Source organism: Pyrus communis, chromosome 3 (assembly GCF_963583255.1).
Source record: "Pyrus communis chromosome 3, drPyrComm1.1, whole genome shotgun sequence".
NCBI classification, from domain to species: domain Eukaryota; kingdom Viridiplantae; phylum Streptophyta; class Magnoliopsida; order Rosales; family Rosaceae; genus Pyrus; species Pyrus communis.
Window position 1 is genome coordinate 7091285 of NC_084805.1, and position 72089 is coordinate 7163373.

The following is a 72089-nucleotide window of genomic DNA, read 5'->3' on the forward strand; positions in this document are numbered from 1 at the left end:
TTTATAAACTACATGATGTGTCACCAATAAGAATAAGCACCTTTATCGATGTGTAAGTAATAAACCAATCATTAACTTTCATGTCCTCTAGTTTTCAAAACTTTGTCCATAAATTTAGTTTCCCTGACCTTACTCCAACACAAATAAGGTGACGAAGAGCACGTGTGGCTGTCGAGCTTTATACATGGAGCAACCTGCTATGATACCATATAGAAATATGATTCCCTGATTTGTCTGATACAATGTGTATAATATATGTATATATAGGGTTTGACAAAACCCATATGAGACGAATTCCTAAAATAATTACTATAAAAATTTACCTTGCAATTACGGAGAAGATTCTAAATTAACTAAATGTTCTAACAAGAACAAACAATTATATATTAAACACATCTACCAAACATATTGATAGAACGTCTTGTTACTTAACAAAGAAAATAAGATGTCTGAGACTCTGAACCTTCCCAAAAGGTGAGAGTGAGCACATAACTTGTGTACTTGATTGGTCTTGATGATGAAGATTTTGTAAGGGTTTTGAGACTTTTGGTGTCCCACATCGGGAAACACTGAAGGTTCATTGCCCTTTATATAGATTTAGTGCTTTAGTCTAGTAATTAGAACATGAACCATTTGGAAATGGATTGAAGGCTTGGCCTTATGGTTTTTGTGGATTAGGCTTGTATAATATAGCCTAAATGCAATTAATATTAATTAATCAAGCTAAGGGCCTTGGCCTTGGAATTTAAAATTAATCTGATTCATTAATTTTAATTTTTAATTAATTTATTAATTAAAAACATTTTGATTAATTTATTAATTAAAAACGTTTTGATTAAAAGACAAAGCTCTTAGAAAGAGTTGTGTACTTTCAAATATGCTGAACATGTATTTGAAAGGGTGTGAAACAACCTATATATTTGCAATCACAGAATCCAAGTGAGATCATCCTTTCTTCCTCTTTTTCTTCCATACGAAATTTCCAGAGAGTAAGCACACAAAGTAAATTCGCTAGAATTCTAGAATCCAGTGCGGGTTGTAGAATTTGGTAGTTGAATCTTGGTCGAGCAGACATTGTAGAATCACAAGCACAAGTGTGGGACAGAAATACTGTTCGAAGGATATAGCTTTTACGTTAGCCTCTACCTTCTGTAATCAAGTTAGTATCATTGTTATTCTTATATTAATTTCTGTATTTATTGTGTAATTTCATTCTGCACAACAAGTATTTTTGGTTAATAAATATTAGAATTTCAAGCTCTGTTTATTTATGTTATTTTTTGTTTATTTCTGAATTGTTTTCCAACAATCTTCGAACAATATGGAACAATCAGGAACTAAACCTCATTCTGAAAAGCCTGAGAAATTTAAGGGAGGAGATTGCAAAAGATGGCAGCAGAAGATGCTGTTTTATTTGACAACATTGAATTTGGCTAATGTTCTGCGCGAGACTGTGCCTGCTGCAAATGGAGAAAGTATTTTTTCTATAGCAACTTTGACGGCCATAGATGCCTGGAATCATAATGATTTCCTCTGCAGAAACTATATTCTTAATGCATTAGATGATTCATTGTATGATGTCTATGTGGTATGGAAAACAGCCAAGGAACTTTGGGAATCACTTGAGAAAAAAATATAAAACAGAGGATGCTGGTTCAAAGAAATTTGTCGTGGGTAAATTTTTAGACTACAAAATGGTGGATTCCAAGTCCATTGTCTCTCAAACTGAAGATCTCCAGAAAATCATCCATGATATTCACGTTAGAGGGATGGTGATAAATGAGTCTTACCAAGTGACGTCTTTTATTGAGAAATTGCCACCTTCTTGGAAAGAGTTCAAGAATTATTGAGAAATGTAAGGAGATAACCCTTGAAGATCTCATTGTAAGGCTGAGAATTGAGGAAGATAGCAGAAAGAATGAGAAGGGCCTGGTTTCGAGTATGGAAGCCAAGGCGAATGTTGTTGAAGGAAGTTCATCAAAGCAAAGGCTGAAATTCCAGAAAACTAAGAAGAAGGAAAAGCACTTTGTCCCTAGTATGAAAGGCAAAGACTTCAAGAAAATCAAGGGAAGTTGCTGGGTTTGTGGAAAGTAAGGCCATAGGCTCAAGAATGTCGCTATCGAAGGGATCAAAGTCCTGGAAATCAAGGCAACAATAACCGCGCGAACCTGATTAAAGATAATGTGGACGCCTTGGTTGCAATGATTTTTGAAATCAACCTTGTATTTGACCACGCTGATTGGTGGATAGATACCGGTGCAACTCGCCATGTATGTGGTGAGAAAAATTTGTTCTCTTCATACCAGAAAATTGAGGGGAACAAGTAGCTGTTTATGGGAAATGCATCTGCATCTGTTGTGGCTAGAATAGGAAAATGTGTTATGGAAAGGAATTAACCCTTCTTGACGTGTTGCATGTCCCCGATATAAGGTAGAATCTTGTTTCTAGTCCTATCCTTAGTAATAAGGGGTTCAAACTAGTTTTTGAGTCCAACAAGCTTGTATTAACTAAAAAGGGAATATTTGTGGGAACGAGTTACCTTGCTGATGAATTATTCAAACTAAATGTACTTGCTAATGCTATGAATGAAATAAATAATGCTTCTACTTATATTGTTGATTCGTCTAATTTATGGCATTCAAGGTTAGGACATGTAAATTTTCGTTCTCTTTTTAGAATGCATAATTTAGGTTTGTTGCCCAAACTTGATTATTTAGATAATGTTAAATGTGAGACTTGTACAGAATCGAAATTTGTAAGTCAAAGCTTTAAATCAGTACATGAAAAATCCAATGATTTATTAGATTTAATTCATAGTGACTTGTGTGATTTTAGATCAAATCCAACTCGTGGTGGAAAGAACTATTATGTAACATTTATAGATGATTTCAGTAAGTATTGTTATGTTTATTTACTTCATAGTAAAGATGAGACCTTGGATATGTTTAAGACATATAAGGCAGAAGTTGAGAATCAACTTAACAAAAAGATTAAAGTCTTAAGGTATGATATGGGAGGAGAATATTAATCTCATGCCTATGCTGAATTTTGTGCCACACATGGCATAATTCCTCAAACAATAGTCCCCTATACATCACAACAAAATGATGTTGCTGAACGGAAAAGTAGGACTTTTAAAGACATGATCAATTCTATGTTGAATAGCACTGGGCTTCCAAACAATTTGTGGGGTGAAGCTTTACTTACTGCAAATAAAATTTTGAATTGAATTCCACCTAAAACGAGAAAGGAGTCACCATATGAATTATGGAAAAGAAGAACCCCAACGTTTAAATTGCTTAAAGTGTGGGGTTGCCTGGCAAAAGTACAAGTCCCATTGCCAAAGAGAACAAAATTAGGGCCTAAAACTATAGATTGTGTTTTTATTGGTTTTGCATCTAATAGTTCAGCTTATAGATTCTTAGTTTTCCATTCTGAAGTAAGTGATATACATGTCAATATTATTATAGAATCTATAAATGCAATATTTTTTTGAGGATATATTTCCATACAAAATGGGCAAGTCTAACTTCTTGAAAAAGAGATTAAATAATGATGTATCTGAGGTTAATGATGAACCTAAAGAACATGATGATGGCTCATCCTCATTTAGAGTTCAAGAAGAAGAAGAACTTGAACCTAGAAGGAGTAAAAGGACAAAAATTCGAAAGGACTTTGGGCCTAATTTTGTGACCTTATTAACCGAGCAGAACCTCAATCATTCAAGGAGGCCATATCCACTCCTGAAGCTCCATTTTGGAAGGATGCGGTTAACAGTGAAATAAATTCCATTATGCAAAATCATACATGGGAATTAGTCGATTTGCCCTCTGGCAATAAGCCAATTGGATATAAATGGATCTTTAAGAAGAAATTAAAACCTGATGGTACAATTGACAAATATAAGGCTGGTTTGGTAGCTAAAAGATACCATCAAAAACATGGTTTAGATTTCTTTGATGCATACTCGCCTATAATGAAAATTATGTCAATAAGACTGTTGATTGCCATAGCTGCACTCCATAACATGGAAATACATCAAATGGATGTAAAAACTGCGTTCTTAAATGGAGACTTAGATGAGGAAATATATATGGAACAACCCGAGGGGTTTGTGGTTAAAGGACAAGAACACAAAGTTTGTAAACTTGTGAAATCACTATATGGACTTAAACAAGCTCCAAAGCAATGGCATGGAAAATTTGACCATATTATGATCACACACGGTTTTAAGATAAATGAGTGTGATAAGTGTGTCTACACAAAAACTCAAAATAATGCTTACGTTGTGTTGTGTTTATATGTAGATGATATGCTTATAATGGGAACTAACAAAGAGATAATAAATTGAACCAAGAAGATATTGAAATCAGTTTTGATATGAAAGATCTTGGACTAGCTGATGTGATTCTTGGTGTAAAAATAAAAAGAAACTAAGAAGGATATATTCTTACACAGTCCCATTATATAGAAGCTACACTTAGAAAATATGGTCATTTGGAAAGTAAAGATGCAATTACTCCTTTTGATGCCAATAGAAAACTTAAGAAAAATAGAGGAGATGCTATATCTCAACATGAATACTCACAAATTATTGGAAGCCTTATGTACATTATGAATTGTACAAGGCCTGATATAGCATACTTAGTGAGTAGACTGAGTAGATATACATGTAATCCTGGGCATGATCATTGGGAAGCTTTAATTTGAGTATTGAGATAATTAAAGCATACAATAAATTATGGATTGCATTATACAAGTTATCCTCCTATGCTTGAAGGATTTACTGATGCAAATTGGACATCGGATAATACTGATACGAAATCCACAAGTGGACATGTATTTACTTTTGGAGGAGCAGCAATATCTTGGAAATCTTCGAAACAAACATGCATAGCCCGATCAACTATGGAATCAGAATTTATAGCTCTCAATATGGGTGGAGGAGAAGTTGAGTGGCTAAGAGATTTTTTGGAAGATGTTCCCATATGGTCTAACCTATAACGGCAATATGTATACATTGTGATAGTTTAGCTGCACAATATCGAGCTAAAAATAGTGTATACAATGGGAAGTCTAGACAAATTAGATGAAGGCATAATACAATAAAGCAATGGCTCTCTAGTGGTGTAATTACTATTGACTATGTCAAGTCAAAAGATAATATTGTGGATCCGCTTACTAAAGGTTTATCTAGTGAGCAAGTTAAGCATACATTGATGGGAATGGGTTTAAAGCCAATAGAGTAAAATGAAACTGCTAAATGGAAACCTAACCTAGTTGATTGGAGATCCTATGGTCTAGGTTCAATAGACAAACTAGTTTGGCTAGATTCAAGAAGAAACACACTTACATACCCATTCCTGTGATGGAAGAAGTGTGGTGACTGCTGATGGTGTAGGATACATTAGTTTAATGATATTGATACTTGTAAATCAAGTGGAATAGTAGCAACATATTCTTAATTCATATCATCTATATGAGAGTAAATGCGGGGTCGCATTTATGAGAATTACATGGCTACATTCTCTAAAGCTCTCATGAATCCGGGATTTGTTCAGGACCAAAAAGAACACAAACGTGTGAATTTGTCATGTGTTGGTGTGGCATATGTTTTGCTTATTGTCTTGGTTTATTGCAGAGATGAATAGTTCAAGATTTTATATTCACTGCATCATCTAGTAAATCCGATAAGTATATACTAAGGTAGGTTCAAGTCCAAAAGACACCTCTCTTGATGTATGTCTGATGCGAAAATTAACTTAACAAACAAATTAAACCCTATTTTGACAATTGTAGTATATATGTAAGTAGGGATCGTTCTTAAACCAAGGATTAGGAGGGATTGCTAAACACTTTAAACTGACTCAAATAGATAAAACTAAGCTTTAAAACACTCAACTCAACTTAAAAGACTCAAAACAAGTTCACAAGACTCAAACTAAGCTAAAAGCACTCAAAACTGCCTAAAAACACAAACTGGGCAGATTTGACTCTAGACACAATTTTGGACGAATTTTGGTTGTAACTTGACTCAAATCACTTGAAAACACAATCTAAAACAGATTCCAACTATTTAGACACTCTAAAATAAAGGGGATTTGGTTTTGGACGAAAATAAAGTAAACAAAACAAAAATTAGAACTAGGTAGATTTGCACGAATTTGGTGGAAATAAATGGACGATGGGCTAGCTAGGAGGTCTTTCTCCACACATGACATACTTGCATACAAAACAATCTCCAGTTGCTTATTCAATGAACCATGAACCTTAACACCCTAAGTTAATTAGGTATGCTTAAATTAACCCTAAGATTTTCCCTAAGTCATTGAATTGAATGGAATTAGCGCATTGCAATCAAATTATTTCTCAAAAGTTCTCTACATGAAAGCGCATAATAGAGAAACAATCAAAGATCATTAATTTCTATGAAAATCATAAGTGTTGACGAGGCATTCGTAACTATGAAAGCGCATGATACTTATGCCAAGAATTTACTTAACATGATTGTGACTAACAACCTTTACTACTTATGAATATAAGTTCACAACGATTAGGTGAAGCTTCCTTATATCCTAGCATCAGATTTATGCATGCAAATTAAGTGTGCACTCTCAACCCACATACACAAAAAAGTTTTAATTCAAACAAATAAGTAAATTGAATTCACAATTCATGAAATCACAACTGGAAGTAATCAAATCATAATGCAAATATAGTCATGGTTTCGAAATTCCCCCTAGCTAAGAGGGGATTAGTTCCTCATACTCACAAAACAAAGATTATTGAATTTAAACATTGAAAACACAAGAAAGATTACACCTAACACGTTCCAGCAATCCAATTCGAATGGCATGCACGGCTAGGGCTTCCTTCTTCTTCCTTGCTGCGGCACAAGATGTGGGTGGTGGTTTTGGGGGTTATGAACGATGTATTCTTGCTTGGGATGATGAATGATGGCTGATTATGGTGAAGGGTTGCGGCAGGTTGTAGATGGATGTGAATGAAGTGTATGAATGATGGAGAATAGGGTCTAAGGCTTGCGGCAAGGGGTTTTCTGAATAGCATGAGGGTTCATCCGAATTTGTGGCTGAAAATATGAATATATAGTTCGGCCAACCCTAGGGTTGATTAGATTAGGGTTACAACTTAGCAGATTTTTAAGGATTAGGGCCCTAGGTTTCGGCACAAGTCATTAAATCCACTTAGGAGGGGGTTTGGCCCAATTAATTTCAGAAAAGGATTTGTATAAACCAAATCCACAAGGAATATGGCCTAATAAATTAGAATCCATAAAGGAAAAGGTTTAGGAAATTCGTCCAAAATTGGGCCTTCTAGAAACTAGGTGTTTTGTGGCTGATTTTGGGTTTTCTAGAAGAGATAAAAGGGGGAAAGATGCGGCACCCTTTTAGGGTCAGATAAGGCTTCTAGAAATCATGTTTTTAGGTCCACTTGCAGCTAGGATTAAGATGGAACAAGATTAGGTTAGGATAAGATAGGATAAGGTTGTTAGGATAAGTTTCCATATTTCTTGCTCTTTCCTTATCTTTTTTGTCTTGAACTTTCCTTTTCTGATTTGTAGCATGTTCCTAGCCTCTTTTGACTCCAAATTCGTCCATCCACCTTGCTCCACACAAGCTATCCATTTAGTGCCCAAAACTGCTCCAAAATGCACCAAAATGCACTTTCTTGGTACTTTAACCCTTTAGACCTACAAACACACGAAAATGACTTGAAATACTACATTAATTAAGAAATAACAACACAAATGCACAAGAACAAGCTAACTAAGTCGCACAAATATGCTCCTATCAATGTCACATATACTGTTTACTCTCGTATCTTAGTTTCTCTAGGACCACATAGTCATCTCAAAATGTGGGTTATTGTAAAGGTTTTGAGACTTTTGGTGTCCCACATTAGGAAACACTACAGGTTCATTGCCCTTCATATAGATTTAGGGGGCGTTTGTTTGCCCTCACTAAGTTGGACTGGACTGGACTGGACTAGCTATTAGTCCAATACTATGTTTGTTCCATGCTGGGACTAACATTAATGAGACTAAAGGGGACTAGCATGGACAAAACCCTTCACTAAGAGGTCTTAGCGAGACCCCCCCAATAACCATGGGACTAGCTAAGACTATCCTCTATTTCTCGTCCTCGTCATGCTCAACGACCACTCCCGACAGACTCCTCGTCATCTCCGGTCACCTAGATCAATCATTAACTTTCCGACTCTCTTTCAGATCCATTTCACAACCAACTTTCATATAAAATATACCAAATTGAAGCTGGGAGTGACAAGATTACGATTTTACCTGAATCGAGGCTAAAATGTGGTCGAATGTGGCCGGAAAATGGCCTGGAAGTCTCGGCCTGTTTGGGCTTCTTCAAATCCATGACAGATTCGAGCATTCAAAGCTAAGATCTCGGTCCAGGGATGGTGATGAATTTTTTGGCGGTGCTAACTTCATCCAATTTAATGAGGGTTGGCCGGAAAACACATCGGGAAACCTGCAACTCGTCGGGAAAATTGATGCCGTGAGGTTCCGTTCGAACAACGCATAGCTAGAGAGGGAGGGAGGACAGAGAAATAGAGACTTGAATCAATAAGGAGTTTGACCAGGAATGAGAAAGAGACATGAATTGAGAGGTCTAAGAGGAAAAAAAGAGGGAGAGGGTGGGACGATGAGAGAAGAGGAAAAGAGTGGGACGGAAATGGTAGGAAAAGATGGAGAAAAAGATAAGATCATAATAAAATATTAATAATTTATATATTAAATAATATAATATTAGAATTTGTTATTATCCAGCTTCTTAGTCCAATACTGCACCAAACGCTTCACTAAGTTAGTCCAGTTTAGTCTAGTCTAAGCCAGTCCAGCTTAGTCCTTGAAGCTAATCCAGTCCGAGATAGTCCGGCGCAACAAACGCCCCCTTAGTCCTTTAGTCTAGTAATTAGAACATGGACCATTTGGAAATGGATTGAAGGATTGGGCCTTATGGTTGTGTGGATTAGGCTTGTATAATATAGCCTAAATGCAAATAATATTAATTAATCAAGACAAGGGCCTTGGCCTTGGAATTTAAAATTAATCTGATTCATTAATTTTAAATTTCGGATTAAGTTTTTAATTGATTTATTAATTAAAAACATTTTGATTAAAAGACGCAGCTTTTAGAAAGAGTTGTGTACTTTCAAATACACTGAACATGTATTTGAAAGGGTGTGAAACAACCTATATATTTGCAATCACAGTATCCAAGTGAGATCATCTTTTCTTCCTCTTTTTCTTCCATACAAAATTTCCAGAGAGTAAGCACACAAAGCAAATTTGCTAGAATTCTAGAATCCAGTGCAGGTTGTAGAATTAGGTAGTTGAATCCTGGTCGAGCATACGTTGCAGAACCACAAGTATAAGAGTGGGACGGAAATACTGTTCGAAGGACATAGCTTTTATGCTAGCCTCTACCATTTGTAATCAAGTTAGTACCATTGTTATTCTTATATTAATTTTTGTATTTATTGTGTAATTTCATTTTGCACAGCAAGTATTTTTGGTTAATAAATATTAGAATTTCAAGTTCTATTTATTTTTTTTATTTTTGTTTATTTTTGAATTGTTCTCCAACATATTTTGTGTCCACTAGAAAATGTTAGAAATGACGCTAAGATCAGAGAGAAGAATAAAAGGAAAGTCGATAAGCGAAGATGAGGGTTTACGGGTAAGTCAATAAGCAAGGATGTCTAGGTAGACTGGGGTTTTCACGTGGTGTGTTTAGTGAATTTTTTAGAAGGATAATGCTAGGTAGCAAACTTTTAAACCAAATTTTGCAAACCAAATGATGTATCATCAATAGGAGTTAAGCATGTTAATCAACACTTAGGTAATAATTTAACCATAAACAACTGTATCATTTGGTTTACAAAATTTGGTTCCTTGGCATTATTCTTCTTAAAAGTTCAGAATTTAAAATAATGGTTGGAGCGATTGCTCAAGATCTATGTCTCACTAAAGATGAAAACCAAAAGTTTTCAAAATTTTCAACTTCACTACGTACCAAACAAGTTATTGGGTTTTAATGAAAGTTATTCTTATAGATGTAAGTACAGTTGCATATATCTGAAATATATGAGATAAAGGAATTGATCATCGTCATAAAGTGCATTAAACATTGATTAAGCATTGCCCTTCTATTCCTAATGGATTTGAGCCTTGTTGTCGTCACCAAAACCATGATCATCTTGCTTAGTCTTGTTAAGCATGGCATTGGCTTCTCTCCACTTGTGGTATTTACCAAACAAGACCTCCATATCTTCAAGGGATCGACCTTGCGTTTCTGGATACAACGTATAAAAAAAGACCCAACTAAGCGCAGCAATTCCCGCATAAAGAAAGAAGGCCCCACCGATCGTGATGGCCTTATACAATGAAATAAAAGTCATGGAGATGACCCCGCTCGTCACCCTGTTTACGGCCACCCCCATACTGCACCCTTGCGCGCGCAACTGCAACGGAAAGATCTCAGAGCTGTAGACCCACGTGATGGGTCCCAACCCGATGGAGAAAAACGCAACGATGAATAGTACCATGGCGATGCACAACCCGACGGCCCACGGGACCTTGCTTGGGGATTGATCAACGACCGTAAGACCCACACCGAGCAGCGTAAAAGAAACTACCATTCCACCCACACTGCACAAAAGCAAAATACGACGTCCGAACCGATCAACTTGAAATGTTGCCACCAAGATTGCAATAGTCTTGACAAATCCAACAGCCACGGTTGCAAGTAGCTTGTCATTGTAAGAAGTGATTCCCGCCTTCTCGAAGATCCTGGGGCTGTACAAAACCACAGAGTCTGTACCCGACAATTGTTGAAAGAAGTGGATACCAAGGGCTGCTATTAAAATGTGGCGAACGGCCGGCGTGGGGCGGAGGAGCAATTCCTTCCATATACCTTCACCTTGGCTGCGTTTAGAAACCTGAACGACCTCATCCTTTGAGTCCTTGGGGATTCCTGCTGCTTCTTTAATCTCGTCTAGTCTGAGCTGTGATTCCTCTTCAGAAGATGATGTTCTATTTAGTACTTGCTTGGCATCTCTGAGTCTCCCTTGCATGACGAGCCAGCGTGGTGACTCGGGCATGGCTAAAACGCCGAGTGCTAGAAAAACTGAGGGAATTGCGCCGATGCCGAGCATGATCCTCCAGTTCAAGTGGATTGGGAGCTTAGCTAAGGCAAAGTTAGATACGTACCCCAGTAATATACCAACGTTAACAAACACCTACGTATTTTCAAAATGATTAATTCAATTAATATAAACTCCACGTGCATGCTTGTGAGAGGTTTACTAAACAATAGATAGGGTGGTGCTATCTACACATCCATTAGTATTTTTCACACATCTCATGTTAATTTCCGTCTTTTGATATTCTTTGGTTCATTTGATCTTACGGTCGAAAATTCAGAGGGTGTATGGAAAGTAAAACATGTTGTGGATAGTGCCACCTAGTAGATATTTCAAGAAAATTCAAGGGTGAGCACATTTTTATATGACATTTGTGCACTATCTAATGTGGCAAGTGATGTGTATATGTCACATTAATTAATGAATTTATTTCATTGAATGTTGGTTGCATACATCACTTGCGACATGAGATGATACATTAATGTGCTATAAATATCTGGTGTCCCTAGCATTGGTTTTTGGGTGGTACTATTCACACACTCTATTTTACCATCTCACACATTCTCTCAATTTTTAGTCGTTGGATCGAATGAATTGAAGAAGACCAATGGACAAAAATTAACAAGAATGTGCCGGAGGTAAAAAGGGGTGTGTGAATAGAACTCCCCTACATTTTACGAGGAAATTGTTAGAATATCACATTTTTTTACCATATTTTTATACCTTCGGACGTGGCAAGTAATGGTTTAAATGCCACCTCAATTAATGAATTTATCTTATTGAATGTTCATTGTATGCACCACGTGTCACATGAGATGATAGAGAAATGTGATATAAATATATGGTCTCGCAAGCATAACTTTTTTCAAATACTTAGATGCTTATATTTACGTAAACATATCACCCTGGCTAATAACAAAAATAGTTAGTATATTACATGATATAACATGCTAATGAAACAAACCTCGGGGAAAGATGTGAGGAAGCCACGAAACGAGGCCGGAGAGATCTCGGCGGTGTAGACAGGAGCTATCATAAGAGCATAGCCAACTCCAACTCCGGCAATGAATCTACCGAACATGAGGAAGGCGTAGTTTGGGGCAAAACCCATGAGGAGAGCTCCAATAAAGAAGATTGTTCCGGCAAGTACTATGGTGTACCGGCGTCCAATCCAGTCAGAGGTTTTACCGGCCAAGGCGGAGCCAATGAGAGAGTATATGTTCAAGGTACCATTAAGAACTTCGACTTGAACGTCACTGATATTGAGGTTTTCTTTGATGAAGAGAGACGCTCCACTCATTACACCAATATCTGGAAATAAATTTGAAATAAGCATGTGTCGCAGGTGGAGAAGTTTCTTCCAAAACAAAATGAGTAGGAAAGGAGAATGGCGGATTGCAATAGTAAGATAATATTTTTAATCAAATAAAAACAGGAGTGGAGAATGAGTGTGTCATTAGAGAACCACAACCGCTAACAATATCCATGAGTTTTAAGAAACGATTACCATAACCCAGTAAGATAGATGTCATTGAAGCCAAAACGGCACAGGCCACAACGAATTTCTTTGTCTTGGGTTTGTTTGGGGGATCAAAGTTTGCAATATTCTGGGGTTGGCCGTAGACGACGTTATTTTTTGCTCTCTGGTCAGCCATCTCCATATGTATAAAGCTAGATAAATGAATTGATAGATAGATAGATAGAGAGAGGCTAACATATAACTTATCAGAGAGAAATGAAGAGATCACTTGACACAGAGAAAGAGAATTAGATACGAGGAATGAGCTATTAATCAAGTACCATTTATACAAATTATATCCATATGTCCGAAATGTTGTTATTCATGGAAACAAACACCGTCATCCAGTACTATCATCAATCAACGAACAGATTTGAATTATCTTAATTCTAGAGCACAATTTAGTTAATTAGTTCTTATATACCAAAGCAACGAAATAAAAAAACTGAAATATGGTTCCATATTTAGTTTCATTTTAGGCACGCAACTATATATGCGCAAAAACTGTGTGATATTGTTCCATATATGTCACAAGCTCACCCGCCACCAGAAAATTGGGGTTGCCTTACGAAACCTTGCCCTTAGGAAATAACTAGTTCGTAGGGCGAATTTGGTTAACATTCACTTCTACATTTTATAGTTTTCGCGATGAAGGACACTTGGTCATAGAAAGTAAAATTCCGTCGCATAAGATATTAGGCGAAGAAATCTTCGTTGCACAAAGGTCATAAAAAAAAAAATTGTGAGACAAAGTAATGAAACTATCGAAATTTCGGCAGAACCTCCCCTATAATTATAGCGTTTCCCAAACCCAGCAAACAATAATAACCAATATTTCATATCCACATTCCGGAATGCATAGTTACGTAACGTTGTTTACGGCTCCATTAGATTAGATTTCGACATGAGACAATTCTGGCAGCATCTATCTATAGTTCTTCAATTGCACGACGTAGATATAAAATACATATCAGGAACACGAAGAATGTTAAAAACTGTGACCGAAATTCCCATGACCAAAACCTAATCCGTGAACCGTAAACTACACCCCATAACTGTGCGTTCCCAAACTATCCAAATAATGGGACAATTCAAGAATCAATTAGACCACAATCATATGCTTTTGCGGCCATGTGTGAAATCCAACTAATCCTCGAACGGGAAACTAAGTTTATTTTGAAAAAAACGTGCACGAAGTTAGTTACTATTAACTTTGTACAAAACAAAACAATTTTGTTTTGTACAAACAATTTAGCACACCATAATAAAAAAATAAATTAAATAATTTAAAATTTAAAAACCAAAGAACATACCTCCTATTTCGTTTTTCACCAATTGATAATCATATACAACAGCTCTATAGACAACAAATTTAATGCCGTTAGTATGAATTCACATTGAAATTTTCAAATAAAAAACGAAAATGCATACCGAATAGAGTAGGATAGATCGATTTAGGGAGAGATGATGAAGATTGAGATGATGGGAGTATTAGAGCATGGATTTGATAGTAATGGAAAGAGGAAGGCTGAATTTTTCTAGTGGCAGAGGTAGTTGCTGCAATTTGATTATAAACACGAACTCTTTGTGCGACAAAACCTTCATTGTGCAAAACATATACTATTGAAAATTGGCACAAAATCTACCTGAATTTTTTGGCCACTTTGCGCGACAAATATTTTTGTGCGATGATAGGTTCCCTGCCTAAATGTTGAAGCAACGGAGGACATTACATTTAAATATTTATTTAAAAATTTGAAGCTTATGTAAACAAAGAGTTTATTGTCTAATTGATTTAGTAAAAAAAAAAAAAAATTAAATCAAATTAAGTTAACCAAATAAATCAAATTAACCAACTAATCAATTAAACTGAAAGTTTTATTCAAATACATATTAAAGAAATAATTAAAAACATCGTCCTCAAATACATAAATATAAACATATGTTATTCGTCCACAACACTTAATTATCACTTCTACTCCACTAGTCCATCAGGCTTTCCCTATAATTCTATGTGTCGCTAGACGTTAGGCCACCACTGCTGGTAATGCGTCCTGAACATCTCATCGATCAACTTCATCAAGCGTTGGTCCATAACATAAATAATATAGTTACATTGTGACACAAAAAATAATTACAAATTAATTGTTATAATATACGATTTAACAAAAATAATAATTATTTTATTAATTTAAACTTATTGATAATTCATCAAACATAGTCTTCTTCAAGTCCTCGAGCAAATTGTTCCAAGATGCCCGCTTCGTAAAACAGTTGATCTGCACTTGTAACCGATTGTCATGCATAAGCTCCGCATTCGTCGTCATATTCAATCCCCTCATATCATCATACATGATACGCATACGCTGCGCACGTTTGAGCCTGCACCGATCTCTGGGTTTTTATATCCGCAGTATCTGCAGAAACAAAACATGAATTTCAAAATCACAGTAAGTGATTCACCTAAAATTGTTTTTCCAAAAATATAAATATTACATCCACAGAAACTTAATTATTACCTTTCCCAAATCCTTCTTCCTTACATTGTTTAGTTGTAAGAGTAGCGGAATCGGCCATCTCACCAAAATTAAAACAAGACCTTAGGATATTTTAAATACGACTAGTTCAATGTGCACTGACCATTTCAGAGCCTTTTACCTGATAAAATCTCTCACGTAATGTTTACGTGGGAAATTCTTCGTCATGCGACTATTTGGTGCCAAAATACTCCTTACTCGCATTTGCTTGAAGGCCTTTGCACGATGAAGGTTTTTAGTCATTGAAAAAAGGTACGTTTCCTGGAAAAATCCTTTGTCACGTAAATTTTTCCACATTTGACTGACGGATTATTGTTTTCATCACTCAAATGCAATTTAGGCGACGAAAGTTTTCCACATTTGACTGTAGTAGGGCAAGATTTTGGCACCAACAAAAAATTTGGCGCGCAAGTCACTGAGGCTTGCGGGATGAAACACTAATTCATTGGCTAAGTTCAGTTTGCCTGATGGACAGTTTCATTGACTAACAGTTTCAGTTAGTTTTAACAAAGGACCACGCCGATGTGTTAAAAAACGAGCAGAAACACGTTTGCTCGACGACTGAGTGAAGGTACTTGTCGAGGATTTCCATCAGGCAAACATTACTTCACCAATTAGGTCTGTGCGTTCTTCTTTATTCCCATTCTCCTTTCCCTACTCCCCTCGACGGCTGCTGTTTCTCCCTGCATCTCTCTCTCTATGTCATATACACAAACACCCTACACTCTCCTCCATCTCTTCCTCTCCCAATTGATTGAAGATTAGTTTATTTTTATTTGTTGATTAATTTTTTCTTCGAATGTATGACTAATTAATTTAGTAGCTATTCAAAAGGAATCATGCAAGGAGCCTAATGAGGAAGGACGATCTACTTACCATTTGATGTATATTATAATATAATATATTATATTATGTTCTTTAGTAGTTTTTGAGGAGACTTAAATCTAGTTAAACTTCGATGATATCTTAAGACTATTGGTGATTCATTTTCACCAAATGGTCATCATACATATTGTCTAGCTAGCTACGACCGTAGGTTTATTGTAGGTACTGATATTTCTAGTAAAATATAGATTTGTTAATAGAGGCTAGTCATCGATCAGGTAAATGCCACTTCACCTACTTGCTATACACTTGAATTACTTTGATAGTGTGAATGGAATTTACATTCTTTGATATGACGAGCGATGTGATATAAACTTGATTACTGTTATGGTAGTGTTATATGTATATAGTTTTTGACTATATATATCATTTCAAAACGAGGGTTATTATATTCAAATGATTTTAACTAGATAAACTTGATCCACTCACACTTTATTTTGTCGACCTCTCAGGACATACTGAGAACAAGGATAACCTAGGAAGTGAAGGGTAGGCTTGCCAATGAGACCTTCACCTTCCTATTTTGGTCATGAGTCCCTTACTGTAGTTTATTCAAGTATATAATAATTGCAAGATTGTACTTTTGATTATGTATGACACTACTTTGTTTTGTGTTAACTGTTGTGTGAGGTTACTATCAGCTTTGGTGTAATGTGAAGGATGAGATTACATCCTTGAACATGTTTTCCCAACTGGGGAGGTTGATGAGGTTTGCGTAGTAGTCTGTTTCGATTATTAATAAAGAACAGTTTGGTTCAAATTCATTCACATCATAATTATCTTACGAAGTTTTTCATCACTAAGTCGGCTTGTGACGTCATCTCATGATGGGTTCATGTGGTTAATTTAGTGGTGGCCAACATATTACAGCCTCCTAACTTGTGTTATTGGGGTCAGAGTGTGTCACTGAATTTTCATGCCTAGCACGTGGACAACACAAAGGGTAATGCTAGGGAGACCAAATTTGGAGACTAAATTTATAAACTAAATGATGTGTCACCAATAAGAATAAGCACATTTATCAATGTGTAAATAATAAACCAATCATTAACTTTCATGTCCTCTAATTTTCAAAACTTTGTCCATAAATTTAGTCTCCCTGGCCTTATACATGGAGCAACCTGCTAGGATACCATATAGAAATATGATTCCCTGATTTGTCTGATACAATGTGTATAATATATGCATATATAGGGTTTGATAAAACCCATATGAGACGAATTCCTAAAATAATTAGTATAAAAATTTACCTTCTTGCAATTACGTAGAAGATTCTAAATTAACTAAATGTTCTAACAAGAACAAACAATTAAATATTAAACACATCTACCAAACATATCGATAAAATGTCTTGTTACTTAACAAAGAAAATAAGATGTCTGAGACTCTGAACCTTCCTAAAAGGTGAGAGTGAGCACAGAACTTGAGTGCTTGATCGGTCTTGATGATGAAGATTTTGTAAGGGTTTTGAGACTTTTGGTGTGGGAATTAGAACATAGACCATTCGGAAATGGATTGAAGGTTTGGGCCTTATGGTTGTGTGGATTAGGCATGTATAATATAGCCTAAATGCAATTAATATTAATTAATCAAGACAAGGGCCTTGGGCTGGGAATTTAAAATTAATCTGATTCATTAATTTTAATTTTCGGATTAATTGTTTAATTAATTTATTAATTAAAAAACGTTTTGATTAAAAGACACAGCTCTTAGAAAGAGTTGTGTAGTTTCAAATACGCTGAATAGGTATTTGAAAGGGTGTGAAACAACCTATATATTTGCAATCATAGTATCCAAGTGAGATCATCCTTTCTTCCACTTTTTCTTCTGTACGAAATTTCCAGAGAGTAAGCACACAAAGCAAATTCGCTAGAATTCTAGAATCTAGTGTGGGTTGTTGAATCAGGTAGTTGAATCTTGGTCGAGGAGACGTTGTAGAACCACAAGCACAAAAGTGAGACGAAAATACTGTTCGAAGGACATAGCTTTTACGCTAGCCTCTACCTTCTGTAATCAAGTTAGTACCATTGTTATTCTTATATTAGTTTCTGTATTTATTGTGTAATTTCATTCTGCATAACAAGTATTTTTGGCTAAATATTAGAATTTCAAGTGCTGTTTATTTTTGTTATTTTTGTTTATTTCTTAATTATTCTCCAACAGATTTTGTGTCCACTAGAAAATGTTCAAAAGGACACTAAGATCGGAGAGAAGAGTAAAGGAAGAGTCGATAAGCGACGGTGAGGGTTTACGGGTAAGGCAATAAGCAAGGATGTCTAGGTAGACTGGGGTTTTCATGTGGTGTGTTTAGTGATTTTTTTACAAGGATAATACTAGGTAGTAAACTTTTAAACCAAATTTTGCAAACCAAATGATGTATTATCAATAGGAGTTAAGAGTGTAAATCAACACTTAGGTAATAATCCAACCATAAACAATCATATCATTTGGTTTACAAAATTTGGTTTGAAAATTTGGTTCCTTGGCATTATTCTTCTTAAAAGTTCAAAATTTAATATAATGGCTGGAGCGATTGCTCAAGATCTGTGTCTCACTAAAGATGAAAGCCAAAAGTTTTCAAAATTTTCAACTTCACTACGTACCAAACAAGTTAATGGGTTTTAACGAAAATTATTCTTATAGATGTAAGTACAGTTGCATATAACTGAAATATATGAGATAAAAGAATTGATCATCATCATAAAGTGCATTAAACATTGATTAAGCATTGCCCTTCTATTCCTAATGGATTTGAGCCTTGTTGTCGTCACCAAAACCATGATCAGCTTGCTTAGTCTTGTTAAGCATGGCATTGGCTTCTCTCCACTTGTGGTATTTACCAAACAAGACCTCCATATCTTCAAGGGATCGACCCTGCGTTTCTGGATACAATGCATAAAAGAAGACCCAACTAAGCGCAGTAATTCCCGTGTAAAGAAAGAAGGCCCCACCGATCGTGATGACCTTATACAATGAAATAAAAGTCATGGAGATGACCCCGCTCGTCACCCTATTTACGGCCACCCCCATACCGCACCCTTGCACGCGCAACTGCAACGGAAAGATCTCAGAGCTGTAGACCCACGTGATGGGTCCCAACCCGATGGAGAAAAAAGTAACGATGAATAGTACCATGGCGATGCACAACCCGACGGCCCACGGGACCTTGCTTGGGGATTAATTAATGACCGTAAGACCTACACCGAGCAGCGTAAAAGAAACTACCATTCCACCCACACTGCACAAAAGCAAAATACGACGTCCGAACCGATCAACTTGAAATATTGCCACCAAGATTGCAATGGTCTTGACAAATCCAACAGCCACGGTGGCAAGTAGCTTTTCATTGTAAGAAGTGATTCCCGCCTTTTCGAAGATACTGGGGCTGTACAAAACCACAGAGTCTGTACCCGACAATTGTTGAAAGAAGTGGATACCAAGGGTTGCTATTAAAATGTGGCGAGCGGCCGGCGTAGGGCGAAGCAGCAATTCCTTCCATATACCTTTACCTTGGCTGCGTTTAGAAACCTGAACGACCTCCTCATCCTTTGAATCTTTGGGGATTCTTGCTGCTTCTTTAATCTCGTCTAGTCTGAGCTGTGATTCCTCTTCAGAAGATGATGTTGTATTTAGTACTTGCTTGGCGTCTCTGAGTCTCCCTTGCATGACGAGCCAGCGTGGTGACTCGGGCATGGCTAAAATGCCGAGTGCTAGAAAAACTGAAGGAATTGCGCCTATGCCGAGTATGATCCTCCAGTTCAAGTGGATTGGGAGCTTAGCTAAGGCAAAGTTGGATACGTACCCCAGTAATATACTAACGTTAACAAACAGCTGCATATTTTCAAAATGATCAATTCAATTAATATAAACTGCACAAGCATGCTTGTGAGAGGTTTACGAAACAATATATAGGGTGGTGCTATCTACACATCCATTAGTATTTTTCACACACCTCTTGTTAATTTCCGTCTTTCGATATTCTTTAGTTCATTTGATCTTGCGGTCGGAAATTCAGAAGGTGTATAGAAAGTAAGACATGGTGTGGATAGCGCCACCCAGTAGATATTTAAGGAAAATTCTAGGGTGAACATATTTTTATATGACATTTGTGCGCTATCTAATGTGGCAAGTGATGTGTACATGTCACATTAATTAATGAATTTATCTGATTGAATGTTGGTTGCATACATCACTTGCGACACGAGATGATACACTAATGTGCTATAAATATCTGGTGTCCCTAGCATTGTTTTTTGGGTGGTACTATTCACACACTCTATCTTACCGTCTCACACATTTTCTCAATTTTTTTTCCATCGGATCGAATGAATTGAAGAAGAACAGTGGACAAAAATTAACAAGAGTGTGTGGTAGGTGAAAAGGGATGTGTGAATAGCACTCCCCTACATTGTAAGAGGAAATTGTTAGAATATCACATTTTTTTACCATATTTTTATACCTTCGGACGTGGCAAGTGATGGTTTAAATGCCGCATCAATTAATGAATTTATCTTATTGAATGTTCATTGTATGCACCACGTGTCACATGAGATGATATAGATATGTGATATAAATATATGGTCTCGCAAGCATAACTTTTTTCAAATACTTAGATGCTTATATTTACGTAAACATATCACCCTGGCTAATAACAAAAATAGTTACTATATTACATGATAATATAACATGGTAATGGAACAAACCTCGGGGAAAGATGTGAGGAAGCCACGAAACGAGGCCGGAGAGATCTCGGCGGTGTAGACAGGAGCTATCATAAGAGCATAGCTAATTCGCCATTATAATCATATAAATTATAGATCAAAATTTAACCGTTGATTGTTGTTTACATTTACGCTTCATTTTTCTCATCAAATTTTGTTTTTTTTTTCGGATTTTCTTTTTTGAAAACATGATCTATTAGAGGATGCAGGAAGATGAACGCTTTGGATCGTTGATATTGTCACATCCCCGTCCGGGGCAGATCATTTCCCCGCCCCGCTCCACCACCGTGACACGATATTGTCCGCTTTGGGCCCAGACCACGCCCTCACGGTTTTGTTTTTGAGAACTCACGAGCAACCTCCCAGTGGGTCACCCATCATGGGATTGCTCAAGCCCCCTTCTCGCTTAACTTCAGAGTTTTTACGGAACCCGAAGCCAGTGAGCTCCCAAAAGGCCTCGTGCTAGGTAGGGATGAGAATATACATTTAAGGATCACTCCCCTGGGCGATGTGGGATGTCACAGATATTATGTTTAGAATTTTACGGTTAGTGAAAATATTGGTTGATGTTTATTCAGTTTCTACAAACTATATGACATCAACTCATATTTCAGTTAACCGTAAATATCGAAACGTGATATCAAAGATCTAAACCATTCATCTTCTTACATCCGCCAGATGATCATGTTTTCAAAAAATAAAATTCAATAAGAAGAATAAAGCGTAAATGACAATTGACGGTTAAATATAAATTTAAGGATTATGGATTAAAGTGTTGGATTTTGAAGCTAACATCTTCATGAAAGTTGTAAAGCTTGTCACTATGAGTGATTGTTTACTTTTTTTTTTTTTTTTTTACATTTTTTACACTTCCACAATAATTATTATTAATTTTGCCCTTAAATAATTATATGAATAAATACATAATATAATATTAATAATATTGGTAGGTACGGTATACCACCAGTACTAGTTTTGGATACTAGTACCGTACCGAAACAGTATGGTACAGTACAAATACCGTACCATTACCAATTGGTACAAATTTTTGGTAATAATTTGGTATGCTATGGTTGGTACAATAATTTGGTAAAAATTTCCACCCCTACTCGCACCCACTACCTGCAACCCATAAAAAAAAAAAAAAAAAAAAAAAACCATCCTCATCTTCCCCAACCCCCCTTTCCCTGCAACCCAGATCTCGTCTTCTGCTGATTCCCCTGGTGGAGAAATTGGGCACGGAGAAAATGGGGGGAATAATTGTGGATTTAAGGAGTGGGGTGTGTAGAGGAGGGAAAAGGGTGGGTGCGAAGGTGGGTACGGAGGTGGAGGGAAGGGGAAGACGGGAGGGGGAAGAAAGGGGTGGGTTGCAGAGAAGGGGAATTAGGGAAGATGAAGATGGGGGTTTTTTTTTTTTCTTCTTCTTCTTCTTTTCTTTCTTTTTGGGTTGCAGGGATAGGGGGTTGGGGGTGGAAGACGAACATGGGGTTATTTTTTTATTTTTTTTATTAATAACTTTTATTTAATTAATTATTATTTTTATATTTAAAAATATTAAATGATTTTATTTTTTTAGTTTTTAATAATATTTTATTAGTTTTTTAATAGAAAGTGTGCCACGTCACAAGCCACGTCAGCATTTAACAGAGGAATTGACAGACAACTGATGGAAGGTATGACATTGAAACAAATTCGAAGATACGGTATGACATTGAAACTTTTTAAAGACGAGGTATGAAACTGTTAATGACCCAATAATTGAGGTAGTTCTATGTAATTTACCCTAACTATTACGTAATTTATTAGTATAATATATATATATATATATATATTATATAGAAAACAAATTTAATCGATAATCGATAATCGTATACAACAGCTCTATAGAAAACAAATTTAATGGTGTTAGTACGAATTTACAATGAAATTTTCAAATACAAAACGAAAATGCATACCGAATAGAGTAGGATAGATTGATTCAAGGAGAGATGATGGATTTGATAGTTATGGAAGGAGGAAGGCTGAATTTTTCTAGTGGCAGAGGCAGTTGCTGCAAAATTTGTAGTTTCTACCTCTACAGCTGAGCAATCTGACTATAAACACGAACTCTTTGTGCGACGAAACCTCTGTCGCGCAAAACATATACCATTGAAAATTGGCACGAAATCTACCTGCATTTGTTGGCCACTTGCGCGATGAATATTTCTGGGCGATGACAGGTTCGCCGCCTAAATGCTGAAGCGATAGAGGACATTAAATTTAAATATTTATTTGAAAATTTGAAGCTTATTTACACAAAGAGTTTATTGTCTAATTGATTTAGTAAAAAAAAAAAAATTAAATCAAATTAAGTAAACCAAATAAATCAAATTAACCAACTAATCGATTTAACTGAAAATTTAATTCAAATACATATTAAAGAAATAATTAAAAACATCGTCCTCAAATTAATAAATATAAACATATGTTATTCGTCCACAACACTTAATTAAGACTTCTACTCCACTAGTCCGTCAAGATTTCCCCGTAATTCTATGTGTCACTAGACGTTAGGCCACCACTGCCGGTAATGCGTCCTGAACATTTCGTCGATCAACTTCATCAAGCGTTGGTCCGTAACATAAATAATATAGTTACATTGTGACGCAAAAAATAATTACAAATTAATCGTTATAATACTATTTAACAAAAATAATTATTATTTTACTAATTTACACTTACTGATAATTCATCCAACATAGACTTCTTCAATACCTCGGGCAAATTGTTCGAAGATGCCCACTTCGTAAAACAGTTGATCCGCACTAGTAGCTGAATATCGTGCATAAGCTCCACATTCGTCGTCATATTCAATCCCCTCATATAATCATAAATGATTCGCATACGCTGCATACTTTCCTCCTTTTGAGCCTGCACCGATCTCTGGGTTTTTTATCTGCAGTATCTGTGGAAACAAAACATAAATTTCAACATCAAAGTAAGTGATTCACCCAAAATTGTTTTTCCAAAAATATATTACATACCTTTCCCAAATCCTTCTCATTCACATTGCTTAGTTGTAAGAGTAGCGAAATCGGCCATCTCACCAAAATTAAAACAAGATGTAAAGGGAGGAAATTTAGGGTTGTGGGAAAACCAATGTGAGAAAAAGTTAAAGTGAGATTGTGCTTTTAAATAATCTGTACGACCTTGCAGGACAAAAATTTTACTGCTCAACATGGTCTTAAAAACCATGAACGAAGAAACCTTTGTAGCATAAAGTACGCAATAAATACGACGAGTTCAATGTGCACTGACCATTTCAAAGCCCTTTACTTGATAAAATCTATCACGTAATGTTTACCTGATAAAATCTGTCACGTAATGTTTATGCGGAAAATTCTTTGTCATGAGACTATTTGGTGCCAAAAAACTCCTTACCCGCATTTACTTGAAGGCCTTTGCACGATGAAGGTTTTTATTCGTTGAGAAAAGGTACCTTGCACAGCAAAATCCTCCGTCACGTAAATTTTTCCACATTTGACTGATGGATTATTGTTTTCGTCACTCAAATGCACTTTAGGCGACGAAAGTTTTCCACATTTGACTGTCGTAGGGCAAGATTTTGACGCCAACAAAAAATTTGGTGCGCAAATCATTGAGGCTTGCGAGATGAAACATTGATTCGTTGGCTAAGTTCAGTTTGCCCGATGGACAGTTTCATTGACTAACAGTTTCAGTTAGTTTAAGAAATGACCATGCCGATGTGTTAAAAAACGAGCAGAAACACGTTTGCTTGACCACTGAGTGAAGGTGCCTGTCGAGGACTTCCGTTAGGCATACACCAGTTCACCAATTAGGTATGTGCATTCTTCTTTATTCCCATTCTCATTTCCCTGCTCCCCTTGTCAGCTGTTGTTTCTCCCTGTATCACTCTGTCTCTCTCCTTCATACACAAACACCCTACACTCTCCTCTATCTCTTCCTCTCCCAATTGATTAAAGATTGAGTTTCTCGGGCAACCCTTTCACTCCTTTTGTAGGTTTGGTTGCTTACTTCTTGCCTCCTTTCACTTCTCAGGTAACTTTTCCTCTTCCGTTCCCAAACTAGTTAAGTTTGATCATGTTTATTGTGGCCTCTGGGAAGGGATCTATATCAATCATCTTATTTGCTGGGGTTTCTCCAATAATAACTTTCCTTTGACTTTGAGGTCCTGTATCTAGTCCTTGAATTGTACACAGTTAGTTATGGAATGATTAAAGGTGTAATGCATTTTACAATACTTATTTCCTCTCGATTCTTCTGGCTTATGCATCTTTTTGGTGTTGTCGAGCTCAATCACTCTTGCCCGCACCAATTCCTCATAGATCTCCACTTTTGGTCAAATCAAAAGAATAAGTCTGATATTTAGGAGACTTCAAAGGCATGAATCCTCCGTCATTCATCACTATTTTTTTGTCTTTAACTGGTTAGACCAAACCTTTCACTATTAAAGGCTTGAAGGGAGTAGTCATCTCGACTGCACACAGCTCAATTCCTTCCCTTCCATTACCGTCCCTTTCTCCAGGCTCTGAACCTTCGAACTTTAATTGGTGAATTGCAACTTTGTTATTGTAGAAAGGAGACACCTCCGACAAGTACTTTACTTGTTGTTCTTCAATAAACATTTTTTCATACTTCGTGGCAACAATTACCAACCATTGCAGTTCATTGAATTGTATATCATAAAACTTCTTTATCAAGGGTAGTCTTAATGCCTTATGAGAAATGGATATAAGCTAAGCATGGTTGATAGGGAACTGACATCTCATCCTCGTCCTCCTAAACCTCATCATGAAGTCTTCTGTGGACTTATGCTCATATTGTTTTATCTCTACTAGATTATTAATCGTCATTTAGGGCTCCACCCTATAGAACTGCTCATGGAAAACGATCTCCTTTTGCCCTCAGTTAGCAATGGAATTGGGGGGTAACAAAGAGTACCACTGAGATGCTAAGCCAACCAGTGAGTTCCCAAACAACCTTAACTTATAGTTAGGATTATCTTCAAATGCCACACAGTAGTTGGAGAACTTGAAGATGTGATCTCTAGAGGACACATTACAGTCTTTTCTACTGAAAGTTAGGAACACAGACATCTTGAAGTTAAGGGGAAAAGGGTTCTGCTCATCAATATATTTAAGGTAGGCTTTTGATACGTGATCCTGAATAGCGGGGGAGCTTGGGGTTGAGCATTCTTGACCATTATCCTTTTCAGCTTAGCCAACTCATTTCTATGTTGCTGGTTAACTACATTGTTGTGTGGGGTATAAGGAGTCCCTACTTCAGGCTTCTCTCATTGCCCAAGAAAGCTTCTTTTTGCTGCTTCGGCTGTCTCTACCTAGCTTCCCCTCCCTTATTAGCCAATGGTGGTTGCCTATAAGGAGGAGGTTTGCCCGCAGTTATGGACACACCTTTTCCACTAGGCTTTCCAACTTGATGATCTATCCTATATTTCTTCTTATCTTTCCTGATCTGCCCCTACTATCAAGTGGGAATAATAGAGGGTCGAGCAAATACGTTTCCAAGATCTCTTCCTCCTTAGGTCGATTAGTTCCAGGCTTTTCCTTCTTTTTCCCCTATCATTTTTTCTTAAAGCAAAGGAAATAGGGGAATCATTGTTTCTTTCTCAAGGCTTTTATCCTTGACTACTTCTCTAGCTTGATCATTCCTTGGGGAAGAATACTCCAACTCTAACCTCTTCTGCAGATTCCTTGTTATGGAACAGAGTCTGCTCACTTCTCATCTGGTCTCAAGAGAAATCTTCTCCATAATCTTCAATACTTGCACCATGGTGGCTTGCAAGTATTCATTGGTAACCTTTCTACGTGACTTTTCAAATGAAGATAGGCTTCCTAGAATAGCTGGGCTTTATAGGAAGGAGAAATCTTCTGGGTGATCGGTCATGTCAGATCTTTTTGGACAATGTGGTTGCCCATACTCTATGTTTCTCCTAAAAGTCCGTTATTTCCTTCTTCAGGGCATACAAAATTTGTGAAGTCCTATTGAGAGTGCCAAAACTTTTTTCAGGCAAGGAATCAGCCCTGGCACAACTCCTCTGAGAGGTTTGGCACTTGGTGTATAGTTGCTCAAGCTCTTGCTATTTGGTGTACTATAAGATATGTTACTAGTCAGTTTTGAAAGGTGCCTTTGTGGGGCCTTAGATGTAGACCTTGAGGCTCATAATCAAAACTAACAAAAAGCTAGGCGTGCCACTGTTATCTTAGTATAATGAATGTTAAGTAGATATGATTTAAGTCGATTACGCCCAAGTTACTTAAACTTAAGTTTGCATTAAGTTTTTTTTCTTGCCTTGTAAACAAGGACTTTTAGTTCATAATCTTGTATGTTCAAAATGAAGGGAGTTCAGGACCCTTTAAACCATTTCCTTGGTCTCAGTTTGTTCTTAATGAAAACAGATTTGTAAAGTTAACTACATCTAAATGTAAATTGGGATTCTTAGGCGGAAAACAGTTGGAAATACCTTGAGTACATGATAAAAATTATATAAAGCAAAAGATCTACTAAATACAAGTACATACAAAGAGACATGGGCAAGATTTCACCTTGTCGAACAAGGTTGAACGTCTTGCATCCACTTCTCTTTGAGTTTTATAAAGGTTGTATGCTAAACAGGATGGATGGTAAACAGGTTTTACATTAGGGAATCGATACTACAACACTAGGGAGGGTAGCAGGGCCTTTACACTAGACAGAAGATAGCTTTTCTAAGAGAACTATTGCTAAAAGGACTAAATCTGGGCCAGTTTCAACTTTTCTGGGTATGAACTAGCTTGAGAGCAGAGTTTGTATGCCTTTGAGTTTGATTGGTTGAGTGTCCTTGTCTCTGGTGCTTGCTTCCCTTTTTATAGACGATTTGGCCTAACTGCTTTTAGCTTTGTTCTTGGCCAAGGGCTTCCAAGGGCAATGAGTCATCAGCTATTTACTTGTATTGCCATTAGAAAGTGATTTTTAACTGATAGCAAGTTAGTCTCCATCACTTGTCACTTCCATCTTGGGCATGTGGCCTATGTCTTAATGGAGGAGGTGCTAATTTGTTCTTGGTTTGTCGACTGGGCTTCAGGCAAAACTCCACTCATTTTAACATCTTTGGGCCTTAGTCAAATATCAACCCAAATATAATGTTAATTAACACTTAAGTAATAATCCAACCATCAACAACCGTATCATTTGGTTTACAAAATTTGGTTTGAAAATTAGGTTCTTTGACATTATCCTTCTTAGAAGTTCAGAATTTAATATACTGGCTGGAGCGATTGCTAGAGATCTATGTCTCACTAAAGATGAAAACCAAAAGTTTTCAAAAATTTCAACATCACTACCAAACAAGTTTTTGGGTTTTAATGAACATTATTCTTATAGATGTTTCTTACAAAATGATAATAAAGTTTTTTTTTAGTAGGATATCAAACAGATGTAAGTACAATTGCATACTACCGAAATATATGAGATAAGGAATTGATCAACATCATAAATTGCATTAAACATTGATTAAGCATTACCCTTCTATTCCTAATGGGTTTGAGCCTTGTTGTCATCATCAAAACCATGATCAGCTTGCTTAGTCTTGTTAAGAGCATTGTCTTCTCTCCACTTGTGGTATTTACCAAACAAGACCTCCACATCGTCAATGGATCGACCCTGCGTTTCTGGATGCAACGTATAAAAGAAGAACCAACCAAGCGCAACAATTCCCGCGTAAAGAAAGAAGGCCCCACCAATCGTGATGGCTTTATACAATGAAATAAAAGTCATGAAGATTGCAATAATCTTGACAAATCTAACAGCCACGGTTGCAAGTAGCTTGTCATTGTAAGAAGTGATTCCTGCTTTCTCGAAGAACTTGGGGTTGTACAAAACCACAAAGTCTATGCCCGACAATTGTTGAAAGAAGTGGATACCAAGGGCAGCTATTAAAATGTGGCGAATAACCGAGGTGTGGTGGAGGAGCAATTCCTTCCATATACTTTCACCTTGGCTACGTTTAGAAACCTGAACGACCTCATCCTTTGAGTCTTTGGGGATTCTTGCAACTTCTTTAATCTCGTCTAGTCTGAGCTACGAATCCTTTTCTTAAGATGATGTCTTACTTAGTACTCGCTTGGCGTCTCTGAGTCTCCCTTGCATGACGAGCTAACGTCGCGACTCGGGTATGGCTAAAACGTCGGGGGCCAGAAAAATTGAGGGAATTACGCGGATGCGGAGCATGATCCTCCAGTTCAAGTGGATTGGGAGCTTGGCTAAGGCAAAGTTGGATACGTACCCCAGTAATATACCAACGTTAACAAAGACCTACAAATTTTCAAAATGATCAATTCTATTTATATAAACTCCACGTGCATGCATGTTAGAGGTTTATGAAACAACAAATAGGGTGGTGCTATCCACACATCCATTAGTAGTTTCCACACACCTTTTGTTAATTTTCGTCTTTTGATATTCTTTAGTTCATTTGATCTTGCGGTCGAAAATTCAGAGGGTGTGTGAAAGATAAAACATAGCGTCACCCAGTAAATATTTAAGGAAAATTCTAGGGTGAACACATTTTTATATGACATTTGTGGACTATCTAATGTGGCAAGTGATGTGTACATGTCACATCACTAGTAGAAAAAACCATTTGCAAGAGCAAACTTTATGCGATGACATAAAACTTGTCATAAAAAACAGGTTAGCGTGACAAAGATAACATTCCGTCGCTCAAACCCATCGAAAATAATTTAATAGGACAAACATCTTGAGCAACGCCATGTTTCGTTGTGCAAAAGTAGCTTAAGCGACAAAAAAAAAAAAAAAAAAAACTCGTCATCGCGCAAAGGTTCGCAGAAAAACGCACAAATGCTTGTGTTTTCGGAGCCAAAAAAATGCGACCAATTTTTTCCTCGTGCAAAGGTTCTGTCAGTTGTTTGGTCAAAGTGTTGAATGCGGTGTTTACACCATGATAAATTGCCAGTTTCGCTTTGTCTCTTCAGAATTTAATCCGAAAACTCTTTACATTCACCGAATTATTATTCTAATTTTTGTTTGTTTTTCCGTATGCTATGGCGAACTCTGGTGGTCCTTCGTCAAAGAGAGTTCAGAGCGAAGTTTATGAGAAAGGTAATACGTACTAAATTTTGTTGGTTGTTTAATTAATGAAATGTTTAAGTAGACTAATATAAGTTTTTATTTTGTGAGTAGACAAGGAAAAAAAAAAGAAAAGAAAAAAAGAGCTGCGATATGCGTTCGATACACTTCTTCAACTAAGAGCCCCTACCAAATCACTTACACAGAATTAGTAGGATATCAGAAGTCGGATATGGTGAACAAGTTTAGGGGCGATGTCAAGGTATTGGAGCATGACAGATGCGGAGTGAATTGGGAGTCTTGGAGAGATATTAATTAGTTAAATAATAATTTAGTTCTTTAGATAAAATATAATAGTTATATGTATAATTGATTTATTTTTGCATATTAGCCTGATTAGGACATTGACAAAAGTGACACAAATTTGATGAAGTGCATCGACGTCGTGTTTAAGTATCGTTTTCGGGAGTTGAAGTTTGATGTTAAACGTGATACAGAGTGGCACGTTGTGGCTGGACCAGGGAACGATTAGAATTTTTTTTTTATTAGTCTATTTATGGTTTATTAAATAATGGCACTGAATTATTATTAATTTGGAAGCATAAATTTTTATGGACTATATTTATTTTGTTTTGTTTCGAGAACAGATTTTCAAAATATTATAGTATTGACATTATTTTGTTAAGAAATTGTTTTCGAGACGAAATAAAATAAATATTTTCAATTAATCGTGCAAGGCTTTACGCGACAAAACTTTTGTCGCTAAAACCTTTGCAGGACGAGATTTTGTCGCATAAAAACATTATGAAACAACCGGTTAGCATTTAAGGCGCTGTATTTACTGTGCATTACCGCTTAATTACATGATGAACTTTTGGTCACACATAACGTTGAGGGACGAGACTTCGTCGCACAAAGCAATGATCGGTGGCGTTGAAGTCTTGGCATTTATTGCGTACTTATTTCGTACTTTGCGCAACAAACGTTTCGTCGCTCAACGGTTATGCACGACGAAGGCTTTGTCGCGTAAAGTGTTACGTGTTCTTTATAAGCACATATTGTTTTGCAGTTTTTTTCACATTGTTTTGTACATATGATGGCCAATAATAGGGGTAGTAGGAGAGCAACGGCTTGGAATCGAATGGTGGAAAGAAACAACACGCCCCCTGGGCCCCATGACATGATGCAATATGTGGAGTTTGAGCATTCGATTCGTTTAGTAATGCAAAACAATTGTCCTACTGTTGAGTGACACTCTTAGAAATTTGTGCCCGATTACGTGAAGAAGGCGGTGATGGATCAACTATTAGTAAGTGTGACAAACGTTGAAAATAATTAATTTTGTGAAATTGTTTTTTTATATGTTGTAAATAATTATTTGTGTATATGTGTAACAGTGTAACTATACTCTTGCATGCCCTATTGGGTTGCCCTTTTTTTTTTTTTTGTTTTTGCAACTTGTCCGAGCACAGCCCGCAGCTTGAGGCTACAAAAGCTTCTCTAAAGCAGAAGCCAGCAATCCAATGCCAGGTTGCCTTCTTTTCTCGGCCCAAAGCCATTTTCGGCTTTTTTTTTTTTTTTTAGCCCGCCCCTTATTTTTGGTGCCCTACTCACGACATCCAAGTCCAATGTTATTGGGCTATTGACTTTTTTAATCCAATGCCAATTTTTGGCATTTTAAATATTTTAACCCCGAATGTTATAATTATTTTTTCTTCTACGATCGACCCTATTTGGTCCTAATCTATTGAATTAATTAAAAGTGACATGCAATCCATTGATCTGATAATTAATTCAAAATTATTAACCTGAAGATCGCTTTTGGACATTATCGATTTAATAATTTATTTTTTTCTTTGAACCGTTGACTCACTTTCGTAGTCCCGAAGTACTCACACTTGAGTTTCTGATGCAACTCAAATCCACTACACTTAGTTGTATATTGCATTTTGTGTTCTTCCATAAACTAAATTGAACCTGTAGTTTCAAATTTAGTGCAATTGAAACGCAAAGTTTTCATAAAACAATACACCCATGAAAACCCGATGTTTTTCATGAAAACCATGTCTTAAAACCCGAATGTTCTAACTTTGATGCTTATGGATGAGTCATTCCCATAGCACCAATCACAATCTTGTTCCCTCCAATTCAGTGGATTGTCGAACTGTCACAAGTTCGATTTCCCTAATCTGGACGCTTCTAATAGAAACCACTTTATGTGGGGTACAAGACATGAATCTCCACTTGACTATTAAGAAGTTGTGACACCATTGAAGGCACTAATGGCAAGGAAGAGCTGAATAAGCCTCCGCCATGATCTTCATTCGAAGACTTATGCCCAAAGCATTACAAATAGAAATACCTTTTGAATGAGGATTCCATGGCTCTTTGGCTCACTTCTATGAACTAATTAATCATGAAAGACATTGCCTGAAGCAAACCATGATTACGTCCACGAATGAGTACAATTATGAAGTTCATAAATCCGATCAAATTTTGACTAGAGAATACTTTTCTCATCCTTCCATGTTTCTAACTTGCCCCTGAAGCACTAATGTAGAAAGCAAAAGTTTACCAAATTCTCGGATCTGATTACTACCCCAAACATATGGTAGAATTAGGGCTTGCCAAAGTGTGGCATCATGCCCAAAGCGTGATCCTTGGCACCTAAGACCTAAAACTTCAAGAATAAGGGATAGTATTCCCGAACCGTAACCCTGCAGAATCTACTTCCGTCTTGATGGAAAAAATCATTGGTTATGCACATGTTTGTGCCCCTACCAATGTTATTGAGGAGTACCATTCTAGTAGTCAATATGTGAGACTAATTTTGCTGCACCAAACACCGTTGGAAGAGCCAAATTTTGACATGGATGGCCTTGTTGGCAAAATCCACTTAGTAAACCATTTACTTTGTGAACATTTTTCTATGTTCTTGGATTCAAGTTTGGTGTATGTTTTACTTATGGATAATCTTATTGATATTGTCCTCGAATATGAGTTAATTGAAGCATGTTTCTTAATAATATGACCAATTCAATTAAACTCGTGATAAGGTAGGAATGTGGGAAAGTTAGTTGTCTGGATGAATGCGTACTACGCACACTAACTTTACACCTAAATCACATCTCTAACAACGACTTCAGGTCTATCCAACCTGATTAAGAGCACTGGCACGCACCTCGTTGTATGAATGGTACTGCATCACCATTTAAAGGACATTAAATTCTCCCTGTCGTTGAGTTTTTTTAAGGATATTCGAGATGACAATGATCATGAATGAAACCACTGAAGAAAATAGAGTGAAATATCTTTGCACCACCTTTAAAAATGAGCCTGAAGCTTTGATTTGGGGCCAATGAGTTGTCTCCCAATTGGGAATACACCATATGTGGCCGGCCTGGAGCCTGGTGATTGAGTAATTTACTTGCTTTGGCACAACCTTTTGGGACATTTTGGTCAAACAATGATGCTACGACGCATCTCCTTACACGAAGTAAAGATCTTGTGCCTACAAGCACACTTTGCCAAGCCTGCTCATTCGGAAAATTAATTTTCTTTATCATTCCTCGCAAAGATACGAAATCACCATTTTTCATAAGTGGATTCAAGGGAATATATGTGGACTAATCCAACCAAAATGCGGACCATATAAATACTTAGGGTTTTGGTTGATAAATCGACAAATTAGTCACATCTTTATCCACAAACATTGCTGCTAAACCTCATGGCCGATTAAGGGCTCACAACCTTACTTATCCCATAAGGTCCAATATACTGGATAATGTTGGAGAGTTTACATTGACTGTTTTCGATAAAGTACTGCATGTATTTTAGGTTTATAATTGAACATCGAATTCCCATGTTCACCCTAAATAGCCTCGCCTAGTGATCATAAAGCATAATTTAAATGATCGCTGAATTTTGGTGAACGTACCAAGTTTTTGATTTTTTTCCTAGGGTTATGCAATCTTGTACGCAGTTATGTTGGTTCACCTTGAGGCCGATTGCCACCCAACTTATATGACGTTACAGTTGGTTACTAGGTACGAACTTGACGATTTTTGTATTTATGCATTTGGGTGTGCATTCCATGTGCCAAGTTGCGCCTCCATAATGTACCAATATGGGTCCTCAAAGAAAGATGTGTATCTTTTATTGATCATGCTTCTCCTTCACACTAGCTCATTTCGAGCCCTTGCACGTGATCCCTTTACGTCAAATTTCCTGGAGAACGACGCGAATTTGCGTGGACGTTGCCCACTATGTCTTATTGTGATCCCCATACCGCACAAGTATGCTAAGCAAGTGTGGCGAATTATAGCTTTCGGAATGTTGCTCCAGACATATTCTACAAACATGCCTGTAAGGATAGACATACTTAACGGACGTCGAGTCAACATCCCTGGAGGGTGTGTAAGAGGAAGACGTGGCACAATAATGAATCTAAACTCGATCGCTGTCCTAAATCATTTCCATCTCATGAGATTAATCTGGATTACTCCTGAGACTTGAAGTTTTTGATCCAGTATAATAGTTTAGATAAGCTAAATGGAATTAAAATGAGATTACCATCGATGATGTTTTCACTTATATGGTAGTTACCGACATAAATGAAAAACGACGATATCGAACCGTGTTCTGTTGATTAAGTGACAATGTAGAACTGATTGGATAACTAAAGTTACAATCCATATCAAATTCCTCACCAAAGTATGTTTTGGATCTATTGTTCCTACACTACCCAAAGTAACCCTATTGTGTTACAAGTGGGAAAGGAAGCATTATGAGATGAATGAAATAGTGCGATATGATGCACGTCTTACGGCGTAAGGTTTCTCTCAAAATGTCACATGAGTGATAGCAACATTATGAAATATGGTTAGTATTTCTACATGGGGATATGGATATGAAGATAGACATGTAAGTTCCCGAAGAATTACATGGACTGGTTCAAATAGTTCCAAAACCATGAAACACCTTCTTAACATGTTTGAGGATTTCACTTACAATATGACAGATGTGGTATACCCGTCGAAGTGATTATTTGATTAGTCAGGGATATAAATTATGCCCTTGCATGTTAAACTATGAATCTCACTAAGACTTCGGAAGAGCTTGAGAAAACTACCTCGCACCTGAAGATGGGATTTGAGATGAAGGATCTTCGTTTATGCCTTGACCTGAAGTTGAAGCATTGTTTTGACGGTATTTTGGTCTGCCAGTCGAACTATACCCCGAATGTGGTACTTTTGAGTATACCTTTGATCGTCCATACGTTATATGCAAATGAGACCCTTGAAGTGGTTATGGAATCCGAAATTCCATATCTAAAGTTCAACTTTGTGCTTCATTGTACTTAGCTCATTGTATTTAGACATGACATCTCATTTGCTATTGATCTTGGTAAAGATGCAGCACCGCGCCTTCACACATTCACTGAATTGGTATTAAAGACATACCCTGAAGGTATTATGAGGACAAATTCCAACTTATCTCAAGCAGATCCAACCGTCCTAATCCTTGGAAAGTTGCTTGCCTTGTTTGTTATGTTGACGCATGTTACTTATCAAACCCGCATAAGGCAAAATCCCCAAATGGTTATGTCTTTACCATTAGGGATATCAGAGTATCTTGGAGGTCCACGATATGACCTTAGTTGTGAAACCTTCGAATTGTTCCAAGACTTACCTTACTTCACTATGCCACAAGAAAGACATGGTTAAGAGTTCTTGTTGAGCATATTCGAAGTCCTTGTTGTTTTCATTCATCATTGAGTCCCAACAAAGATCCATGAAGATTATGCCGCATGTCTCCACTCTACCAAGCCATGATACAGCAACGAAGTCAACGACAAGACATATTGCATCCACATCTACATCAGCAAAGCATCAAGATATTGAAGTCATGCAAGCCAATCCCAGACAACCTTGTCGACCTCTACACGACGTCACTGCCGAAGTCAACCTTCTAGAAGCTTATCCGAGGAATTGGTATGCCTAACTATTCATATGCAATGCTTGTAGTTCTCATTTGGAAGTTATGTCAAACTCAGGGGGAGTAACACGTATAGTTTTGACTTAATGCAACTTCTCACTTTTCTCCTTAGCCTATAGGTGTTCTCCCACCTTGGGTTTTACCATAGCAAGGTTTTGTGAGTTTTACCTTTTTATGCATTCTTCTGTTGATTTGAGACTTACATTTGCTCATTGTATCAAGGGGGAATGTTGTAGTCATATTAGATTAGGAATATGATTGTGTAAATCCTAGCATATATGGAAATATCTCTTATATTCCTATTAGGAGTTGATTACCTATTAAATGTTGTAATCCTAAAGGGTAAGGAATTAACCTTCCCTACTACTATAAATAAAGGCACAATGGGATGGAATAACACACACCTATAATTACACATCTCTCTCTTCTCTCTACTATTGCCGCACCTTTCTCTCTCTCTATGGTCTCGATAATCGTTCAGTAAATTATGCCTACAACATTAAATTTATATTTTTGAGGACAATATTTATTTTTAAGGTTTTATTTTAAGTTATGTTTTTAGACATAATTAGCCTTTAGTTCATGTTTTATTGTTTAAATAATTGAATTGGTTAATTTACTTTATTTAAGTTTTCTATTATTTTTAGAATAAATATTATAATTGAATAAGTTTTGTAATTATGAAATTTACATAAATATAGATTATAAAGATCTATGTTAACGTAAATTTCATAATTATAATCAATTACGTATTTGTTCGTCGGTAAACATTTTGCGCGACGAAATATTCGACACAATAAGTATGTGCGACGAAATACTTATTCGTCCCGTATATTTCCTTCCGCGACGAAGTGTTTGTCGCGTAAAGGCTGTAAAAAATACGGTTAAATTTACCGCCAAATTTCAAATCTATACGTTTTGAGCGACAAAACATTTGTTGCGTAAGGGTGAAATCATAGGGTGATGACGCCAGAGTCTTGAGCGACAAAGCTTTCGTCACGCAAGATTTTTATCGCGCAAGATTTTTACTCCAGACAATCAGTTTTCTGAGTCAGAGGATTCAATCTATTGAATCAGAGAATCGGGTTTTGCACAACGAAGCTTTCGTCACGCTGTTGGAAATGTGCCCTAAAACCAATCATATGATGATACTTTACAAACATTTCACATATTAAACTAATCTAGTTTAATATAAAGGGCAAAGATTATTGTTTTAAGCCATCTCATATAAATGTTATATGCTTAAACGATAAGTCCAAGGAATATGCAATTGGAAGAATGTGATCTAAAGAAAGATTCATGAGACCATTCTTTTTCTTATACATATCCTAAACCTTCTTGATCATAGGATTGCCAATTGGGCATTGACAGTCCGTTAAGATCAGTACGTGCTATGTCTTTTCATAGGGAGAGTGACTGGTCTCGAGTCATTGGTGTGATTGACACCAAGACAAGCATGTAGATGCTCAATAGAGAATGAGTCCACTAAACACGATCAACAAGGAGTTCTCATACTCATGTCACATGAGAACTCATGGTTGGGATAATGCAAAGTCATCCTTTAACCTAAGGCATCATAGTTGTATTGTGGTTAGGTCTTTGATCTTTGACTATGTCAAAGTCACTCCATCAGAGGGTGTCCACGACATAGTTAGGGTTAAGCCACTTAACCATGGAGGCAAGTGAATGCGCAACAAAGGATCTCTAACCTTTAAACCGTTTGAGGGAGAATTACTATATGATATGATTAGAATCTCTGGCCAGAGTATGAATGAGATTTAGGAAGTCGTTCCAAATCACATTCAAGGTAATCATATAAGTAAAAGAATCACATTGGATAATAGATATGAATAAACTATCAAACCAAACAATGTGGTCAAGAGTATTGTATTAGAGAAAAACCGTATTGCATTGTAATCCTAAACTGAATAGGTTATCCACCTCTTCTGATTAGCTTGGGTAGCCATGACATACTGCTAAGTGTCACTCATGGTTTGTGGAAGCCCTAAAGGTAAGTAATCACTGAAGGGATAATTCAAAGTATGTTTCAATTCAGAATCGATCGTTAAGAGTAACAAATGCCCACTGTCTCACTAAAAGGAACTTAATGGATCGTACACCATGTAAGGTAGAGATTGAAGAAACAACGGAGTTGAGTGAGGAGACTTAAATGGTTTAATTGATTATGGCTAGGATTAATTAATATGTTAATTAATCAAATGAACAAGTTCGTTTTAGACTTTGGGTTAGTTTTAGGCCTCAAGGCCGAATAGTCTTTGAATGTCAAGCCTATTAACTTAAGTTGTATGACAACTTAAATGACTTAAGATTTAAAAGGGCCCAAATAGCCTAATGCCTATGGTAGGCCGGCCATGTGATGAAAAATAGGGTTTTGTTCTTTTAGTCACTTAAGTGAAGTGACTATATAAAGAACTTTATAGCCAAAATTCATTAGGGTTCTCTTTTGAGGAAATTGGAAAGAAAAGTCTCTCCCTTTTCTCTCTAAGAGGGCAGCCCTTTTGGAGGGGATTAGCTGGTAATCTTCCATCCTCCAAGGTCACTCATATCTTCTTCAAGTGCCTCCTTGGTATGGAGACTTAGAGGTTCCCTATTTTGGAACTTGGAGAATCCATTCTACCATCCTCATCCAAGAAATCCATGGAGCTAAGAAGTAAGGAATGAAGGCCCTATCTCTTGGGTGATTAGCCATTACTTATGCAAATATGAATCAACAAAGGTATAATATTTGTCAACTCACTTTGTTCTTGAGTTGAGTCTTGGTTCACCACAATTACTAGGCCTTGAATTTCATGGGTAAAGTTTTGTTTTTGAGTGAATACAAGCATGATTCCGCCTTTTAATTCTTAATTGCATCCATAAATGTTGCTAAATGAACTAGTTTTCACAAGTATTTCCTTCACATGCAAGTTGGCCAAGGTTCTTATAAATAACCAGTTCCGGGTTCCATATTTCTCAAACCTTTTTCCGGATTGCAATTCTATTGTTATTCAAAATTAAGCATGATGGCAGACTCAGGTGCTCGTTCATCGAAGAGGATGGAGGGCGAGAGTTCTGAAAAAGGTAATACCCACTAAATTAATTATGTGTTTTCTATACATTTTATACTTTGCATTATTATTTTTAATATAATTTTTTTTAGTAGACAAGAAGAAAAAAAAAGAGCTGCGCCTGTGGTCCGATACAGTTTTGGAGGGAGCCATTACCAAATCAATTATGAAGAATTGATGGGAATTCAGAAGTCGGATATGTGCAACAAGTTTATGCGCGATGTTTGGGTATTAGTGCGTGACAAATGTAGTGCGGATTAGGAGTCTTGGAGAGTCGTCCCCGAGTAGATAAAGACGCACTTGGTCGATGAGTTAGAGCCTGATTTGGATATTAACCAAAGTGACCTAAATTTCATGAAGTGCATTGACAACATATTCAAATCATCTTTTCTGGAGTGGAAGTTTGATGTTGAACGTGAGGCAGAATTGAATCAAATACCAAAACCATCAACAGCAAGATAACATTTTATTTATGTTTATTTATGTTTAATTATATAATAATATTTGGGTTTTAAGTTTTTATTTATGAATGTTACTTTTTAATATGCGATTTTAAAGTTTTTGTTGAATAAATATTATTGAATAAATGATTATATTAATTAAATATGCATGAATGTTTTAATTAATTTAAACATTTGTAGATTTGTTTGGGTGTAATTTAATACTTTGTTTATTAAGTGTCTATGTGATTCAAAATGAAAAAGTAATAAATGAAAAAAAGTATTTAAAAAAAAATAGCAATGAAATTACTTTTTTGTCGTTCAAAGTGGAATTGCGTGATGCTACACCGTTGTCGCGCAAAGGTTTTCAGAAAATGTAGGACTAGCCATGAGTTGGCACCAAAATGTGGAATGCATATGTTTTACGCGACAATGTTTCATCGTGCATGGTGGGTAAAAAAGCGATAAAAGAGAACAGATTTGGCGCCATGTACTTGAATGCATAGATTTTGCGGGACGAATGCTTCGTCATGCAAGAGTGTGAAATATAATTTAGCTTCGTAGACGCAAAAAGGCAGAAACTGCAAATTCATTGCAACTCTGCCTCTCCTCCCCCTTAGTTCTATCACTTGGTCTTGTGCTCCCGTTCTTCATCACCTATATATCAATTGGTAAGCAAATTTGTTTTCAATATTGTTTTTTGAAATTACACAATGAAACTAACAAAATTAAATTTGTTGTGTGTAGGTGTTTTTTTTAACGACTATCGGCGAGGAATGCATTAAGATGTATATTTTCTTCAACTATTTCATTAACATTAAATGTAGTTTAATTATTTGTTGTTTTAGCATTTATGTGATACAATTTATTTGTAGGCAAACATTTTTTGTACTTAACTTCGTACATTCGTTTCATGAAAACTTAGTTTCCCGTTTGAGAATTTGTTAGATTTCGCTTATGGATGTGAAAGCATGACTACAGTCCAGCTAATTCTTGAATTGTCCCAATTTTTGGGTAGTTTGGGAATGCACAAATACGTGTCGTAGTTTGCGGTTCATGGATTAGATTTCGATAAGGAGAAATTTGGTAGCATGTCTGTGTGTTCTTCGAGTGCTACGTACGTATTTAGTATTTACGTGCTACACTTGAAGAACTGTAGGGATATGTTGCCAAATTTTTTCAACATCGAAATCTAATCTGATAGAGCTATAAAATACGACATGTAGCCATGCATTCCTAAATGGGATAGGACCCTTACTAGAGGCATAAGATGGCATGCTATAATTGAAGTGTTTGTAACCATTGTGATTTTTTTTTTTTTCGTAGGCGATATGGACAGACAATGGATACAGAATCCTAATAAAAGTGCAAATGAATACTTGGATAGAATAAATCAGTTCATTGATTTTGCAATGACACACAACCAGGGTTCACCTCTAATCCGGTGTCCGTGTAGGAACTATAACAATTAAATGGTTGAGTATTATGAAAATGTTTGATACCATTTAGTACGACATGGTATGATAGAGACGTATACCACTTGGAATCATCATGGGGCACGATTAGTACATCCTTTATCTTCACATGTGACCCCATTAGTTGAGGCAGTTGAATCTTATGTTGATCTAAACAAACAAACTATGGATATCCTAGATGATGCTTTTCTAGACGCCTCGACCAATTTTGATCAGGAAGGGGGAGATGACGTCCCTTGAAGTATGGATAGTGGAGCCTTTAAAAATTATGAAAAACTATTAAAAAGTGTCAAACAAGAACTATTGCCAAATAAGAATTATACTTTGATTGCGAGGATTTTTTGGTATTGACGGCTATTGTGGAGCTGATGCATGGAAAAATAAAATTTTGTGTGTCCAATCAGTGCTTTGATTATTTTTTTGGGCCTTTTCAAGAGGATGCTTCCAAAGGACAATTGTTTGCTTAAAGATCACAATATTTCAAAGAAGGTGTTGAATGGTCTGAGATTGGCCTATGAAAAAATTCATGCGTATAAAAAATAATTGTGTATTGAACTATTAAGCACTAGATAAATGCCCTATATGCAAATAGTCGAGGTTTAAAATGACAGCTCAAAATAGAATGACAAAGATTTCACAAAAAGTTATGCATTATCTTTCAATAAAGCCCAAGCTTCAATGTTTGTATATGTCAATGCATACTGCTAGCGACTTGACATGGCATAAGGACGAACAGGTGGATGACGATTTGATGAGGCATCCAACTGATGGTGAGGCATGGAAAGAGTTTGATCGTTTGTACCTTGATTTTGCGCGAGAGTCGTGGAACGTAAGATTGGGGTTGGCCACATACGGGTTTAAAGAAATAATATATGATGTTGACTATGTTAATAACTGAGGATCTGGGCAAGTTTATCGATGTTTATTTGCGGCCATTGGTTGATGAGCTGAAATAATTATGGGAAAACGGAGTTCTGACGTATGATAAAGCAACTGGGCAGATGTTCACCTTACGAACAGCAGTAATGTGGACTATAACAATTTTCTCACGTATGCTATGATATCTAGGTGGGGCACTAGAGGTTATTTGGCATGCCCAATTTGCAAGGACAACACAACGTCTTCTTGGCACGCCGAGAAAGTTTGTTACCTAGGGCATCATAGATGGTTGTCGTGGGACAATAAGTGGTGTTAGAACGAGATATCATTCTTTGATGGATTAGAGATTCAACTAAGACCTAAAGAATGGTCCAGAGAAAATATTTTAGCGCACTTGAATCATTTGGATTTTGGTCGGTTTGGCAAATCAGTAAATAAGACCAGACTAGACACCCATCTAAACTAGACACCCAAGAGTATGTTGTTTGGGCTGTTGTATTGGTCCTAATTGAAACTACACCACAACCTCGATGTTATGCATGTTGAGAAGAATGTGTTTCATATACTGGTTGGAACTATATTAGATATTAAGGGAAAGACAAAGGACACAATCAAAGCTCCTATCGATTTGGAGCAAATGGGAATAAGGGCACGTTTATGGATGACGAGGAAGGATGAGATAGCGAAGGGGCTAACTTCTTTTTAAGTAAAAATAGAGAAGAGGAAAAAGTTTTTAAAGTTTGTATCCTTCGTAAAGTTTCCAAATGGGTATGCTTCAAATATAGGACGATGTGCAAACATAGATGGGGCCAAATTTTATGGGCTTAAGACTCACGATTGTCATGTTATACTGCAATGCTTGCTCCTGATTGATATTTGACACTTATTGCTAGAAGATGTGGTGAATTCGATTCTATTGTTGAAGAGATTTTTTTTTCTCTCAATTATCTGCTAGAATTTTGCGAAAGTCTGATGTACAACAGTTATGCATTGACATTGTCGAAGTCTTATGCAAGTTTGAATAAATATTTCCTCCCTCCTTCTTCATAGGCATGATCCACATGATGATTCACTTGCTAGATGAGGCGTTACTTGCCGGACCCATCAATTATCGATGGATGTATCCAATCGAAAGGTATAAAGTCCTTAGTCATTAATTAATTCATGATCAATTGACGATTTAACTTATTTGAATCATCACAATTTTTTTTTTCTTTTTTGCAAATTACTGGGTGAGTTAAAGAAGAGTGTAAGCAACAGGGCGAAACCCGAAAGACCAATTGCGAAGGCTTGGGTGGCATTTGAGACGAATACGTTTTGTGTTATGTAAATACAAGAACTTGAGATGGCGTTCAATCGACCACACCGTAATAATGACGGTGGTGTGAGAAGGCAGAAACTATATGTATTTGCCTAAATCACACAATCATTTGGTGAACCAGTAGGAGGTGATTCACTCATTGAAAGGGACATGCAAGTAGCTCATTAGTTCGTACTTAACAATTGCGACGAGAAAATTGAGTACCTGGATGAGCGTGAAGAGTTGATGAAGCAAGAACATCCCTCGCATTTATATGTCGTGAAGCACCGTGACCTGTTTCCTTATTGGTTTTGCGAACAAGAAAGTTGTTTGGGTTTTTTTGTTGGTTTTGTTAGGGAAACCAATTCTCTCACGTGTACTAATGAATTATATAACTTGGCTATCAGACTTCTAAGTTCGGAATTGTACTCAAGGAGTCATGTGAATGACATAAAATTCTTAGGAGCTGAGCGTGATGACAAGCTTTGTACTCAAAACAAGAGTGTAAATATCCCATGAGCAGGAGATATTGTAGACGTTGATTTCTATGGTAAACTAACAAGTATGGTCCAATTGCTTTACAAAGACAGTTGCCAAGTCATCTTTTTAAGTGTCGTTGGTTCGATACAGACCTTGGTAGGAATGGGACTGTTAAACGGGATGATGTTTTACTGTCAGTGAACACTACCTTATGTTGGTACAGTGAAAACCTGTACATTTTGGCAACTTTGGCCAAGCAAATTTTCTACATCGATGATCCAAAGGTAGGGAAGGGATGGAAAGTTGTTCAAAGGATTGATCACAGAAGGGTGTATGATATTCCGGACTAAGATCCTGATGACAACGACAATGTGACAACTTTGCCGACCAACTCCTTGAAACTTTGACACAAATTGGTGCAGAAACACTTCAAGATACTAATATTGTCCAAGAACCATTTCAGGTAGATGAAGGTCCTCAAATCGAAATTCCTATAGACTTAATTACAATTGATCTTTGAAGTCTCCGAAGATACAATCCACCTGAGGGCATGGATGATGTTGTTGATGTACCAATGGATGAGGATGAATGGGAGACTGAAAGTGATCAAAGTGAAGATGATGATATTTATTGTACCGAGGATGAGGATTAAGGACTTTTGACTTATATGCAATGCAATTAAGTGTATTTAATTTTTTGTATATAAAAAAATTTTAATTGGATAAAGGACTAAAATAGCAAATTAAAGTCAATTCAAAGTGAGAAAAACAAGAAAATTCATCATTCAAGGTAGGTTTGCACGACGCAAGGGACGCATTCATCGCACTTGGTGGTTTGCGTGACGCAACAAGTTCAGTTCGTCCCGCAAGGTCTTCAAAACTTCCCAAAATCAAATATGGGCGCTTTTTTTAAATGTTCATTAAACATTGGGCGATGAATAAGGGTGAATCGTCACGTAATAACGTATTGCGCGATGAATGGGGTAACTTCGTCACTACATGTCATTCAAAATTCCCAAATTAAAATGTGGGCGCTTTTTTTTTTTTTTTTTAAATGTTCATTAAATATTGCTCGACGAAATGTGCTATATTTGTCACACTTTTTACTTATACACAACGAATGTTTTCCTTTTGTCGTGCATTGTTTTCAAATTAACCAAAAATAGGGCGGATTTTTTGAAAAATTCATTAAAATTGAGCGACGAATGTGTTTGTCACACAAACACCTTTGCATTATTGGTTCTAGAAAGCCTTTCTTTCTCTCATTTTCCAAAACCGCTTAGTACTCCAACTGTCTCACTCACTTAAACTCTATCTCGCTGCAACTCTCTCTCCCTCGAGCTCTCTTTCCCTGCAACTCTCTCTCTCCCGTGAACTCTTTCTCTCTCTCAACTCTGAGGTAATTCATTTTTTTTCTTTATTTGTTAATTATTTTAGATGTATGGTTTTTGTGGATTGATTACATATTAGGGTATTAGACATTAGGGGTTACAAATTTAGGAATTTAGGGTTTATCTCATTTTGGGGATTTAGGGTTTATCTCAATTTGGGGATTCAAGAATTTTGAAATTGGGGATTTAGGGATTTTAGAAATAGGGAATTTAGGTATTTCGAAATTTAGGGAGTAAGGCTCGGGTGTGCATCGGAGATAGGTGGTGGGGATTGGGTTGGGGTGGCGCAGGGATGGGTGGTGCAGGGTGGGGGTTATGAATTATTGTGTACTTGTATTGGTTGTGTTGTTTATTTGTTTGTAGGCTATGGGAAATGTTGTATTTCTGGGGGAAGTTCTGTCGAATTTTTCGTAGAGTATTTAAATTATTTTTACACTAACTTATTTCATTTTGAAGGTTGTAAAAAACTAGGGGTCCATGCAGACTCATGGGAATGTCACAGCTTACCCGCACCATCCAGGAGCATATAAAGATTTCGCGGGATGCTCGACATCGGGTGACAACAACAAAGGAGCAGCACAACTGTTTAGTCCATGACGTTGGCTCAATTGTGCGTCACTACTGCCCCATGCAGTGGGAGTCTTAGAGACTTGTCCCACAGGAGACCAAGGACTCCGTAATTCATAAGCTATCAGTTAGTAAAGTTTTTTTGTTTTTTTTTTTTCATTATTTTTTACGTAAAGTTGTGAAATTTAATGATTGTTAACTTTGATTAATTTGTTCGTATTTGCAGCATCACTATGACCTCTAGTACTTTGATGCCAATCAAGCCAAGTACATCTAAGAACTTTTCACCAGCCGATTCACTCAGTGGAAGAGCGACCTCCACAAGTATTTCCAGAGATTCGACGATTCGGCTGATGCTCTAACACACGGGTGCGCGTTGGAGTTGGTGAAGCGCCCTGAAAATTGGGCATGGCTCTGCACCCATTTTCAGGACGAAAAATACTTGGTAAGTAAATTATATAAATTATTATAGACTAATAATATTTTATTAATTCTTCAATTCTGTTTATTAATTTATTTTAATACTTTATAATTAATATTGGCACTAATACAATTCGTTTCTTTTTAACAGAAAATAGCCAAGGCCAATGCAATAAATAGGTCGAAGAAGAAGCTTCTCCACTACTCCGGCTCCCGACGCTTTTCATATAGGATGGAGGACCGACGTTGAGTAACCACATTTTTCCCAAAAAAAAGTTATTACTCTTACTCTAAATTACACAACTAATAACTAATTTTTATAATTTTTTAATGCAGACAGGTTCAAAGTTTCTGAAGATTGACACATTTAAGGAGGTGTACGTACAGCCTGGGGATGAGTTCACAGATGGGCTCCATGTAAGTTTTTGTAATTTTTAAATTTATAATTCTTATTCATTTTAAATAAATGTTATATAAATATTAATTAACTTGCTTTTATAATTATAGGCTACTATGGTGGAGATGAGCCAGGCTATCCTTGAGGAAGTGGCTTCCCAACTTCCCCTTGACACCCCGATAAAGGAGGTGCCCCCCCCCGCCGCCGCCCCCTCCGAAGATGCGAGTCTTCGTATCATGATAGACACCCTCAACTAGAGACTCGGTCCTAGGCCGGGGAAGGTGTATCATGGCATAGGAAATGTTTGCCATCGTGAGACAGGAGCCTCATCTTCCACCTCTACGTCAGGACAGGTCGCATCATTGATGGAGAAAGTAGCAAAACTCGAACAGCAGGTGTCGATCCAACATAAGCACCTTGTGATGCAGTCTGCTCACATTGCCACCCAACAAGCTCATATTGTTGCCCAAGAGTCTAAGATGGCCCAAATCATCACCACACTTCAGCTGTCTGGCTTCAACATCCCCGCTGCTACACCTCCTCCTACTACTTCAACCTCCCAGGCCGTTGACCCATCACAACCAATCGTAGGAGCTGACTCTGATGACTTTTTATTGTAGTTTTTTTTTAGATAAATATTTGTACATTCAAAATATTTCCCCACTTGTACATACATTTTCCACATTTATTTTAAATTAATATTCTTCTTTATCAATTACTGTTCTTAATTAAATTTAACCAAACAAAAAATTATTTTGTTTTGAAATTCAGATTATAAACAATTTTAAAAAATAAAAATAAAAATCATTCACACGACGTAATAATTTTTCGTCACTATTAACTAGAGTGACGATAGAGTTAAATCTTACGATAAAGAAACCTTTGTCTCTTAAAACTTTATGTGGCGAAGGATCCCTTCATTGATTTGTTCTTGCGGCACGAAATCCTTTGTCCCTCTAATCTTCATGCGAACAGTCCTGTTTCGTCGCAAATATAGTTATGCAATGAATATTCTTTGTCCCTATTCATTTTACGAGACGACCTCGTTCTTCGTCACGTAAGATACCTTTGTCCCATAAAACTTTATGCAACGAACCCTTTGTCCCTCTAATCTTCATGCGACGAGTCTAGTTTCGTCGCGCCCATAGATATATGTAACGAATTGTCTTCGCCCTTATTAATTTGAAGCGACGACGTAGTTTTTCATCCCGCAATACCATTCTTTATGAGCCTTGTGTGACCAACTTGGGATGACGAAGTTTTCGTCATTTATAATTTTCGGCGGCGAATTTCCTATTTACCCGACAATTTCTTGTTCGTCGTGATAACTGTTTTATGTAGGAGTGCATTAATTAATGGAATTCATCTCATTGAATGTTGGTTGTAGACATCACTTGCCACATGAGATGATAAACTAATGTGCTATAAATATCTTGTCTTCCTAGCATTATTTTTTGGCTAGTGCCATCCATACACCATTTTTTACCCTCTCAAAGATTTCTCTCAATCTTCGGTTGTCAGATCGAATGAATTGAAGAAGATCAGTGTTCAAAAATTCACAAGAGTATGTGGGAGCTAAAAATGGGTGGGTGAATAACACTCCCCGTCTTTTTATAAGGAAATTGTTAGAATACCACATTTTTTTTACCATATTTTTGTACCTTCTGATGTGGCAAGTGATGGTTTAAATGCCACATCAATTAATGAATTTATCTTATTGAATGTTAATTGTATGCACCACGCGTCACATGAGATGATACAGAAATGTGATATAAATATTTGTTCTCGCAATCATTACTTTTTTCAAATACTTAGATGCTTATATTGACGTAAACATATTACCTTGGATAATAACAAAAATAATTATTATATTATATAATAATATAACATGGTAATGAAACAAACCTCGGGAAAAGATGTGAGGAAGCCACAAAACGAGGCCGGAGAGATCTCGGCGGTGTAGATAGGAGTTTATCATAAAAGCATAGCCAACTCCAACTCTGGCTATGAATCTCCCGAACATGAGGAAGGCGTAGTTGGGGGCAAAACCCATGAGGAGAGCTCCACTAAAGAAGATTGTTACGGCAAGTACTATGGGGTCCCAGCGTCCAATCCAGTCAGAGGTTTTACCGGCAAAGGCAAAGCCAATTAGAGAGTATATGTTCAAAGTACTGTTAAGAACTTCGACTTGGACATCCATTATATGATTGAATAAATGATCAATTAGTTTTTGTACTTTTTGAGCCAATTTGGCAATAGAGTAGTTCTCAGATACCGCAATGAAACGTGCTGATTTCGTGAGAGAGTAGATAATTACTCATATGCCATCATGACTAGTTCTTGTTCTTGTAAGTTTGTGAAGGAAATCCATAGTAATTTCTTCCCCCTTCCAAATAGGAATAGGAAGAGGTTGAGATAATCCTGCCGGTTTCTGCACTTGTTGACAAACTAAACACTTCTCACATATTCAGCAATATGTGATACCCGACTAGTAGTAGAAAGCTTTATTGTGTGATACATCTTGGTAGAACCAGGATACATATAGTCGATTCCCAGAGACAAATGCACCATCTCTTCTAACTTATAAGATATTGTCGTGTACCATTTGCAACTTCTTCTATCAATTTTAAACACAATTTATCATTTTGTTAAGCCGAGTGAACTAGACCAACAAGTATCAGTCGAACTTGGAAATGAGCTAACAATTGACCATGATAGGATTTTTACCACCTGCAAAAGTAGGGATAAGAACACTTAAAAATACTTACAAGAGTACAAGGTTGTCGTAGTATAGCGGTTCAAGCAAAGTCGTTTTCCACAGAGATTAAATGAGTAATTTGTGTTTAAAAACCCTAATGGTCGAGAATCATTAAGACAATTAGATAGTTTAATCAAGGTGATTAATAATTCAAAGCAAGCATGTATCCATTCATAAGCAAATTAATAAAATCACATATTCGTGCTAAGGTCCAAGGCTTCGCCCTAACAAAACAACTAGTTACAAACAATCATAATAAAATAATATTAAGAACAAGGATAAAAAACACCTAGAAAATAAACTTGAATTGTCAAAGGCTTGTGCATTTCCTCCTCTCCTTCCCTTCTAACCCTAATGGCTAAAAAGTCTTATTTATACTACTACAAAATAAAACCCTAAAAAGTAGAATAAAACTAGGAAACATAATAAAATAATAAAACAGAAAATAAAAGGTTTCCTATTTAAAGTAAAATTTGGACTTCTCAGGAAATCAGACTTTTGATCAACCAAATAAACTCCAATTTGCCCCAAAAGGTCTCCTTTGAAATCTGGAGACATCCCCTACAAATCCTCACAAGGAATATTCCTCAAAATATATCATCTTGACCTCCAAAATACCCAAAACGTCCAGAAATGTCAATCTAGGAAAGCTACGCTATGGACATTTATTTCATCGCCACGATCAAATGACTTGGTAGAAAAATCTGAAACTTTGACACAATCATCTTGAAAGAATCACGAACATCCTCTAATTAGAATCACTCCAAAACTTATCTGTTTGATCACTTCTTGCTCCAGAGGAAGTCGCATGTCCTACATTGAAAATATTTAACAAAGTATCGAAATTCTACCAAAGTAACCAATAAACTATAACTAAGAATAGGGTAAAATATATGGTATAATATGGACTCATCAAATACCCCCAAACTTAGCTTTTGGCTTGTCCTCAAGGCAAACAAAACTCAAAAACAAATATAAGAACTAACAAACTTAAAAACTTTATTAAAACTCAACTAAGACAAAATTTTCCTCTTCAAGTCGCAATCCATAGAAAATGTTAAAAATCAAAACATCTTTCCAAAAGTTCTAACTAATCCCACCACAGAGTCTAAGCCATTTAGAATCAATTAGAAAAGAATTCATGAACTTCCTTTGGTGTAAAGTGAACCAACATGGTTAAAGAGACTCGACTAAAACCCTACATTTCGTCCTCTTTATTCCACACGTACTATATTTTTGTTCTCTTTTCCAATTTTCTCTTCTTTTTTTTTTTTTTTTCCTTTGTCGAATTTTTTTTTCTAGTAATAGTAGTAGTCGTGCAATGTCTATTCCCTTAAGCATTCTATCTAACCCATGTAACGAGCTTTAGGTCAGTGACTCCCAAACCACAAAGGCTTTAGGGCACTAGGCCTAGAACACGCCTAAGGACTTATTAACTTGAGCTCAAAAGGCTACGAAACCAACTAATCACTTTGCCCCATGCCAGGACTCTACCGTTTGACGCGAGAATCACTGCTGATTAGGCAGGACTGGCCCGATTACTAAGCAAAGTCTCAGGTGGAACATATATTACTTTATAACACATACTAAACTTCACTTTACTTAGAAAAAAAGTTAAAAAATTACTTAGACAAAAAGTAAGTTTTCCAATCTCACACCCCACAAACCATGTTGGTGTGAACGTGCAAATTTTCAAAGTATAACTCATGGATTAGTGTCTAAGCAACGAAAAATAGAAAAGACTCCACTATGGGATTAACCTTCACCATGTCCATTTGTTCTAACGTTTAAAATAATCTATGGATATTAAATCACAAACAAAAAATTTTAACCGACTCAAAAATTAAAAACCTTAAAGTTTACTTTCCCACCCCCAAAGTTAAATCACACATTGTCCTCAAGGTGTGGAAAAAGGAATGAAATCAAAAATAAGCTAAACAACAAAATAAAAATAATCAACCACCTTAATTGACTAGAAATAGAAAAATGAAAAATAAAACTAGAAAATGAAACAAAAGACAAAGCAGAACAAACTATAAAATGATACAAAACGAAAAATAAAATAAAGGGAATGGAAGGGGACACACCTGGGTTTGAACCTGGGACACGAGAACATCAAAGAAAGCGCTAAAAAATAAAAACCCAAAATTGATGCGTGTTGGACATGAACCCATGACGTACTGGAACAACATGAGGCACTGAGCCTCTTCCCACGCTCATTTAAGCTAAATTAAGCCCCAGTATCCTCGTCGCCCCAAACCTAGCCGTTTGAGAAGCTCCCCTTCTCTCTAGAAGTTTCACCTGGAGCCCAGAGCCGAAGGCTCCTCCTGTCTCATTTCCCTCAAAAACCATAGCAGCCGCATCCCCTCCAATGAATTTCATGGTCCAAAACATACTTCACCATGATCTCAGCATTCTTTGGCCATAGATCAACCTCAAAAACAAATACCCAGCCGTGCCTCCCTAGCTGTATCTAACATCCCTCTCAGTTCTTGACACTGATAAAGGTAACTCTCTTCTGCATCTCCTTTGATTTCGCCTCCAAAGCTGCAAATCTCAGATCCGGCGATGCAGTATTTCTTTCCCATGTGCTTGCATGAATCGTGATGAATGATGAGTCAAAATGGTGTGCACAAAACTGGATCTATATCTTGACTTGATGAGCCGTGTGTCAGAATACAAAGAGATTCTTCATCATCTATGTTCTTGATAGAGAGACAGAGAGAGGGGGATTCGAGAGAATAGCAGTTTTAGAGAGAGAATGGAATTATATCTTGTATGTATTGAATCAATCATTTGACTTACAACAGCTGCACATATATATAGACAAGGCTATCTTAGTCACTAAGCAAGCTAACTAATAATAACAAACTTAACTGCTTAGCACCTTAATCTACGTACACGTGTCAATATCTGAAGCATTTAATACATCTTTACATCTCCCCGCAATTTCATGCTTGGATGAACCAAGCGTTAGATTGGAACAATGAGGCTGAAATAAAGGTGCAGCAAGACCCTTGCTGAGAATATTTTCAAACTGTTCTTTGGAGGACACTTGACAAACATTCAAATCTCCTTGAATCACCCTTTCTCTGACAAAATGGTAATCTATTTCAATGTGCTTCACCCGAGAATGAAACACTAGATTAGAAGATAAAGCAATTGTTGAAATATTATCACAGTAAATCACTGGTGCAGTGAACACAGAAACATGAAGATCACACAATAATTATCTAATCCAAGCCAATTCTGCAGTTGCAATAGCTAATGCTCTATATTCTGCCTCAGCTGAAGATCTGGACATGGTGTGTTGCTTCTTGGAAGCCTAAGATATGGGACTTTAACCAAAATATACAATATGACCAGAAGTTGATCTATGATCATTAGGATCACCTGCCCAATTTGCATCACTGTATGTTTGCAGATGTGATTTTCCAGGTTTGAAGCACATACCATAGTCTATTGTTCCACTGAGGTATCTAAGAATTCTCTTAACTACACATACCATAGTCTATTGCTACGTGCTGGATTATGCATAAATTGGCAACATTGATTTACTAAAAAGGCTATGTCTGGCCTTGTAAAAGTCACATACTGTAAGGCCCCAACAATGCTCATGTATTGCTCTGGACTGTGATATGGAGTGCCATCATCTTTGATAAGTCTGTGATATGGTAAACAAGGGGTAGGACAAGGCTTGGAATCTTGCAAATCAACTTTGTTTAATAGATCCTTGATGTATTGGGACTAAGAGACAAACAAGCCACTAGATTGATAAGTAATCTGCAAGCCTAGAAAGTAATTCAACTGGCCCAAATCCTTCGTTTCAAACTCTTTGGTTAGTTCCACAATAACATCATCAATCATTGTAGAGGAACTGCCTGTTAGAATAATATCGCCCACATAGAGTAACAACACAACTGTACCAGTAGCATTATGTTTAACAAATAATGAAGGATCTGCAATAGAGGACTTAAAACCCAAACCAGGCAAATAGTTTGTAAATTTTTCATTCCAAGCTCTGGGAGCTTGCTTCAACCCATACAATGACTTATTTAACTTACACACATACTGAGAAGGATGAATGTCACTCTGAAATCCTAGAGGTTAGGTCATATATACTTCTTCATTTAACTCACCATGCAGAAATGCATTCTTGACATCTAATTGTCTCAATGACCAATTGAATTGTGCTACCAAAGCAAGAATCAACCTTATAATGGTGGGTTTAACTACAGGGCTGAAAGTCTCACTATAATCAATACCTTCCTTTTGATTATATCCTTTTGCAACTAATCAAGCTTTGTATCGAGCTATAGAACCATCAGAGTGTGTTTTAATCTTATACACCCACTTACATCCAACCAAATTCTTCCCAGAGGGTGGAGGAACTAGACTCCAAGTTTTCCAAGCATGAAAAGCATCTATCTCTTCTTGCATAGTTGTTTGCCACTCGAGAATTTTATTAGCAAATTTGTATGAAGTAGGTTAAAAGACATTTGCAGATGATTGAACAGTTGCTGTGAACACTTTCCTTTTAGAGATTCAACTTTGGGACCGAGTTTGCATGGGATGCAAACTAACTAAGGGAATGGAAAGAACAACAGATAGATTTTCTGTTTGAAAATTTGGATCAACAGGGATTTGAGACTGTGTAAAACTCTAAGATGCAGGCTCATAAGATTGATTATGGTGAGAGGAATCCAAAAATTCTGAGGCATTAGAGGGAAGGTTTTGCAATAACTCTGTGGCTCTAGTGGTTATGGAATTGGAAGACTCTGAGGCTGTAGGGGATAAAACAAGTGAAGGAGATGGTTGAGGAGGAATGACTATGTTTTGGGAAGTGACTAATGGTGGTAATGACTGTGATATAGGGACAAATACTTGTGACTGAGATGAAATGTTATGAGAGTGAATGGATGATTGTTGAGAATTTGAAAATGGAAAGTCAAATTCATCAAATAACACATGTCTGGAAACCATGATTTTTCCAGTAAGTGGATTAAGACACAAATAGCCTTTGTATTGGCCTCCATATTTTTTATGAACTATACCTTTGTCAAGCAAGAAATGCTTGAACTAATGATTGGAGTATTCACCTCCTCCATCACTTTGAAAGACTTTACTATAGGCAGAAAATTGAGTATTCAAAAAATGATAAAAATGAACAAAGATATTAAACACTTCAATTTTATTTATCAATGGAAAGATCCAGGTAAACTTGGTACATTCATCCACAAATGTAACATAGTATTTGTAATCTTCAACCGAAATAATAGATGAAGGTCCCCAAACATCACTATGTATCACCTCCAAGGGTTTTACAGTTTTATTTACAGGGAAAACAAAAGGAAGCTTTGTAAATTTTCCCTCTAAACATGATTTATAAACTGAAGACACATGAGAAACAGGCATAGGTATATTAGATTGTTTTAACATTGCAAATGTCACAATGTTGGAATGATGTCCTAGCTTGTGGTGCCACAACGTTATTTTGACTTGTTGTCCAAGAAAACATGATTGTGTTGAAGTGAATGTAGATGTTGTTGTGCTTGATTGATGAGATGTGGTGGAATATAGAAAGGAATGGGATATAAGCCAGCTCTACACAGTCCCTGGAGAAGGATTCTCCATGTGACCTTGTCCTGGATCCAGTAAGCATGTGATCTTGTCCTGGATCCAGTAAGAGAACTCATCACATATAAATCTACATTTGTTATCTTTACAAAGTCGATAAATGGATAATAAATGTTGAGATATACATGGAACATGCATAATTTTCTTCAATTCAAATGCATATTTAGAGATATGAAAACCTGAGCCACTGGCTATGGTTATTGTATATATGCCAGAGAATGGAGTTGTAAGATAAAGGTTTGCAAAATCAAAAGCCATGTGAGAAGTTGTCTCTGTATCAGCCACCCAAAACTGGTCCTGTAGTGCTGATCGTTGAAAAGTTGTATGCATAGCAGATAGATTTAGAGAGAGAGCCCTTCCTTGGTATGAGAAATCAGTTCTATGATAACATTGTATGGCAGTAAGTCCAAATTTCCAACAAATTTGACACTGTGGCCTGGTGGATAAAGTAGTGGAGAGTGAATATCTTTGGAAGCAGTCAACAGGAATATCATATCCATGATCAGGACATGTAGAAATATGTGGTTTTCCTGGACCAAGAATTCCTGCACTGGAATTTGAAGAACCAGAATTGAGTCTGTTATTAGAATTATAGTAGTTTATGCCTCTTCTTTTCCCTCTATAATTGGAACTGTACCCTTCATTTTGATTAGAAGAGCCACCATTATAAGGACCAGGGTTGGTTGATCCACTAGGAGTATAGTTCTGTATTTGAAATTGATTAGACCCTTCTCCCAACATCAGAACCTTTCCTTTGTCTTTTTGCTCATTTGCCATCATTACAGACACAAAGGTTTCACTCACAGAATGATTTTCAGCAACAGCTTCTTCTGCTAATAGCTGGGACCTAAAATCCTTGAGTAAAATGACATTATTTCTCCCCTTTATAACTGTTCAAAAAGTATTATACTCAGCAGGCAAGCCTTTAGGTGCCAAAATTACAATGTCATTATCTTCAAAGTTCACTCATGCAGCAGAGAGATGATCCCTTACATCTTTGATCCTTTGAAGATATTGAGAGACTGAATTAGAACCTTTCTTTATATTCTACAACTTAGTTTTCAGCTGAAAAATATTGGCTTTCATGACTATGGAGAATTTATCCTTTAAATTAGTCCACTTATTATGAGAAGTGAGACAACCAATGATACAAGACAGGGTTGTGGGAGATAGTGTAGCAATGATTAGCTGCATGAGATCATGATCATGCATTTTCCAAATCTAAAACTCCTTAGTTTCAACACCTTCAACATCTGAATGATCTTTAAACTGAGTAGGACATGGATGAATGCCAGCAACAAAGTCAAATATACCATGACTTTCAAGAAGTAATCAAATTTGATAATTCCATACAAGATAATTTGTATCATCAAGCTTCGTAGTAACAGAATTAGAGACATTTGGAATGAGATTCGTGATCGGAGATTGTACAATCTGTAATTGTGCAGCAGTCACCATATTTGCAGAGATAACTATGCAAGAATTGGAGAATTCATGAAAAATATCACAAAATTAGGGTTTCAGAAAGAAGAATTATGCAAAAGCACAAAGAATTCGACTTGTAAAGATCTTGTAAACTGATAGCAATCCAAACAAATCTTGTAAGAAGCAGTTAATCGAACACTTGGTGTGCACAATCATGCATATACTTCACAGAACAACTTCGCAGATTCACAAACTCACAGAGCTATAGATGAAGGAAAAAGAGCAGAAATTCACACCAGAACAGATTGATTAGGAATGCAGAAGCAAAAAGCAGCTCAGGATCGAGAAATCTTCATCACTGGCAAGGAATACAAAGAGATGCTTCATCATCTGTGTTCTTGATAGAGAGAGAGAGAGAGAGAGAGAGAGAGAGAGAGAGAGAGAGAGAGAGAGAGAGAGAGAAAATTGCAGTTTTAGAGAGAGAAAGAAATTATATCTTGTATGTATTGAATCAATCATCTGAGTTACAACAGCTACGCAATATATATATATAGACAAGGCTATCTTAGTCATTAAGCAAGCTAACTACTAAACAAACTTAACTGCTTAGCACCCTAATCTATGTACACTTGTCAATATCTGAAGCATCTAATACATCTTTACACCGTGCTCTCTGTGCAACATGGATCCCTCCCTCAAACTTGAATGTAATTATATTTTGAATGAAGTGTGAGAGAAAGGGGTCCATTAGCATAAAGGTCTTCTCAACATCCTCACTGAGAGTATCCCTGGACCTCATCGTGTGCTCACTCTGTATCATGTGCTTGCATTTGTGTTGAATTTGACTCCCATGAATATTCTTATGAATGTGATGATGAATTTGTTGTGATGAACATATGAATGTTATTGAATGAATGATTCAGTCAACTGTGCATGCTTAGTGGATATTTAGAGTTGATTTGCTTCCATATGCAACCTGCAAAGATCAGACAATAAAAATCTAATCAGAATAAATCCCAAAATAAAATACTGATTAACTAAAAAATTTTCTTTAATTTTCTTTAATTTTTGTTTTTGTGATAATGAATGAAAGCAAGAAAATAAAATGAAAATAAAAGCAAAGAGTTAGAAAAATTGGGTTGCCTCCCAATTAGCGCTTTAGTTAACGTCTATAGCTAGACGTAGAGGAATGAGGCTAATGATCACATCACTTGTTCCTTCAGAATTAAGCACTCTTTAGCAACATCATAAAGTGTTAGTAGGTAAGGACTGACTAGAACTGTGCATTTGAATTCATTGGTTGAATCTTTCTTGTCCACCCTTCTAAGGGAATGAGTCTTTGTAAACAAATAAGGTCACTGGACTCCCTTCCAATAAGGTTTTGGTATCTGTAGAATTGGTTTCCACCTTGTATTTAACACCCACAATTTTTGCAATGGCTGGATTTTTCTATGAGGAAGTTGGTTGTCAATAACCTTTTTCTTTCCCATATAGATCTTTGCTTGTTCGCATGACTCATCTGGCATTTCTTTGAGTTTGATGTACTGTGCAGGTCCACAGTCTGTTACAGCCGATAAAATTTTCTTATCAGTAGGTAGCTATCCTATATCCGGATTTATCAGTGTGTCCAAAAGCTAACTTTGTGATGTACCAAATGCTGATTTTGTATGAATAGCTTCAAACACATCAATTTTTGTGCATTCATGCAGTCTTTGTGGGAAGGCTTTTAGTGGCACATAAGCATGGATGGGCCTCGGTTCTGGGAAAATATCCGTATGTGTTGCTTCCTTCCTTGGGAGTGAATGGCTGGCAAAGTGCTCCTCAGTTCCTGTGACAGTTTCCTCATGATCATTAAAGTTGTTCCCACAGTTTGATGCTTGAATTTGAAATCCTTGATGGGTTCTTTCAATGCACAACTCAGTTGATTCCAACAATAGAGAAAGTTTGTCCTCCACTGAGAGCCCTTATGGCACATTAAGTTGCTCAAAATATTGCTCAAGAAGCTTTTTCAAACTTGCAGTGTAGAACTCTAAATAGGGATTGTTCCATTTCCTTTTGGAGTCGATTCTCATATTGATATGTTTTTGGACAAACTCAGGAAAATATTCTCTTTCGGGGCACTCCAAAAGATCATGGGTCTTCAAATAGTAAAGTGCACAAACTGTAGGTTTAAATCCATAAAAACCCTTTTCTGCTAAACAAACCCATAACGGCAAGCTTCCTGTCAGTGGTTCCATCATGGACTTGCTCTCAAGATCAACAAATTATAACCTGCGAACCAAATAAAAAAAAAATCAACAAATAAATAAAAAGATATATACAAAAACAATTAACTAAGAATATGATAAACATAAATTATTTGAAACAATCCCCGGCGACGACGCCAATTTCTTGATAGGATTTTTACCACCTGTAAAAGTAGGGATAAAAACACTTAAAAATACTTGCAAGAGTACAAGGTTATCGTAGTATAGCGGCTCAAGCAAGGTTGTTTTTCACATAGATTGAATGAATAATTTGTGTCTAAAACCAACTCTTAATTAATTATTGAAAACAAAGTTTGGAAAACGTTGATTTTAGAATTTAATATAATAAAAACTAATTTTAAAATAAAACAATTAAAGAAATTAAATAGAGAACAATTTAAAGAAAATCAATTTGTAAAAGTCTAGGGTTCTGCCATCCTCTTAACAATCCTATGCAATTTTACCAACTACTTAGGAATTTCCAATACATACTTTGAAGGTTAGGTTTTCCTAATGCATATCTTACTTGTGATGTTCAAGCGAAAATGTATATCTAACATGCAACCTGTCTGTGATGTTCAGATCAAATATAAACATGCAAGACTCATTAAGCTTTGTGAAAACCCTTTGAAAAACCATGCAACCCTTAAGAGTGTGATGTTCACATTAAGTGAACTTATAATTACTAATCACAAGAAGCCCTCTTCAATTTCAGGGTGATGTTCCAGCAGAAATTGCATCAAATTACTTGTCTAAAAACCTTAATGGTCGCGAATCATTAAGACAATTAGATAGTTTAATCACGGTGATTAATAATTCAAAGCAAGCATGCATCCATTCATAAGCAAATTAATAAAATCACATATTCATGTTAAGGATCAAGGCTTCACCCTAGCAAAAGAACTAGTTACGAACAATCATAATAAAATATTATTAAGAACAAGGATAGAAAACACCTAGAAAATAAACTTGAATTATTATAGGCTTGTGCGCTTGTGCGTTTCCTCCTCTCCTTCCCTTCTAACCCTAACGGCTAAAAATTCGTATTTATACTACTACAAAATAAAACCCTAAAAAGTCTTAGAATAAAATTCGGAAACATAATAAAATAATAAAACAGAAAATAAAAGGTTTCCTATTTAAACTGAAATTCAGACTTCTCAGGAAATCAGACTTTTGACCAACCAAATCAACTCCGATTTGGTCCCAAAAGGTTTCTTTTGAAATCTGGAGACATCCCCTACAAATCCTCAGAAGGAATTTTCCTCAAAATATGTCATCTTAACCTCCAAAATACCCAAAACGTCCATAAACATCAATCTGGGAAAGCTACGCACTGGGCCTTTATTTCGTCACCATGGTCAAACGGCTTGATAGAAAAATCTGAAACTTTGATACAATCATCTTGAAAGAATCAAAAACATCCTTTAATTGGAATCACTCCAAAATTCATTCGTTTGATTGCTTTTTGCTCCAGAGGAAGTCGCATGTCCTACATTGAAAATATATAACAAAGTATCAAAATTTTACCGCAATAACCAATAAACTATAACTAAGAATAGGGTGAAATATATGGTATAAGATGGACACATCAGACCATAAGATTTCCTACTAAGAGCATTAACCACTACATTAGCACAAGAATGATGATAATCGATCGTACAGTTGTAGTCGCTAACTAACTCCATCCACCTTCGCTGCCTAAGATTCAATTTTTCTGATCATAGTGATACTTCAAACTCTATAATCCGTAAAAATATGACAAGTCTCACCATATAGATAACGGCGCCACAATTTCAAGGCAAACACTACAGCTACAAATTTTAAATCATGGGTAAGATTGACACATCCCGACCCAGAATGTCTACTAGGATCTCGAATCAAGCTGTGCTGGCCAACACCTGGGAGGTGACGAAGCCATAAAGTGTGATAGTATATACAATGTGAATAAATTAAAACCTAAAAGTGCTTAAGTACACGAGTGGACGATGAGTGGGTCTGGACCCATTTCCCGCGTGATACAGAGCATAGTACCACGAATCCGCATAAGAAAACATCTGTACTCAAAAGTGCCATGAATCCTCGTCGATACGGAACTCTCTGCTAGAACCTGGAAGGGTGCAAAAATAGCAAATGTGAGTGAGCGAAACAAAACTTTTCAAACCAATTTCATTTACCAAAGGCAGTACCTCATCGCCGTAACACCTGTATAATTTCCCAGAAAATAACAGGCGTGATTATAACTCAAAATCATAACCAAAATAACAGTCATGCCATGTCAAATATCTCAACAAGAATAAGTAACCCAGGTGAAATAAATCAATATGAAATGATATGTCAGCCGGATACACCTATTGTGGCCTGTACGGCTGAATCAGTAGTTCATCAACATGCTAGCCAATAGCTTAATAACATGTTAGCCAATAGCTCATCATCTTGCTAGCCAATAGCTCATCAACATGCTAGCCAATAGCACAGTAACATGCTAGCCAATAGCTCAGTAACATGCTAACTAATAGCTCATCAACATGCTAGCCAATAGCTCAACAACATGCCAGCCAATAGCTCATCAACATGCCAACCAATAGCTTAGTAACATGCTAGCGAATAGCTCATCAACATGCTAGCCCAAAGCTCACCAACATGCTAACCAATAACTCAGTAACATGCTAGTTAATAGCTCAGTAACATGCTAGCTAATAGCTCATCAACATGCTAGCCAATAGCTCATCAACATGCAAGCAATAGCTCAGTAACATGTTAGTCGATAGCTCAGTAACATGTTAGCCAATAGTTCATCAACATGTTAGCCAATAGCTCAATAACATGCTAGCCAATAACTCATCAACATGCTAGCCAATAGCTCAGTAACATGCTAGCCAATAGCTCATCAACATGCTAGCCATAATAGTTCAATAACATGCTAGCCAATAGCTCAATAACATGCTAGCCAATAGCTCAACAACATGCTAGCCAATAGCTCATCAACATGTTAGCTAATAGCTCATCAACATGTTAGCTAATAGCTCATCAACATGCTAGCTAATAGTTCAACAAGTATACCTGCACACGAGTCGAAACCACCTAAAGTGGTATGTACGACAAGACTAGGTGTAAATAAATACGCTCAAGTGCTACGATCACGTGAAGATTGTGTGAATAATCGTTGGTCACCTACAAGTCGGAACCACCTATTGTGGTCTATACGACAGGACTATGCACCTACCTTGGTTCCAAGGTGAACATAAGGTGCGGGAGGTGAACATCACGTGAAAGATTGTGTCCTGGCCAAGGGTGGGAGCACTAACACCGGGGTGCAGGTTTATGAGCTCTCAGTGCATCTCAACATAACATGTACGACTCATGGGCAACCTGTACGACAGTGTCGGAGTTGCCTAAAAACATAAATATAGTCATGCCATAACTCGATCATTTCGGGTAACACCATAACCTCACCTGAACTTACATGTCCGTCCGGCGTTCCTCTTCGCACTTCAAAGCATTTACAATAATTATGTGCAGATAATATACATATGGATATGTCATGATGCAATCTAAAACTCAACCAGCATAGTGTTTCCAAATATATAAATATAACATGGCGTGAAATGCATAATCTGCAATGCCCCACTTCCAAACTATTTATTTTCGGAAATAATTATCGGTAATAAGCCCAACTAGACACTAGTTTAATTAACTATCATTACTTATGTTTCCCTGCTTTGATTTCTTGATCTTCACACATTGATTTATAACCAACATTTAACCACCAAAATCATAAGGTTAAATCTCACATGTCCACCAACTTCCTTCACATTGCTCAATTCCCCAAACAAGGCTTTTGTCTCGATTATTTAATCTTATTTATTGTATGGCTGCATCTAACGTCTCGTTAGACTGCATACGTACCCTAAATAAGGATCAAGCCAATCATAGTTCACATCAATTATTTGTAGGTAACATGCGTATGGATATACCATGACTTAATCTAAACTCGACCATCTCGTAGTACTTTAGAGCATATAAATATATATAACACGGCACAAATTACTTAATTCAATTTAAAAGTATTTTTGAAATTATCAATCATGTATATATATATGATAAAAAGGAAAAGATCCGCTCACCTGGAGTCTGCCCTATCATTTTCCTAGTATAAACATCGAGGCGTCCCGGACGAACAACGCCTAGAACAATTATCGAATTACATCTCAAAACTCTTATCGATAGAATACGTAATTCACATAAACACATCCTCAAGGACATTCTAAAATAGTTTGAGATCCATTGACCACAAGTCAATCGTCGATCGAAGATCGACGGTAGGATCAACAACCATGTATAATTCGATCCGGAAGATCTACATATCAGATTTCCAATCCGCAACTTCCAAAGATCCACCTTATACTTCTAGAATAACATACTAAAATTTCATTACAATGCAACAGTCTAACAGTCACATAAACACACCTTACTGTACTATAACTATGCTCTGTATCACGTGTGAAATGGGTCCAGACCCGTTCATCGCGCACTCGTGTACTTAAGCATTTTTAGGTTTTAATTTATTCACATTTTATATACTATCACACTTTATGGCTTCGTCACTTCCCATGTGTCGACCAACACAACTCAATTAGGGATCCTAGTGGACATTCTGCTTCGGGGTGTGTCAATCTTACCCAAGATTTAAAATTGGTAGTTGTAGTGTTTGCCTTGAAATTGTGGCACCATTGTCTATATGGTGAGACTTGTCATATTTTTACGAACTATAAGAGTGCACGATGAGCGGGTCCGGACCCATTCACGCGTGATACAGAGCATAGTACCACGAATCCTCATAAGAAAACATCTGTACTCAAAAGTACACGAGTGCGTGATGAGCGAAACAAAACTTTTCAAACCAATACAACATACTAAAGTACACAAGTGCGCGATGAGCGGGTCTGGACCTATTTCACGCTTGATACAGAGCATAGTACCACAAATCCTCATAAGAAAACATCTGTACTCAAAAGTGCCACGAATCCTCATCGATACGAAACTCTACTACTAGAACTTGGAGCGAAACAAAACTTTTCAAACCAATTTCAATTACCAAAGGCAGTACCCCCTCGCCGTAACACCTATATAATTTCCCATAAAATAACAGGCGTGATTATAACTCAAAATCATAACCAAAATAATAGTCTCACAGTTATGCCGTGTCAAATATCTCAACAAGAATAAGTAACCTAGGTGAAATAAATCAATATGAAATGGTATGTCAGCCGAATCCACCTATTGTGGCCTGTACGACTGAATCAATAGTTCATCAACATGCTAGCCAGTAGCTCAATAACATGTTAGCCAATAGTTCATCAGCATGCTAGCCAATAGCTCATCAACATGCTAGCCAATAGCTCATCAACATGTTAGCCAATAGCTCAACAACATGCTAGCCAATAGCTCAATAACAAGTTAACCAATATCTCATCAACATGTTAGCCAATAACTCAACAACATGCTGGCTAATAGCTTATCAATATGCTAGCCAATAGCTCAGTAACATCCTAGCCAATAGCTCATCAACATGCTAACCAATAGCTCAGTAACATGTTAGTCAATAGCTCAGTAACATGCTAGCTAATAGCTCATCAACATACTAGCCAATAGCTCATCAACATGTTAGCCAATAGCTCAGTAACATGTTAGTCAATAGCTCAGTAACATGTTAGCCAATAGCTCATCAACATGCTAGCCAATAGCTCATCAACATGCTAGCCAATAGCTCAGTAACATGCTAGCCAATAGCTCACCAACATGTTAGCCAATAGCTCAATAACATGCTAGCCAATAGCTCAACAACATGCTAGCCAATAGCTCATCAACATGTTAATCAATAGCTCATCAACATACTAGCCAACAGCTTAATAACATGTTAGCCAACAGCTCATCAACATGCTAGCCAATAGCTCAACAAGTATACCTACACACGAGTCGAAACCACCTAAAGTGGTCTGTACGACAAGACTAGGTCTAAATAAATACGCTCAAGTGCTACGATCATGTGAAGACTGTGCGAATAATCACGGGTCACCTACGAGTCGGAACCACTTATTATGGTCTATACGACAGGACTGTGAACCTACCCTGGATCCAAGGTGAGCGTAAGGTGTGGGAGGTGAACATCACGTGAAAGATTGTGCCCTAGCCACGAGCGGGAGCACCAACACCGGGTTGCAGGTTTATGAGCTCTCAGTGCATCTCAACATAACATGTACGACTCATGGACAACCTATACGACAGTGTCGGAGTTGCCTAAAAACATAAATATAGACATGCCATAACTCGATCATTTTGAGTAACACCATAACCTCACCTGAACTTACATGTGCGTCATGCGTTCCTCTTCGCACTTCAAAGCATTTACAATAATTATGTGCAAATAATAAACATATGGATATGTCATGATGCAATCTAAAACTCAACCAGCATAGTGTTTCCAAATATATAAATATAACATAGCGTGAAATGCATAATCTACAACGCCCCACTTCCAAACTATTTATTTTCAGAAATAATTATCGGTAATGAGCCCAACTAGACACTAGTTTAATTAACTATCATTACTTACGTTTCCCTGCTTTGATTTCTTGATTCTTCACACATTGATTTATAACCAACATTTAACCACCAAAATCATAAGGTTAAATCTCACCTTTCCACCAACTTCCTTCACATTGCTCAATTCCCCAAACAAGGCTTTTGTCTCGATTATTTAATCTCATTTATTGTATGGCTGCATCTAATGTCTTGTTAGACTGCATACGTACCCTAAATAGGGATCAAGCCAATCGTCGTTCACATCAGTTATTTGTAGGTAACATGCATATGGATATACCATGACATAATCTAAACTCGACCATCTCCTAGTACTTTAGAGCATATAAATATATATAACACAGCACAAATTGCTTAATTCAATTTAAAAGTATTTTTGAAATTATCAATCATGTATATATATATATATATATATATATATATATATATGATAAAAAGGAAAAGATCCACTCACCTGAAGTCCGCCCTATCATTTTCCTAGCATGAACATCGAGGCGTCCCGGACGAACGACGCTTAGACCAATTATCGAATTACATCTCAGAACTCTTATCGATAGTATACGTAATTCACATAAACACATCCTCCAGGACATTCTATCGACGGTAGGATCAACAACCATGTATAATTTGATCCGGAAGATCTGCATATCAGATTTCCAATCTGCAACTTCCAAAGATTCACATTATACTTCTAGAATGACATACTAAATTTTCATTACAATCCAACAGTTAGATATCCGCCAATTGCCCAAACCAAGTGGCGATTAACATTTATTTTACGAACTTACAAATCCAATTCGGAAAGATCTGTACATTAGATTCTCGATCTGTAAGTTTCTATGGTCATCAAATATTACATACTATAATGTATTAAAGTTTGGTGACGATCCAACAGTCGGATCGTCAATTCATGCAAGGACCTCGTGGTGGCCAACTAGGTGATCAACTACGAATTTCATTAAAACATTAAAATTTCACTAAGCGGATGACAAATATGGAATAGGGTCATCAAAATTAGCCTAAGATGGTCATGTGGGGCCTCGGCCCATGTGCCGCCATGGTTCGCTGGAAAATTCCACTATTTCTAAAAATTCTCAAATTTCACAGAAATGGAGATCTCAATGAGAGGAACAACTTTCATACCTGCCACGAAGTCCAAAAGTGGACGAAAAATGGCCAATTTTCCCATGAAGCCGGCGAGTGCCTAAACCTTCCTGGCGTCGAAGGGGTGAAGGTTGGTTGAGATTTTCTCTTGGGATGATGGGCTACAAAGCCCAAGTGGTGGCATCGGCCATCGCTTTGCCGATTAGCCGAAAAATTGAAGAAGGTGACCGAAGCACTTTGAGAACGGTCGATTTTCATGGCCTCAAACCGTCTCATACAGTGGTTAATCAAGATGGTTCTTAGTTGGGTTTTGTAGAGGGGAATGAGAGCTTCAAGATGGTGGTGGTGGCATCGAAAATCTCCACCGGAGTTGGCCGGAATCGACCTTGGAAAATGGGAGCTCGCGGTGGGTGTGGGTCAACGGGAAGGCTACTTCCCCTTTTTTTTTTCTTCTTCTTTCCTGATTTCTGATTGGGCTTCTCCCCACAAGGTGGGTATTTAATTTAATTAAAACTAAACCTTGAATAACGTCCGTAACTATACCGTTATAATCTGGACTCACAAACGGCTTTCGCTTATGTGTTCGTACGAACAAGTACTACGAGGATACGCTAAAAGAATAAGTCCCACATCTCTCAAACCGATGGTCAATGAAAGTCAAAGTCCTTGCCTCTAGGGCATTTTCATAAATTCACGCTTTTAAAATTAATAAAAACATAAAATTAGGGACAGGTTGTCACAATCTACCCCCTTAAGAAAATTTCTTCCCCGAAATTTAAAATGATTTGGGACACAGAACCCAAAGTTAAGGAAACATAAAATATATGCACTAATGTCCCGTTGAAAAATATATATGTAACAACATAAGGTTTAGAGTAGTGGTACCAATACTTAAAACTAAAAATAATATTTTCAACTACGCAATCGAAAGTTGCGAACTCTGGAAGTAAGTACATAATATCCTTGGGTTGAGCCCAAGTAATAAATAGGTAAAATACAACAAATGCATAATTATGTACTCACGTGAAAAGACCTACATATTTACTTGCTTAACTAGTCCAGCAAATAAGTCCTTGATATTATCGTCTGCAGACTGCGATATCGACAACTCTCTATTGTCATGCTAAGTAAGTAACAAATTTCCTAGGATGCAGGTTTACCATCAAGCCCCCCATTGGGAAAATACGCATAAATCATCTGATCCAAGTCTTGATCATACTCACGCACTATCCTCACGAGTAACACCAACAAATATCATAATTTTCTGTGTAATAATCTCAATCATCCAAATACATATTCGCAATACTTATTTATCAAATAGGTTCTGTCGCAATCGGATGTAATTATTCATTTTTCATGCCTCTAAGTTCACACGTTCTTCCTATATAATAGTGTAATACCCGTATAAATAAAACAATGTAGTAAGAAAAATATTTACAAGACACAAATCAAAGCCCAAAACGAAAATGGACCTCGCCCAACATTCGTTGTGTCACGAATTCTACTAATGAGTCTGAACCATAGCTAACTAGTAAATGTTGCCGAAAATGAGCGGTCTTGCCCACTTGTGTAGTGAACCTAACAATTCGACCATTGACATTTAAATTTGCAACCCGTAACACAGATAACTTATCGTCATCTCAACAACTAGTGAGAAGTTCTCGAGATACCAAAATATCATTTTGTTCCTCCTGTGTGAATATGCCTAAATTGTTTGCCTCATAACTCAATCACGATACCGTACTATCCCAAGGTGCACCAATTCGGCTACAAAAAGTGTTTCAGCTTTCACGTTCCCATAACTCAAAGTTGTTTAGAATTCTTTTTGGTAAGTTTGGTAAACTCACAATAAGATTATATTTCAATGGTTCCTGCTAGCATCGATATGAAAGTGGCACAAGCACCCGCCAAGTCGATCTATCATGAATTCTTCACTAACCGAGCAAGAAATCATGTCGAGAAGGTTAAAAGAACACTTAAGAATTTAAGGGTCAAAACAAGTTCATGAAATCTAGAATACAAAATATCTGGATTAAATATACAATTTCAATGTCTAAGTGATCCTCCTGGACAGTTTGTCAATATCCGAAATGATATGGGAAACAGACTGGTGATTCTAAATCAACCCAATTACCCTTAATACCAGGAGGTGAAGTTGAGGGTACGAACAAAGCTAGTGCAGACTAATATCAAAAAGTCGAACAATATCAAAAGTGATGATTTATGATAAAAAAAAATAAAAAAAAAAACCTAAACAATTTCGACGTTGTCCCAAGCCAAAAATAGAAAGGTAAAATTTAAGAATAATCTAACAAGATTTCTTGATGATCGAAAAGTAACATCACAAAATATTAAAACTACCAGGGACCAAAAGTAATTTCCCAAACATGTTCTTCCACTGTGTGTTACCACTTTAGCACCACATTGTCACATGAGACATTTCTAGAGTTTTAACAAAAGTAGACTTCGCAAGAATTCTATTAGGCGATATTCTAACAATACTACCAAGAAATGAAAACTAACTGGGATTTCCAATCTCAAAAAGATCAATACTAACAATAGAAGAATGATGATGGAATTGGTTGGCAAAATCTCCGGTGATACACGGTTATCAATACATTAACTTAGGCCATCAACTTGCCTCAAATCTGCACATTTCTTCCACAAGGAATAAATTTGTTTTAATTCTAAGGACAAATGCCAAAATGATTTTTCTAAAAGTCATCAAGACCACAAAACTGCCCAAAATTGCAGAAAAGCTAACGTATTTTTCCGTATTCGACGAGGTGGCAAGATTCGAACATTAGACACAAAACCAAGAATGCTCACATCACGTTGTGATGAACATAATACTGCCCAACATATGCTCTGATACCAAACTAACACACCCCGACTCGGAATGTCCACTAAGACCCTGAATCGAGTTGTGTTGGCCGACACTTGCAAGGTGACGAAGCCATAAAGTGTGATAGTATATAAAATGTGAATAAATTAAAACCTAAAAGTGCTTAAGTACACGAGTGCGCGATGAGCGGGTCTGGACCCATTTCACATGTGATACAGAGCATAGTCATAGTACAGTAAGGTAAGATAATGATTATACCATCATAAAAAAACATCTTTACTGAAAAGTGCAGCCCTTTCTTTTGCCATCCAAAGTGCATCCCTTAAAGCTAGCACTTATGCTACAGTAATTGTGTTTTCCCCTACTAGTAGAAAAAACAACTTGCACGACGAACAATATTTCATCACATAAGTGTAACTTGTGCGACGAAAACACATTTAGGTCACGCAAACATTGGAGGAATTCAAAAAAAATAAAAATAAAAAAATAAAAACTTTGCACGACGAACGTTTTCGTCGCACAAGATGACTTCATGTGACGATTACTATTGTTCGTCAGACAAGAAAAGGCAGGTAAATACAATTTGGAGCCAAAAGATTACGCGATGAATATTTCTACATATTCATCGCACAAAGTGTTGCTGAAAACAGTCAGTCACACATTGAACACTCCCATTTAGTGCACATTTATAACACACTTTGCGCAACCAAGGATTCGTCGCACAAAGTGTGTCGGGTTTTATATAAACGATGTTTGAAAACCCTATTTTTCAAAGGTTTTGGTTCAAATGATGGCCGATTCGGTTTCATATTCAACGAAAGGTTGCGAGGGAAAAGGCTCTCGTGAATGGAAAGGTAAAAAAAATATTATTGTTGAATTAGTTGTTCTACATTTGATATGGTCAATATTATTGTTTTAATATTCTATTACGTTTTAAATTTTTGTGCTAGGAAAAAAAATGAGGAAAGCTGTGCTGACAATAGAGAGATACTAACGTAAGCAATGGCCCTTATTTGATGACAAAAGTTCAGCTGATGCGTCTACCGAACTTAGGTTCGACACAAGGGGATTGGTTCAAAACCAGTGTTCTACCGAATTTAAGTCTAGGAAAATGGTGCCTGTTGGCTTGAAGAACTCCATGGTGCAAGAGTTATCGGTAAGTTTGTATTAAAGAATGTGTAATTATTTTTGTTTAAAAATAATATTTTTGTGATAACTAATTTAATTTTATTGCCATTACAAGTTGTTTGGGATGTTGATGAAACCGATGAGAAGCAGCAGAAGTATGTGGCGACCTTTTCAAGATGCAGTTTTGACAGTGGAAGTTTGATGTACAGCGGGATGCAGAGCGGCACGAGTTGACGATGTTACTGCTGAAGCCCCTGCTGATGACCAAGAGGAAGAGTGAACTTAATTTGGTTTTTTTTTTTTTTATTTGTTTATGAAACAAGATTTATTTGAACCTTATGTTGGACTTTATTTTTAAAATTTATGTTACATGGATGGCTTAAAGTTTACATTAGTTATAATATATATTTTTGTTAATAAATTAATTTTAATAAATATTTTGGTAATATATAATTTGGTTTGATAATTTTAATTGGATAAAAAAAACATTTACATTAGTTACAAACAAAACAGAAAAACAAATAATGCAACTTGCGTGATGAATATAGTGTTCGTCACGCAAATAGTTTACATTAGTAAATTATAAAGAAAGCGAAAAAGAGAATTTTGCAAAAAAATATTGACTCTTGCGCAATGAAGTTAGTTTTTGTCACGCAAAAATAACTTGCGCAACAAATACTATATTCGTCACACGAAGTAATTCTTCCAAAACTAATCTTGATAACGTAACTTTAGCTGCAGAGGTAGAAAGCTGCAAATTTCGCCTCTACACCTCCTTTCCCTTCGTTTTTCTTCAATTCGGAATCCGTTGTTCCCATTTTCTCTCAATTTCTTCCTCTAATACTTCGTCCATCTAAATTTTTATCTTCCCTAGGTTGATCAAGCTATTTCGGTGTGTTTTGTAGGCTTTTTGTTATTTTCATTTACAAGTATCAATATCAATTCATACTATCACCATAAAATTCATTGTGTAGAGGGATATTGTGTGTGACTAGCGCTCGGCGAATAACAATTTGGAAGGTATTTTCTTCGTTTTATTTTTAAAAAATATAAATTAGTTAAATTATATTGAAATTATGTTGTTATGTTTATATTAAGTTGTTAAATTATATTTATTACAAAAAAATTTGTGTATAATGTTGAATTGTATATGTACAAATTTGTACATGACGTACAAATATGTGTTGTGATGTAAGGAGTTAATTGTAATTAACTTCGTACTTGTTTTTTTTTTTTTTAGCAAAACTTAATTTCCCATTTGATGATCAGTTGGATGTCAAGCATGGATGCGAAAGCATAACTGCAGTCCAATTAATTCTTGAATTGTCCCATTATTTGGATAGTTTGGGAATGCAAAGTTATGATGCATATTTTGTTGTTAAAGGATCAAGTTTCGGTTGTAGGGATTTCAGTGTCATCTCTGTGCATTCTTGTGGTGGCACATAGGTATTTCATATCTATGCCGTGCACTTGAAGAACTGTACAGAGATGCTGCCAAAATTTCTCCACGTCGAAATCTAATATGAAGTAGCCATAAATTACTTGACATAATTTTGCATTCCTGAATGGGATATGGCCCTTACTGAAGGCATAAGGTGACAAGATCATGTTGAAGTTGTTGTGATTGTTGTACTCTTATTGTGGTTGCAGGAATGATGGACAGAACTTGGATGCAAAACCTGAACAAATGCGCCAACGAATACTTGAACGGAATCTAGGATTTTATTGACTTTGAATGTACACACAACCCAGATACAACTCGAATCTGATGTCCTTGTAGGAAGTGTAACAACATGTTAAGGGACACTATTGAAAATGTTCGATTTCATTTGGTAAGGAATGGAATTGTAGAGACCTATAATATTTGGGACCATCACGAGGAACAATTAGACAATGCTTCATCTTCAAATGCGACAAGAGTGGCCAATGTTGAACCTAATATAGATCCTAATGAACAAGTCATGGAAATC

The 72089-nt window shown here is 36.6% G+C and overlaps 1 protein-coding gene and 1 pseudogene across 1 annotated transcript; both read right to left on the bottom strand.

Annotated features, from left to right (window-relative positions):
- Positions 1 to 10203: 10203 nt before the first annotated feature.
- On the bottom strand, positions 10204 to 12854 carry LOC137730141 (putative polyol transporter 1). Its single transcript, XM_068469207.1, has 3 exons — positions 12701 to 12854; positions 12158 to 12504; positions 10204 to 11289 (listed from the first exon to the last, which is right to left on the bottom strand). The coding sequence occupies exons 1-3, from the start codon at positions 12852 to 12854 to the stop codon at positions 10204 to 10206; spliced, it is 1587 nt and encodes a 528-aa protein (XP_068325308.1).
- A 6022-nt stretch (positions 12855 to 18876) lies between these two features.
- LOC137730042 (putative polyol transporter 1) lies at positions 18877 to 48935 on the bottom strand (annotated as a pseudogene).
- Between the last annotated feature and the right edge of the window lie 23154 nt (positions 48936 to 72089).

Bases quoted from the DNA above. Each gene is read 5' to 3' on its own strand.
- LOC137730141 (XM_068469207.1), bottom strand. From the start codon at position 12,854: ATGGAGATGGCTGACCAGAGAGCAAAAAATAACGTCGTCTACGGCCAA. The intron at 12,505-12,700 runs GTAATCGTTTCT...ATTTATTTCCAG, and splicing joins ATCTATCTTACTGGGTTATG to ATATTGGTGTAATGAGTGGA. The intron at 11,290-12,157 runs GTTTGTTTCATT...GAAAATACGTAG, and splicing joins TCCTCACATCTTTCCCCGAG to GTGTTTGTTAACGTTGGTAT.